The sequence below is a fragment of the Aethalodelphis obliquidens genome, unplaced genomic scaffold (assembly GCF_003676395.1).
Source record: "Aethalodelphis obliquidens isolate GAN/ISIS:26980383/991018 unplaced genomic scaffold, ASM367639v1 scaffold7, whole genome shotgun sequence".
Taxonomy (NCBI): Eukaryota; Metazoa; Chordata; class Mammalia; order Artiodactyla; family Delphinidae; genus Aethalodelphis; species Aethalodelphis obliquidens.
The window spans coordinates 12,086,624-12,158,712 of NW_020837951.1; the positions used below are offsets into that span (position 1 = coordinate 12,086,624).

General features: G+C 38.2%; 2 protein-coding genes, 1 non-coding gene and 1 pseudogene across 5 annotated transcripts in view; 3 read left to right on the forward strand and 1 right to left on the reverse strand.

The window, feature by feature from the left end:
- Positions 1 to 976: 976 nt before the first annotated feature.
- LOC113619402 (liprin-alpha-1 pseudogene) lies at positions 977 to 4,987 on the reverse strand (annotated as a pseudogene).
- An 859-nt stretch (positions 4,988 to 5,846) lies between these two features.
- Positions 5,847 to 57,627, forward strand: RC3H2 (ring finger and CCCH-type domains 2). Of its 3 annotated transcripts, none has more exons than XM_027104939.1 (21): positions 5,847 to 6,088; positions 13,654 to 13,951; positions 16,483 to 16,600; positions 19,206 to 19,439; positions 25,770 to 25,945; positions 32,307 to 32,507; positions 32,974 to 33,106; positions 33,219 to 33,337; positions 34,613 to 34,725; positions 41,531 to 41,839; positions 45,751 to 45,965; positions 46,649 to 47,082; positions 47,673 to 47,843; positions 49,228 to 49,374; positions 49,702 to 49,915; positions 50,156 to 50,240; positions 50,816 to 50,897; positions 50,994 to 51,128; positions 51,382 to 51,489; positions 51,587 to 51,735; positions 52,357 to 57,627. In XM_027104939.1, exons 2-21 carry the CDS (start codon positions 13,721 to 13,723, stop codon positions 52,550 to 52,552), a joined length of 3,570 nt encoding a protein of 1,189 aa, XP_026960740.1. In that variant the 5' UTR covers positions 5,847 to 6,088; positions 13,654 to 13,720; the 3' UTR covers positions 52,553 to 57,627. The 3 variants fall into 3 exon arrangements, with proteins under 3 accessions (XP_026960740.1, XP_026960741.1, XP_026960742.1); XM_027104940.1 differs by having other exon boundaries at positions 49,228 to 49,239; XM_027104941.1 differs by lacking the exon at positions 49,228 to 49,374.
- LOC113620260 (small nucleolar RNA SNORD90) lies at positions 32,774 to 32,884 on the forward strand. The gene has a single exon (XR_003432708.1). It is a non-coding gene; the product is annotated as a small nucleolar RNA SNORD90 (small nucleolar RNA).
- A 10,836-nt stretch (positions 57,628 to 68,463) lies between the features above and the next one.
- PDCL (phosducin like) overlaps positions 68,464 to 72,089 on the forward strand; it is a 15,061-nt gene continuing 11,435 nt past the window's right edge. Inside the window, exons 1-2 of the mRNA XM_027104942.1 lie at positions 68,464 to 68,619; positions 70,209 to 70,385. Of these exons, the coding sequence (XP_026960743.1) occupies positions 70,214 to 70,385 (172 nt within the window). The 5' untranslated portion in view covers positions 68,464 to 68,619; positions 70,209 to 70,213. The remainder of the gene's footprint in view (positions 68,620 to 70,208; positions 70,386 to 72,089) is intronic.

Sequence of the window (72,089 nt, forward strand, 5' to 3'; positions counted from 1 at the left end):
AGGCCCCTTGCATTGGGAGCACGGAGTCTTACCCACTGGACTACCAGGGAAATCTGTAGCATGTTCCCTTTTGGTATGCTTTTTTCACTCAGCGTAATGCCTTTGAGACTCATCCATGTTCCTGTGTGTGTCAGTAGTTCATTCCTTTTTCTGTGTTGAATTGGCAATATATATTAGTTTTCTTACTGTCACTAGATGAGCAGTTTAAATATGGGTAGCTATTAGTATCCTCTTAATAACTTTTTTCATTTACATTAATGCAATTTTTATAACCCTCCCTAGAGTTTTCTTTTTTCATTTTTCCTGAAGTGTTCTATTTGCCTTTTCCCCCTCAGTTTTATGAGATGTACTTGACATACATCACTTTATGAGCTTAAGGTGTATAGCATAATGTTCTGACTTACATATATTGAAATACTTAGTGCAATAAATTTAGTAAGGATCCATCATCTCATAGAGATACAATAAAAAGAGAAAGCAAAAAAACATTTTATTTTTCTTTTTATGAGGATATTGACTGAAAAAAATGCACAATGCTAGAGTTGCTGTAAGGACACTAAAGATTAAGTGGTCATGGAGGTAGAAGGGGCAGAGGATCCATCACACCCCACTGCACCCTCTGGACTTCCTGTTAGGTGAGAATTATATACCTCCTACTTCTTTTAGTCACTGTTTTCCAGTCACTCATAAATAAAAATTGTCTGCACAGGGAGCACCAGGGCCAGGGCAGGGGAGGGTGCTTCCCTGTACCATTAAAATGCTCATTTTAAGTTCCTGTCTTGAACAGGTTTAAGATAAAAGTGTACAGTTCTGTGGGCCACTTATGTTTCCTCCTAACAAGTTGAAAACGATTTTAATAAAAAGTTGTTTTTGCCAGCAGGTTTCTCACATGTCGTGCTCATGAGGCTCAAGCAACTCAGTGGTTGGGAACTTGGGTCTCCAAGTGGTCGCTGTCGGGCAGTGGTTGGATATGGGATCATTTGTTTTTTGGAAGTTTACGATTTTTTTCAGCCTGTCCTCCCAATTTGCTGAGTTCCAAGGCATCTTGAGATGAGTTTTCTGTCTCTGCATTACCACCTTGTCATCACGATTCCTTGCCAAGATGTCCAGGTTGGCCCTTTTCTTTCTTGTCAGACAAGGAGCTCATAGAGGACTTGATGACCTTCTTCCTGGGGGCTTTGGGCAGCGAGTCCTGGCTGCTGTTACTACTGCTGGGGTTGCTCACGGGGCCATCCTGCAAACCTTTTGAGTTGTGCACATCCCTGGTGTTCTCGGGGCTGGCTGTGTGCAGCACCCCCTTGTGCATCTGGTCCAGCCGAAGGGACAGCGGGGAGGAGGGGGCCGAGGTTCCACATTTTATGGTCATCTTGTACCGCTTCTCGGGAAGCTGGTGGCCTGGAAGTCTCCTCACTCAGCCCTGGCAGCCAGCCTTTCTGGGGGTGCAGCCACACCACGCTGCTGCTGAAGGAGTCTGCAGGCCCATCTGCCACGGGGAACCTGACATCTGGGACACTGCCCAAGTGGGGTCGGCCTTGGTGATGGAGCTCCTCTCAGCCTTGTCTGGTCCAGTTAAGCTCTCAGGGCTTCCAGGTTTAGTCTTAGCTGATCCTTACCATGTTGCATTTCTTCTAACTGCGTTTTTGCATTCTCAACTTCTAGTAGGAGAGACTTCTTTGCTAGAGTAGCTGTTCTCTCTTTAAGATGAAGCTGAAGCCTCTTGTTAGATTCTGAAAGAAGCTTGTCAACAGTGTCCGATAAACATTATGTTCTTCATTCATTTTCTCTCTGCCTTGCCTTGGAGAGTGCAGCCACACTCTGGGCCAGCTCTGCCTCCACCTTGGGGAGCACCTCTGCTATCTGCAGGGTCTGCTGCAGCTCCTGCTGTGCCAGCTGCAGGCGTTCTTGCAACTGGCAGTTTTTAGCCTCAGTTTCACCGACATCTCCTTTCAATTTCGTGTTCATTTCCTCAGATTTAATGAGGTCTTCTCTGGCCGTGTACAGATTTCCTCCAGCTCTGTAACGTGAGTAGAGAGGGCCGCCAGGCGCTCCTTCATCTGGCTCCGCTCTCTTGACTGCTTGTCCCTGATTTCCCCAGAGCTCGATCAATTTAGCAAGGTCTTCCTGGTGAAGATCTTCCTCAGAGAAGACCTATAGGTCTCCACCATCACGTCCCTGTACAAGGCCCTCTGAGCAGGGTCCAGGTATTCCCACTCCTCCTGAGTGAATTTTATAGCCACCTGCTCAAAGGTCAACCGTTCCTGAGAAAGAGCGATCCCAGACTCCAGTTCTTTCCTCTTCCAGGCATCTTCCTTAGGCTGTTGAAGCCAATCTTGAAAGTTTCAAAGGTACTGTTTAATGCTTGGAATCAGCATACCCTCTTCCTGTGCCACAACCATGCACACATGGGTGACCTCACTATGTGGAATAGACTACTGCCGACAGTCACAGGAGGGATTCTGCACAGTCATCTCCCACACAGAGACCGACAGGTGAGGTTTCCCACACTTTGCTTCAGATCACGCTCGCCCAGGAGTTCCCTGGTGGCCTAGTGGTTAGGATTCTGGGCTCTCGCTGCTGTGGCCTAGGTTCAGTCCCTGGTCAGGGAACCGAGATCCTGCAGGCAAATAAACTTTCCAATATATGAGAAGAGAAGAAGAATGCACTCAGGCCTGGAATAAATCTGACCAGTAATGGCCACATCCGCATTTACTTGGGGCGGAGGGCCAGGTGCTGGGATTTTAGGTCCCTAGAGAGTCCCACACCAACAGGAAGGGTAGCAGGGTACGGCACAGCACAAATTTACCCTAGAAAGAAGCCCTCCCTAGAGTTTTATTCTGTATTTCCAGAAATGTGCCAAAAGCAAAACCATGACTGTGTAGTTATTTCACTGAGAGCAATATTTCAAATTGTGTTATGAGCCATTGCTCTCTAATATCCCTGTCCACATATAACACAAAACTTTTTGTTGTTATAGCAAGATAAAAATATAGTGCAGGGAAAATCATATTTTCTAAAACACAGGAACTATTTGTAAAGAAGCCTGACTGGATACATCTTATTTCAAGATGTTCTGTTCCTCCTCTACTCACCTCAGCTTTATTTAGAATTTCTGCTACGTTTAGTTTCTGTGGAAGCCCTTCCACATTTTAAAATGTAATATACTTTGTACCATTTAATGAATTTTGTGATGAATCACATGTTGATTGTTATAAATGTTAAATATCTTTTTTGTGATACTTCTGTGAAAAATATGCTCTGTATAGATTTTTAACTCTGGGAGAGATTTTAAGTAACCCAGCTCTAGTGTTAGATAAGAAAAACAACTTCATAATTCCCAGGTCACTAGTTAGTGACATTGGGTAGGTCACCTCTCCTTGAGCTTTTCTTAAATTTATATGTAAATAACAACTTTGATCTTGATAATTTGTAAGATCATTTCCAGGTCTAAAATTCTATGATTTTATATTTAAATCTTCCTGAGTTTCTAAGAACAGAGGGAAAAGCAAGTGAGGAGAGTTTTGTGTCTTTATGAATGTTGCTATTTAGTACTCCATTGGAGACAGAACTTTTCTAAATTAAAGAGTGTTTTTCTTCCACTGGAGAATTTGATAGCACAGCGCTCAATTTTCTTTCCCATTTGACCTATGATTGGCCATTTGTAGGCATGAGAACACTTCCCTTTCAGAAATAGTTTGTGATTGAAGTACTTTTTTTATTTTTGCTTCCTAGGATGAAATTTTGTGGGGGAGGGATGGAAATAGGAGGGGAGAGTAAAAGAATAGTAATAAACTATTTCTTTTAGAAATTGGTATCTATCTTTGATGTTTGAAAAAATTATGGTTGTACTATGTTTATGCTTCATGTGTGCCTTGTAAGATTCTCGTGAAATTTTTTGTAAGCACTTTGAGATTTTTGCTTAGGGGGAAGGGGTGTTTTGTGAAAGTGATGGTTGTTATTTATTATTATTTATTCCTGTTCGGTAGCACAGAGGGATCTCAAATCATTCCTAGGAGAGTGTCTGTTTGCATGATGTTTCTAAACAATTTCAGGAAAATGAAATCTTTTTTTAAAATGCAGGTATGGCAAAGTAAAGTGTTGAATTTATTCACTGAAAACATTCACTTTTAGTTCTTTGTGTTTCTGATATGATGGGGAAAATATGCAGCATGTTTTGGTTCAGCCTCTTCATTTACTGGATTTATGTATAAAGGATCTTGGAAAGACAGTTGTTACTTTGGTGTAAGAGAAAATCCTTGCCATTTTTCCCTGGATGTAACTATCCTATATGTTTACATAAGAAATAATAAAGTGGAGATGGGAATGGAGAATTTTGTCTTTTGTCTAATCTGTGAATTTTAAAGGAAACTATTTTTCCTGGCTATTCATTTAATCATTCATTCAACAAATATTTACAGAGTCTTTACAATATATACCTGTATTAGAAGTTAGGTAGACAGACAAAAATCCCTACTCTCAAGAAACTTGTGTTGTACTGGAGCGAGACAGACAGTAAGCAAGTAAAACCAATGTACTGTCAGATTTTGAAAACGGAGTTGGAGAAAATAAAGCAGGGAGGGAAGGAGAATTGGAATTGAAATTTTAAGTGTGATCAGGTCACCTTTGAAAAATCTTATCACATTATCACATACCACTGTCCAGTGGAATGGAAAAAAGATATGTATATATCCATCGCTATCTAGTTGAATGGAAAACAGTGAACCAAATGAATCATTGTTGGGAACCTTTCTATTGGGTTGGCATATATTTCATAAAGAGAAGTGACTGAAAGGGATAAAAATGCATGTAAGAAAATCTTTGATGTGGCCTATGAATATTTTTTTTTAAAAACACTGATGTTTTCCTGCCATCTGGGTAGTAATAACCATATGTATATATATATTTAAACTCATTATAGTTTATAAACTACTTTTCCATATGTCTTCTAATTTGTGGTGGGTTTACTTCCATAAACGCTCTTGTTGGACATCTGGTTTCACATTGGAAAGTGACTTGTTTAATTAAAATTCATGGCCATTTTCTTAACCTGTGTTTTTCAGTATCTCATCAGTAACAGAGTACATAGTATCTGCCTTTTAGGATTATTTTGATGAGCATGTGAAACAAAATAGTAAAATTAAAAAATTTATTATGTAACTCAGGACCTGGCACGTAATATAGTCCACTAATGTATTTCCCTGATCCCTCTTCCCAGCCTGCTTCTTCATCTATAAAAACAATAAATTCTACCTTGCAGTTTACTATGAAAAGAAATCCTTCAACAAATATTTATTGAGATATTGACGCCAGAATTTGTGACTGAATTTTTATCCCTGCCATCTTCTGAAGAGCCCAGAATTCTCTCTTTAACAAAGGGATAAGGCGTTAGTGCCAGGCAAACAAATTTTTTTTTAAATAAAATAGGGAGATTGCTTGGCCCCTATGTGGAGAGACTGAGGGAACCTGTCAGCATTTAATTATGGGAGAGTGAGTACAATATAATACAGATGCCTCAGATTATGCTCAATCCATACCACGCCTTCCACAGTGGGAGTCAGACACTGGCTCAAACCAGTGTCTAGGAGGCTGGCTCGAGGCGCATATGAATGTACAGGGAGTTTCCCATCAAGCTCTTCGGCTTGCCCAGGCCTCCTAACAGCACCTCCCACAGTGCTCCAGAGCTCCCTAGTCACGTGAAGGGGTGGTTCTGTAGACCCGAGGAAAACTGATGCGCAGTCCAGGGGGCGGGGGCTACTACGCTTCCCTTCCACCTCCCCAGCTCCCGGTCAGGCGTGATCTCGCGTGAGGTGGGGAGTATCTTCTCGCGAGAAGTAGGTCGGAATCCCTCCAGGTCCGCCTCCTTGGTGAGGAGGAGGAGAAGGAGAAGGAGGCGGAGGCGGAGGGAGGAGGAAGCCCCGTCGCGGCCTCCGCCGCCGCCAACGGGGCTGTCCCTGTACCTCCCGATGGAGTTTGAGGCCGTGAAGCCGCCGCCGAGCTCTGCCCCGGCGAGACGAGGCGCCTCCGTCGCCGAGCCGCGCGGTCGCGGGGCTCCCGGGAGCGGCCCTTAGCGACCCCGCCCGGTCCCCCTCAGGTAGGGCGGGGGCGGGCACGATGCGGCTCGGGCCCAGCCTGGGTCCCAGGTCCCCGGCGGTCGGGCGGGTGACCGGTCTCAGCCCGGGGTCTGTGCGCTGTCGTCGCCGGTGCCCCGAGGGTAGGAAACCGAGGGCCGCACCTGACACCCGGACCGGGCCCGGAGTCTCGGGCCGGAGGAGGCCCCTCGCCCCGGTAGGGCTTTTTCAGTACCAAGCGCCCGGCGCTAATGGCCACCTCCGGTCGACACCGGCCGAGGGGACGCTTCTGCCCCTAAGGAACCCATGCAAGCAAAGACCAGGCTTCCCTCTCCCTTTTCTACACCAGTTAGTAAGAGTGGGGTTGGAGGAGGTCCTCGAAACCAAGTCCTCTCCTGCCTTTTCGGCTTTCTGCCCTGGGGCTTCCCGAGATCCTAAAGCAGGAATGGTGGAGGCGATCTGAGTGGTAAATAGGGACCCTGGCTAAACAATGCCCTGGGAGGGCTTAACCTCCTGGGAGGGAGAGGGCCGGACCAGAGTGGTTGCACAGTGGTTGTGACGGAGCAATGGCGTTGAAACAGCCAGGGAATTCTGCTATGGTTTTCTTTCCCTCCTTCATTTTTCCTTCTTGGGGAAGCCTCTTAAGGAGACTCTTCCACCATCTTAGAAGAATGGTAGAAAGCATCTTTGTTTCTCAGAAGCAGCTCTACTTTTCTCTGTTCTTAGCTTTCAGGAAGGAAGAAGATGGGGGTAGCTGTCATTTCCATCCTTGGAATCACAGAACAGTTTAAGATACCGGCAGATAGAACCTTGGCATCAAAATAGCCTCAAGTAATCACTGACATAAAGTAGATCTAATTTCATGATTCCCACCCTCTTTTTTTGTTTTTAAAATAACTACCTAGTTCCCTTTTAATTCCTACTCTCCCCTTAGCTAGGCCCCTTCTTTTTAATTCCTACTTTCCTCCCACCACCTGTGTTAGAATGACTTTGTATCCCAAATAAAGTGCTTGAGTAATCTTTTTTCTATTTTTGTATTAGTCAAACTTTTAAGTTCCAATAGGAACTTTTGATTAACTTAAGAAAGTTAATGTTGCTACACTAAATTGATATAATTATACCCAAAAGCAAAGAAAGAAGTATTTTAGTTAGCTTTGTGCAGCCTGTTTATAGTTAAACATAAAAATTTAGTTGTGGCTTCTCGAAACATTAAGAAGACTTCATGGATTCTTTTATCTGTCTAAAAAGCTGCACCACTGTTCTAACATAACATCCCTTTCTTATGTTGTTTACTTCCACATTCAGTTCTTGAAGAAATCGAGGCCATTACATCCTGTCAAAGACCATCTTTCAATATTGCTGTTTTTGTTGATTTGGAGATTGATATTTTCCAAATTTTTAGAGTTTGGAAAATAGCTAGAAGGACAAAATGTTAAACATACATTCCAGACATGTTTAGAAAAAGCAGATGTTATAATTCAGATTGGCGCCTATTTGAGGATTTAATTGCAGTCGTGTTCATTAGTGGATTCTTTGAGTTACTCCTGATCTGTTATTACTGTGGGGTCAACCTGACATTTAAGAAGACTTATGTTCTTTGTTCATATGTTTTCATTAATTCATTTTCTGCTTTTGTAGTTTGCTGTGTCTTCCAGTATAAAAAATGTCAAAAAAATTCTTTTGGGAGGGAAAGCATTTTTCTTTACACAGAATTTTATATTCAGAAATAGAACTTCCACATTGTATGCAATATCAAATAATGATAAATAAACTTACAATAAGATCTTATTATAATAAGTACTTGTTTATTGTTTTGGTTGGACTGGGTTGAAGTTTCATTTTCTATTGATGCAAAAAGGAAGCATGTAGTAAAATAAAGCCAGCTGAAAATTTAAAATAATGTTTTGCACCTAGTCTCATAAATGTTAAGTTACATCTTTATGATCTTCAGGCTTTTTAGTTTTATGAAAACCTTCCTAAGTGTAGATGTAACTTTAACCTCAAATTCTTAATAAAAATTAGTTTTGAGTATTACTTTATAATTTTAAGTACTCTAGAGTTGCACAGTCCAACACTAGCCGCTAGCCACATGTGGCAATTGAGCACTTGAAATGTGGCTGGTGTGAATTGAGATGTGCTATAAGCGTAAAATACACACCAGATTTCAAGACTTAGTCCAAAAAAAAAAGAATTAAAAATATAATTTTTTATATTGATTACATGTTGAAATGATATTTTGGATAAATTGGGTTAAATAAATTATTATTAAAATTAATTTCACCTGTTCTTCCTTTTTTTAATGTGACTCCTAGATATTTTATTTTTTCTTTATTTTTTTTAATAGAGCTTTATTGGAGTATGATTGCTTCACAATACTGGTTAGTTTCTGTTGTACACCACAGTGAATCAGCCATATGCATGCATATGTCCCCATATCCCCTCCCTCTTGAGCCTCCCTCCCAACTACTAGATATTTTAAATTACTTGTAGGTCACATTATATTTCTGCTGGACAGTGCAGTTCTAGAGTACTGCTCTGCCAAGAAGTAAATTATCTGAATAGAAGTAGATGCATGAAAACCAAAAATTTCCTGCCAGAATGTCTTCTTATAATCAGAATAACCAAAAGGCTAAAGACTTTGATAATATGAAGGGTAAATTTATCCAGTGGCCATTATTTGATAGGCAGAAGTGAGTAATTAAGTTCTATCTCAAAAAAAGTATTTTTCAGGTAGTCATCACTAAAGTAGCAAAACTTTATTGGTTATATTAGTTAAAATAGAAAATTATCCCATTACTGTTCTAATAGAAGACATTGAAAGTTAAATCTCATTAAAAAACTGAGTTCAACCCCATAGTGGATTTTAGAAGTAAAACTTGGGTCATATATCTTTCATAACATATACTGAAGCATGTATAATAGTCTTTTTTTTTTGCGGTACGCGGGCCTCTCTCACTGTCGTGGCCTGTCCCGTTGCGGAGCACAGGCTCCGAACGGGCAGGCTCAGCAGCCGTGGCTCACGGGCCCAGCCACTCTGCGGCATGTGGGATCTTCCCAGACCGGGGCACGAACCCGTGTCCCCTGCATCAGCAGGCGGACTCCCAACCACTGCGCCACCAGGGAAGCCCAATAGTCTTTAACATTGTAATTTAGTTCCTTTTTTCCAGTCCTTTTCATAAGTTTGAATACTGAGTTTTAGAACTTACAGATTATTTTCATTGGTTTTGTTTGTTAGTTTTATAGGTTAAGGTCTAAATTGTACCTATGATGCTTTAAATATAATTTTTTAAGTCCAAAACTAATTATTTTTAAGGTTTCTGAATTGAGAAGTACTGTTACAGTCCATTTCAGTAGCTTAAGTTTCTCACATGGGTGAACTAAAATGAAAACAATGTTTTAATTAACAGACCTGAGCCCTAATGTTTACATCTGTATAAAGAGAATTGTGAAATACTGTATTTTTTTATTATACAGTAGTGAATGGGGCATAAACCTTACTCTGACATTTTAAAATCATGTTTCATAGTCCTGAACTGAGTGCATAATATCATGGTGGACTAAGAAAATGAAAGTACTTAGGTGATAAGCAGTTTGCCTTTAATAAAGCAATTTCTAATTTGCATCATGTAAGAGGTGTCTATTACTCTTCCTGTTTTATGAGTTAGTACGCATTACAAGGAACTTACAGCCTGAAAAATTACTTGAGTAAAAATCTGTTTAAGGTCTCCTCTCTAATATAGCATTTCTCACTCCTATGCTTTATCTTGTTGTTCTTCAGTTTTAGTAACTAGTAAATAAAATGACTTAATACAAATAATTTAATTTGAATGTTTTTCTTAAGTAGTCCCTTTATATATCTAGAGGTATGGGCTTTTTAAGCCATTTTATCTCAGTTTGAGATGTTTTGGGAGTATCTTTAGGATGGATACTTACTTTACTGTTAAATATAAATGTTATTAGCAATTTAAAACTTTCATAGTTTCAAGTAAGTTACTATGGCATGTATTAGTATAAACCTGCGAGTTCTACACATCAATATATATTATTAGCTTGCTATGGGTCATTTAGATGCTTTTAAAAAAATAAATTATAGAGACAGTAGGCTATCATTTTTGATAATTATAAAAATATTTTCTAGGTAAACATTTACAGAGTGCCTTTGAAAGGAATGAAAGGTCAGTTTTGTCATCACTAATTAAACCTTTCGGTGTTTCAGACAAAATTTTATTTTGTCTTTATCATAATTGAGGAATCTAGAATTTATCAACAGTGGTACTGAGGAAAAATATTTTAAAAAGTCAAACCGTTTCTGGTATCTTACCAGGAAAGTTCAGTTTGTAATTTTCCTTTCAGAAAGTTAGAATCTGACACATAGCAGAAGGAGAATTTGGCAAATATTTTTTTCTTTCAAAGGTATTTATTTGATTTCTGCTAGAAGTTAAATGTCTCAGCATTAATTATATTAAAACATCTGCTGTTCTTAGACCTAGAAACACATATGAGATATTAAAACTATCAAGTGTATTCCTGAATAATTTGAAACACTTCAAAACTAGTAGGCGAAAATATGAAAGGCAGCATTTTTATGTTTGGTTCAAACTGAAATGGCTTTTCTCCCCCCACTGATTAACTTTAACGTAAAGCATTTCAGGATGATCTTGGAAAACTAAGTAAGGAAAGAGTATTTGCTACTAGTTTCCTATTACCCAGTGGCCCATGGTATCCTAACCCACAGAATTAGCATTTCCAAACAGGTGGCCATTAAGAAAAAAATAGATGCAGTGTCTTGTTTTGATAAATATTTTATCAGTTCAAGTTATTAACTAAATTAGGGCTCTCAGCACTAGATTTAACATGAAATTCATCCTTCCTTAAAGGTCTTTTCCTTGTATAATTCGGCAGCCTAGAAGACTAAACATTAAAAATGTTGAATAGTTTCAAGGAGTGATGTGTTCACCTGCTCAGTGCTCATCTCTGAAGTTCGAAGCAGATTTTTTAAGATTGATGGCATTGACAGATGCGGAAATGTGAAAGTGTAAAATAAAGTAAACATAGTTTGCAAGATTTGGGTAGTTTATAAATAAAGATATTAGATACTCTGCATCAGAGCTGTTTGAGGAAAAGTTTGTGTAGGTGCTTTTTACACAACAAGTTCTGTAATTCATTTTTACCAAGGTATTTTTTAAAACCTTAGTTTTTTTGAACATAAAAAGCACAATAAAGGCTAATAGAATTCCTCATTTGAGAGTGGGGTTATTTGAGAATCAGTTATACACTTTTCTGTCCTGAATCTGATTACATTTTTAAACATCTAATTTCTGTGGCACTAATATATTTGGATTGGTAAACGTTCTTATGAAATAAAGTATTGGCTGATAATTGCCCTAAATACCTAGATTTCTTGTTCACCAGAGAGCATCTGTCAGACTTATATAAGTTTTGAATTGGACGATGCAGAAAATTTGTGAAATGTAGAGTGTTCAAGTTCGGGATCTAAAGATTTTATTTTAATTTTTATATATATTTTTAAAATTATTTATTTATGTATTTATTTTTGGCTGCGTTGGGTCTTCGTTGCTGTGCGCGGGCTTTTCTCTGGTTGCGGCGAGCGGGGGCTACTCTTCGTTGCGGTGCGTGGGCTTCTCATTGCGGTGGCTTCTCATTGCGGAACACAGGCTATAAGGCACGCGGGCTTCAGTAGTTGTGGCAAGCGGGCTCTATCTAGAGCGCAGGCTCAGTAGTTGTGGCACACGGGCTTAGTTGCTCCGCAGCATGTGGGATCTTCCTGGACCAGGGCTCGAACCTGTGTCCCCTGTACTGGCAGGTGGATTCTTAACCACTGTGCCACCAAGGAAGTCCCAGGATCTAAAGATTTTAAATTAGAGGTTTTGATACTAAATATTTTATTAAAAATTATGGAATGTTTTAATCTTAGGAATAAGAAAAGAAAAATCAGTCATGTTTTTCCGTGTGCCTTTTAATCATATGCATATGTAAAGATAGAAATTTAAACAGTTGACCCTTGAATAATGCTGGGGTTAATCCACATATAATTTATACTTGTCCATCTGCATCCATGGTTCCTCTGCATCTGTGGATTCAATCAGCCATACTCCGTAGTACTGTAGTATTTACTACTGAGAAATATCTGTGTATCTACCAAATGTAAAATGGATGGCTAGTGGGAAGCAGCCGCATAGCACAGGGAGATTAGCACAGGGAGATCAGCTCTGTGCTTTGTGACCACCTATAGGGGTTGGATAGGGAGGGTGATGCAGGAGGGAAGAGATACGGGGATATATGTGTATGTTATGTATATGTATATGTATAGCTGATTCACTTTGTTATAAAGCGGAAACTAACACACCATTGTAAAGCAATTATACTCCAATAAAGATGTTTTAAAAAAAAGCATTATTAAAAAAAAAAGAAAATTATATGTGTATAAGTGGACCTGGGCAGTTCAAGCCTGCATTATTGAAGGGTCAACTGTATTTTGCTGTTTTTCTGTTTAGAGTTATTAGATAAGAATATTATTTTATTCTTCAACATCTTGCTCATTGGACCTGACAGTTTTTGGGTCATATATATATATATATATCACTAACTGATATGTTTTGTCAAAAGTATTGTAGGGAATTACATTCAAGATTTGTATTTTCTTTTTTTTTCTTTTACTTTGGCACTGTATTTTAAGGTTAGCATCATTCTTTCATTTATGGACAAATGGCTCTATCATTAACAGTCTTCTCTCATACTTTTTCAGTACCTTAGTTAGCCTCATAGTCAAGTCCTGACCAGAGATTTCCTCTTTTGTGAAACTGCCAAGGTGAACTATCCTTGACTGACTTGGTCATTCAGGTGGCAAAGCTGTTCCTTCACTCCTGACTCACCGTGATTTTGTTTGGATCAGTATTTCCAGAGTTCACTAACTCTTAGGTCATATCTTACTATGCTTGGGGGTAGTAGATATCCAAGGGAAACACTTTTTTTTTAATTAGCAATCCAAAGTAATTTGTTTTTCTGAAAATGAAATTGTGGAAAGTTAATCTGTTTATTTGATGTGGTCATTAAGAAAAATACATGAAAGCTTTGATGCGCAACTGATATAAATATGTTTAGTCAGAAGGAGCACTATTAGGATATTGTTTCTGCACAAAAACTTTTCAGAAATTTAATTCAGCAAATAGATTTAAAGAAAAAGATGTTCAAAGCATATAGAATTATTCAGAATTGTTTTAGGTTTTGGGCCTCCCTGGTGGCACAGTGGTTGGGAATCCTCCTGCCAGTGCAGGGGACACAGATTCGATCCCTGGTCCAGGAAGATCCCACATGCCGTGGAGGAACTAAGCCCGTGCGCCACAACTACTGAGCCCACGCCTAGAGCCCGGGCACCGCAGCAAGAGAAGCCACCGCAATGAGAAGCCCGCACGTAGCAATGAAGACCCAACACAGCCATAAATAAATAAATTTATTTTTTAAAAAAAAGTGTTTTAGGTTTTGAAGCTGTGATGGTTGACTTAAGCAGTTAACTCTTGAAAGGTGAATGATGAATATGTGGTTAATTCTTACTTTTGTCCATTTCCAGCTCACAAAACACTACCCAGCAAAATAATGATCTGCTAGACTGCTAACCCGAGCATCCAGCTTCCACAATGCCTGTGCAGGCAGCTCAATGGACAGAATTTCTGTCCTGTCCAATCTGCTATAATGAATTTGATGAGAATGTGCACAAACCCATCAGTTTAGGTTGTTCACACACTGTTTGCAAGACCTGCTTGAATAAACTTCACCGAAAAGCTTGTCCTTTTGATCAGACTGCCATCAACACAGACATTGATGTGCTTCCTGTCAACTTCGCACTTCTCCAGTTAGTTGGAGCCCAGGTAACCTTTCAGGATTTTACGTGTTTGATATAAGTAATAATTATAGAACTTTGTTCATTAAGGGGTACAAAGTATGTTTAGGGATATTTGAGACATAAAAAATACTCAGTATACCTGATTTTCATTATTGTATTCCACAAATGATTTTCTTTAGATAATGTCATAAATCCTTATGCAAAACTGTAAATTGCATATAATTATATACTTTTTTGTATTCAGTGTTGTGGTCAAAAGTTATGTTTTTTTTGTTTTGTTTTGTTTTTGTTTTTTTTGTTTGTTTTTTTGCGGTACGCGGGCCTCTCACTGCCGTGGCCTCTCCTGCCGTGGAGCACAGGCTCCGGACACGCAGGCCCAGCGCGCACGGCCCACGGGCCCAGCCGCTCCGCGGCACGCGGGATCCTCCCAGACTGGGGCACGAACCCGCATGCCCCGCATCGGCAGGCGGACTCCCAACCACCGCGCCACCAGGGAAGCCCCAAAAGTTATGTTTTTAAGTGATTTTGGTGGATAAGAAACATTTTTGTATAAGCATATGTAAATATTTAGTCATTAGGGTGCGTGAAAAGAAATGTAATCAAAGCTTTGGCCAGAAATCAACCATCTATAACCCTTAAGTGGAGGTTTTTTGGTTTTCTTTAAAACTTCACTTGACTTTTAGGATGATATTATAAATGAGAAAATAGGTCTGTATAGGTATATATACATATATAAGATGTATATATAGAAAACCAATTTCTAGAGTGTCAGTAACAAATTCTGCAGTTTCTGCTTATGCTCATATGCTATAGAAATAGCATATCTTATTTATCATTTTACTGAATCAGCAAGACCCTAGATTTATCATAATTTTCATATAATGAGGGCCTATTTTGTGTTACGTATGATAGTAAGCAGTCCACATCTATTATCACTAATTCTTGTCATAGTTCTTCTGGTAGTTATTATCCCCATTTTACAGGTGAGGAAGAAGATGAAATTCTGTACTTCATGTACTACATATTAAAGCAAGAAAGTAAGGATTTTTCTGATTAATCACTTCTTAGAAAATTCAGTGAATTAAAATACTCCATTCCTTTAGTGTCTTGATGTTTGAGGTTTTCCTTTTAAAGCACATTTCTTTTCAGTGTTCATAATCCAGTTAGACACTCTGAAATCAAGATGCATCTATTTATCAATAGTGTGTCATAAATTAATTGGCAGTTTTTTCCTTAATGGTGCATAAAACAATGGTGCCTCTTGCAAACAGTGGCATCTTAGATTCAATAAAATACTGTAGATTATTTGTAATAATACTAGCTATCATTTAGCATCTGCTATAGGTCAGGTATTGTGTTTTTTCACTTATAAATGTTCTCTCAGTTGGTCCTTAAATTATCTTGCAGGTCTTTACAATATGACTTCTATTACCTTTTCTATTACCTTTTCAGCCTTATCTCCTGCTCTGTCCTCACTCTTTCTGCTTAAGCCACACTGGCTTCCTAACCAATTGTCAGATGTACCAAACTTGTTCCCACCTGAGGGCTTTTTCAGTGACTGTTACTTTGCCTAAGATACTCATTTTCTCTCCTCTTTCAAGTCTATATTCAAATGTCATGATTCCCAAGGAAGCCTATCCTGACCACCCCTGTTAAAATTGCAATCCCCCTCCAACACTCTCAAATCCCCCTTATCCTTGCTGTATAATTTTTACTGACCACCTTCTATCATACTATATATTTATTTTTTTTAAAAATTTATTGACTGCTTCCTCTTTACTAGAATGTAAGCTACACAAGGGCAAGATATTTTGTCTGTTTTGCTCATTGATAGATGCCTACTGCCTATAACTGCTTGGCACGTGGTAAGCACTCCATGAATATAAATATTTGTGAATTAAATTGAATTTTCATAATGGCACTGTGAAATAGGGATTTTCATCTTCATTTTGCAGATAGAGAAACCATCTTGAGCAGTACAAACTAGACTTGGAGCAGTTAAATAATTTACTCAAGATCATTTGTAGCAGTTGCAGAGCTGCCCGAGGTTTTACCCAAGTTTTGACCTTTCATTGAGAACAAGGGGGGACAGACCATAAACAATAAATATAATAAGTAAGTTATATAGGAAGCAGGTGCCAAGTGCTTAGGGGAAAAAAGTTCTTGCCTTTTTTTGCTACTTTTTATTTTGAAATACTTTTTTTAATTGCGAAAAACAGTACACAGAGAACCTGTTAACTTTCTGCAGCTTCCCCTAATGTTAACATTTTTCAAAGTTATAGCATAGTTATCATCCCTGAGGAATAACATTGATACATTGTACAATTAACTACCTCCTTTTTTCCTCTCATTAATTCACCCAGCCCATGCTATTAAATATGATATCCTTCATTCTTGGAAAGCAGATTGGCTAGGTGTTTGGCTTTAATTTCACTTAAACTACTTTGATTGTCTGTGTATTAGAAGTTTATACTCACCAAGATTATTATCAAATATAAAATTAACAATTGCATGAACTGGATGAGTGTATTTCTTCAATTTTTCTTTGTTTTTTAGGTACCAGATCATCAATCAGTAAAGTTAAGTAATTTAGGTGAGAACAAACACTATGAGGTTGCAAAGAAATGTGTTGAGGATTTGGCACTCTACTTAAAACCACTAAGTGGAGGTAAAGGTAAGTTCATAAAAAAGTACTTTTATGGGTGAGTAGGACTTGGTAATACATTAATTTTGGAAGACTTGATGTTGATACCCTATTAAATAATTTTGAGTTTTGATAAATGAGTTTGCTTAAAGGGATCATGGAAATCTTTTTGATTGAGAACATTATACTATTTTCTAGAGATAATCAATATTGTTATTAATTTAAGAATTCATCAGACATACTACATATTGAGATTTATACAATGTTTATATTCACTGATTAAACTAATGGTGCTATAGCAGAATATTAGTTTTAATGAATCCTACTAAGACAATTTCATGTATTCATTCAGTCATTTATTAAATTTTATGGAGCACTTACAGTTAACTTACATAACTTACATGTTAGGGTCTTCATGGAGCCCACAGTCTATTGGGGAGATAGGCATATAAGCTCAGTAAGTTAAGTGCTGAGACAGAAATGGAATTCTCTTCTGTAGGTAGGTAGCAGGTCATAGATGTAATAAAAAGTTGTTGAGTGAGTGAATTAATCAAGTATTTATTTTGTATCTGCTCTGTGCTTTCCACTGTTGGATATTTTGGACACTGGCTTCCTTGAGAAACTTATCCTATCTACCTCATTCATTCATTGAACAGATACTTAAAGAGCATGTCCTAAGTACCAGGCACTATGTTATAAATGATAATTGCTGTGGAAAGAAAACAGTATAGTTAAATGGATCAGAAATGTCAGAGTGAGGGGAAAAGGGTGGGTTGCAATTTTAAACAAGGTGATTAGTGTAGACCTTGTTAAGATGGTAGCTTTCAAACTTGAGATGAAACAAGTGAGGTAGTTAACCATGTAGGTTACTGGGAAAAGACTGTTCAAGGCAGAAGAAATAACAAAGTCCCCAAGGCATGCCTAGTGTCTTCAAAGAACAAAAACAGGATAATGTACGGAGAATGTACCTGGAGTAGGGTGAGTGAGGGGGAGAGCAGTATGAGGTAATGAAAAGGAATGGTGAGGCCAGATGTTGTACAGACTTACAGGCCATTTTAAAGACTTGAGCTTTTACTCTTAGTGAAATTGGGGAGTTACTCTAGGATTTTGAGCCAGAGGAATGACATGATATGACTAATGGTAAAAGGGTCACACTAGCTGCTCTGTTGAGAATTCAGTGTAGAAGGACAAAGGGAGAACCAGGGTATTGGCTGATGGGACAAGGTTAGTGGAAGTGCAGCTAGTGAGAAATGGACAGTCTGGATGTTTTTTGAAGGTAGAATCAAGAGAATTTCCTAAATTATTGGATGTGGGTATGAAAGAAAGAGCAGGGTCAAGTATGACTCCTGAGTTTTGGGGTCTGAGCACCTGGAAAGAGAAGTTACCATCAATTTACACAAGGAATACTGCAGGGACATTAGGTTTAGATAGGAAGATCAGGAGTTCAGTTTTGGTCATGTTGAATTTGAGATGTCAAATCTTCACTTGGATGCTGTTAGGTAACCAGTGGATATATGTTAAGGAATGAGGCATGAGTTGTAATTTTGGGAGTCATTGACATACAGGTAGTATTTAAAGCAATAAGACTGGATGAGATCACCTAAGTAGTGAGTATAGATAGAGAAGAAAACAAAAACTGGGTCCTAGGCTGTTTAACATTAGGAAGTCAAGAAGAAAAGATGAAATCAGCAAAGAAGACTGGAAAGGAAGAAGGAAGGAAGAAAATAAAGAGACAGAGGTGTTCTGGAAGCCAAGTAAAGAATGTTTTTAAAGGAGTTAAGAGTGATCTGTGTTGAGTGCTCTTGAAAGGTCAGATAAGATAAGGATTGAGAATTGACCATTGATTTAGCAAAGAGGAGGTAATTGTTGTTATGAGAAGAGCAGTTTTGGTCAAGAGATAGTGGCAAAAACTTGATTGGAGTAGGTTTTAAAGATTGTGAAGCAAGGATTTGGAGATAGTGAATATAGACAACACTAGAGGATTTGCTGCAAAACGGAGGAAAGAAATGGGGCAGAGCAGGTAGGGGAAAAGGGATGAATAAAAAGATTTATTAATTTTTTTAAGATGTATGAAATAACAGCATGCTTGTTCTTACTGTATGTTGATGCAAATGATCAAGTAGGAAGGGAACAATTGATGATGTGGGAGAGAGGGAAGAATTGCTGGAGCAATATCTTTGAATCTGAAAAGGGAATAGGATCTAAGATTTTGTCATTAAACCGTGTTCTAAATGTTTTATATACAAAACAACAACAAAAAAAGCCCCCAAAACTAGAGCTGTTGTTAATCATTACATTTAGATTTTTTCATTTATTTAGGTCTAAATTTATCTTCAATAGTTTTAGTGAAGATGAAGAATAGACTAAATAAACCCAAATTACTCTCTTTTGTGGGACACACGTAGCCTAGAGAATAGGATACCCAAATAAAATTCGAAGTAACTAAAAATTAGGCTGCAGTTACCACAGAGAACAGGGACAAAATAGTCATTGTTAAAAAATGAAAGTACCTTATGGGGACTGATTAGGAATTGTGGCTTAATAGTTAAATACTAGATATTTTCATTAAATAGATAATGAAATTTGACTTGTCTTTTTTGATTGAAAAAAACTGTAGTTTCCTTTTTTCCTAAAGGTGTAGCTAGTTTGAACCAGAGTGCACTGAGCCGTCCAATGCAAAGGAAACTGGTGACACTTGTAAACTGTCAACTGGTGGAGGAAGAAGGTCGTGTAAGAGCCATACGAGCAGCCCGTTCACTTGGAGAAAGAACTGTAACAGAACTAATATTACAGCACCAGAACCCTCAGCAATTGTCTGCCAACTTATGGGCTGCTGTCAGGGCTCGAGGATGCCAGTTTCTAGGGCCAGGTAAGATAGATCACTGTCTTGCCTTTCTTATTGGCTATCAGAGCTAGAGGATGCCAATTTCTAGGAGTAGGTGAGAATACTCAGATTTATACTTACAAATATTGACATAATCAAAGATAAATTAGTTTTTATTAATCATAATTTATATGATAAACAGTGTGATAGTGTTTTAGAATGAATTTCTCATTTCTTTAAGAAAAGTGACACAGATCCAATTTTACAAATTAGAAAAGTGAGTTAGAGAGAGGCCTAATAATACACAGGTAGTAAGTAAAGAAAAGTAAACCTTTTTATGAAAGAAATTAAAAGTTCATGATTGTCTTTAAAATTGGGAAACAAATTATTAGAAAAAATAAGAATCATCAGGGGATGATTCCTTTATAGTTACCATCATCTACATTCTGTTTAAAAAATCTTTACCTGTACCCAGGTTATGAAATAGTTTCCTTTGTTATCTTCTTAAAGCTTTATTGTTTTACCTTTCTTATTTAGAACTATAGGCTAGGAAGAATTTGTTTTTGCAAAGGAAACTTTTTTACTAAGTGGCATTGGGACCACTGGATAGACATGTGGAAAAAGATAAAATTGGATGTAATTTTTTTTCTTCTTCTATTTCTTTTTTTCATGGATGTATTTCTTTTTTAAAAAATATTTTTCTATTTATTTATTTATTTATTCTTAGCTGCATTGCATCTTTGTTGCTACACGTGGGTTGCGGCGAGTGGGGGCTGCTCTTCGTTGTGGTGCGCGGGCTTCTCATTGCAGTGGCTTCTCGTTGCGGAGCATGGGCTCTAGGCACATGGGCCTCAGCAGTTGTGGTGCACGGGCTTAGTAGTTGTGGCACGCAGGCTCAGTAGTTGTGGTGCACGGGCTTAGTTGCACCGTGGCATGTGGGATCTTCCCGGACCAGGGCTTGAACCCATGTCCCCTGCATTGGCAGGCGGGTTCTTAACCACTGTGCCACCAGGGAAGTCCCCATGGATGTATTTCTTAATACTCCTTAGCTACATAAATCCAAGTAGGTTAGAAATACTTATGATTAAAAAATAAATTGTATAAGTAATAAAAACAAATACATGAGTGAATTCCTTTATAACCTAGGAGTAGGAAACACTGTTTTCTTTGGCTCCACATCCAGAAGTGATAACAGAAAAGATTGGTATTTGACTATATAATTGTTTTAATTGCATCATAATAAAACATAAGAAAAATTAAAAAAAAGAGAAACTTGGGGAAATATTTATATCACATACAGAGGGCTAATATAACTAATGTATAAGGTACTTGTAAAAACTCAGAAGAAAAATACCAACTACCCAATTAAAAAATTGACTAAAGGTGGAAACAGACAACTCAAGGGAAAAAGTAATGTAAATGGTCCTCAAACAGATAAAAATGTGCTCAGTCTTTCTCATATTAAGAGAAATATACATTAAAATTATAGTGAAATACCATTTCTCACCTATCAGATTGGCAGAATTCAGAAGTCTGACAACTTTTGTCTCTTGTCAAGGCTGTGGGAAAACAGGTGCTTTCATCCAGTAATAGTGGGAATGCAAAGTGGTGCAAACTTTAAAGAGAGGGATTTATCAATATCTAGCAAAATCACCTCTGCAGCTACCCTTTGGCCCAAAAGTGCTATTTCTAGGAATCTGTCCCATAAATATAGCAAAAAATGCAGAATGCATAAAGTTATAAAGCACTGTTTATAACAGTAAACAGCTGGAAGCAACCTGAATAGGAGACTGGCTTAGTAAACTGGTATATATCCTTCCAGTGGACTACCATGCATCTGTTGAAAGTAATGAGGAAAATGTATATATTCTTCTGGGTGTGATTTCTAGATACATTAAGTTAAAAAATAAAAGCAAGGTGCAGAATAGTGTACCTGTTACAGTAAAGCACACTTTTAAATAGGAAAGGGAGAGAGAGACAACCATTTTCTAATTATTTGTTTGTATTTTCCAAAGGAAGCAATGGTAGGAAAAATTTAAAAATAATAAGCATGTAGAGTAGGGAAGAACCAAGAGAAAGTAGATAGAGACAGAGGCTAGATCTCGCTCAGTGTACGTTGATTTGTAGTTTGTACCCATGTAAATGTTTTATGTAATCATAAAACAATTCTTAGTAAATATAAGTTTTAAAAATTTAAATAAAATGAATAAAACAAAAAAACACCTAAGAATGAAAAGCTAAAACATTCATAAGTTGGTAGCGTATTCATCAGGAATGAACTATTTCAGGTGACTTTAGAACACAGTGTTTTTGATTTTTATATTCCTAGTGTGATATATAATAAATTCTAAATTGCATTCACTAATCATATTGTTTATAATTCTATTGGTATTGTTATTTTGAAACTATTATACAGACACACAGTAGGATAAAGCAAGTAGGTAATTATGTCAATGCCATCAGGAACCAAGGTTTTTGGCATTTAAAAAAAGAGAGATACTTTCTTAAAAAAAGAAAATATGAAATCAAAGAATTTATGTAAAAACCCTGCATTCTTAAATTTGAATTGGCAATATAAGTACAGACTCATTTATTTTTCTTTTTCTAGAAAATGACTGTTTCCTAGCTCTGTCTACTTAAAAGGCTTGGAAGCAATGAATAGCCATAGCACCCAAAGTGTGGCCTTTAATAAATGCCATTTCCTACTAAAAAGAAGCAGGGCTCTTTTAATAAATTTCTTATCCCAGTTTTAGGGTAGAAAAGTACAAGATGAACCTGGGAAGTCTTGTGCTAGAAAGCAAAAAAGCTATTAAAGACCATCAGAATCTTGTCAAAAGGACAGAATCTGAAAAGGCTCCCACTGGACAAAAGTGGGACAATCTGAACCTCCAAATGAATAATGACTATAATGGATTGAACACATAAAATGTGTGAAAATCGATGATCTTGTAATGATAGTACAGAAAAAATAAATTGGTTATCTTTGGCAGTTGCTAGAGCACCAACACATTATGCTAAAAATTGGAAAAGGAGTAGAAAAACATCAAGCATGCTTTTTCTGACTTTCCTTTTCAAATTGCTTTCAAGGACAGTTTCTCAGGGTTTTGAGGGTAGGTTTCTCTTTTAGCAAAATTCCAGCTAATAAATTTAGAAAAACAATGTTAAGGTTAGAAAAATCACATAAAATGAATTAATGGGTCTAGGCAAGAATTATTATTGGCTGTTAAAACCAGTAGATGAAAGGTTAATAAATGAAAAAGGCCCAAACCCACTGATCAATTTTAACATTACTAAAAGTGAGACATCTCGGTCTTAAGTATCTCCTGATGTGATACATAGAATAAGGTGTATGCTTGCCTCCCCCCCAAAAAAAAACCCAAAAGCTAAAAACTCATTCTGAATCTAATCAAGTCTCTAGTTTACATGAAATAAGGAGGATAAAGGAACATCACAAATACAAAATTAGCCAAATCGAGAATGTGGGGGTATTGTTTAGAAAAATGATTGTTTCTGCAACAAATTATTTTCTTTTAAACAGGTGGGTGGGAGAGTGGGGGAGAGCTAGTATAGGTTTTTTTTTTTAAAGCTTGAAGACATACAAACCAAAAGCAATATATGGACTTTATTTGGATACTTACTCAAAGAAACCAACTATAAGAAGAAATTTTGAGACAGTGGGAGAAAATTCAACCTGAACTGGGTATTAGATGATATTAAGGAAATATATTACTCTTTTTAGATATGATAATGGCGTTATGTTAATTTAAAGTTTTTACGTGTTAGAAATACATAATGAATTATTTAAGGATGAAGTACTATGTTATCTTGGATTTGCTTCAAACCACTCCAGCCAAAACAAACTAGAAAAGTGGGTAATGAGTAGATGAAACCTTAGTGTCAGCCGCTGTATTAAGGGTACATGTTATCCCTACTTTTGTATATGTTTAAAATTTTCCATAATACAAAGTTAAATTGAAAAATAATTTTTTAAATCCATATTTATATATAATTTAAGAATGCTCACCTGTGGATATTTCCTCATGTTTATTTACCTTACCTAAGAAGCACTAGACTAGGTATCAAATATTCTTTGTTCTATAACTCGACAACAAAAAGATAAACAACACAATTTAAATTTGGGGGCTTCCCTGGTGGCGCAGTGGTTGAGAGTCCGCCTGCTGATGCAGGGGACACGGGTTCGTGCCCTGGTCCGGGAAGATCCCACATGCTGCGGAGCGGCTGGGCCCGTGAGCCATGGCCGCTGAGCCTGCGCGTCTGGAGCGTGTGCTCCGCGACAGGAGAGGCCACAACAGTGAGAGGCCCGCGTACCACAAAAAAAAAAAAAAAAAAAAAAAAAAAATGGGCCAAGAACCTAAACAAACATTTCTCCATAGAAGATACATAGATGGCCAAGAAGTACATGAAAAGATGCTCAGTGTCATTGGTCATTAAGGAAATGCAAATCGGAATCACAATGAGATACCATACCCACTAGGTTGACCATAATTTAAAAAGTGGAAAATAAAAAGTGTTGGCAAGGATGTTAGAGAACTTGGGAATGTAAAATGATGCAGGCTCCATGGAAAAACAATTTGGCGGTTCCTCAAAAAGTTAAATGTAGAATTACCGTATGACCCAGCAGTTCCACTCCTAGGTGTATACCCAAAGGAACTGAAAACAGGTATTCAAACTAATACTTGTACTCGAATGCTTATAGCAGCATTATGCACAATAGTCAAAAGGTAGAAGCAATCTGGATGTCCATCAATCCTGATGAATGGATGAACAAAATGTGGTATGTTTATAAATAGAATATTATTCAGCCATTTAAAGGATTGAGAAACCGATACATGCTACAATGTGGATGAATTTTGAAAATGTTATTTTAAGTGAAAGAAGACAGACAGAAGGTCACAATATTCTGATTCCATTTATATGAAGCATCAACAAAGGTCAATCCATAGAACCAGACATCAAGCTAGTGGTCCCCAGAGAGGGGGGGGGGGGGGGGGGTGCGGTCAGGGGTATGGGGTGTGACTGATTAACGGCTATAGAGTTCCTTTCAGGTGATGAAAATGTCTTAGAGCTAGATAGAGTTGATGGTTGTACAACATTTTGAATTGTATACTTTAAAATGGTTAATTTTAGTGATGTAAATTTTACCTCAACTTTTAAAAAAGTCCTTGGTTCTAATTATAATTTTGTTGCTAACTAGTTGTGAAACTTGGCCTAGTCACTTAACTTTTCTGGGCCTCGATGTCTTACTTGGGAAGAGAGGGGTTTGATTTTTAATCTAGATTCTAGATCTTTCAGTTCCATTGTTTTCATTGAGAGTCAATGTATTTTTAACTTTTTAATTATAAATAATTTCAAATTTACCAAAAAGTTGCAAGAATAATGCAGAGAATTCCTATATACTCTTTATCCATATTCACTAGTTTTTAATATTTTGCTACATTTGTTATATAATTCACTCTCTTCTGAGCCATTGAGAGTAGGTTGCATATTTCATGCGCCTTTACCCCTTGCACTTAAGTATGTGTCCTGCGTAAAAACAGTACATTCATCAAATTCAGAAAACTTAACATTTGTACAATGCTGCAGTCTATAGTTCATACTCCAATTTTGTTGGTTATTCCAAAAATGCCTTTTATGGCATTTATTTTCTTTCATTTTATGATTGAGTCTAAGATCACGTATTGTATTTATTTGTCATGTCTCTTTTTAGTCTTCTTTAACATAGTACCATTCCTCAGCCTTTCTTTGTCTAATGTTGGTATTCGTGAAGAATACAGGCAGTTATTTTTACAGAATATTCCTTAATTTGGGTTTTTCTCATGCTCCTTCATGATTAGATTCAGATTATACTCTACCTCCCTGGCTGGAAAACAACATAAATGGATGCCTTCTTTAGGTATTGCATCCAGGGGCTAATATCACTTTTAAATTATATACAAAATAATTCTGACAGGCAAAGCAACAGTCTCATGCATTAAAAAATTACCATTTATCTTAAGACTACTATGTGTTCTCTACATGTTATTTAATTGTCATAGTAGCTCTGTGAGTTTTAAAAATGAGGGCTTTTTTTCACTTTATCATTATCTAGTTGACTACTAAATACCTACAGAAGATATATTTTGTTTAAGTTCTGTTGACTTGTGTTCTATTTGGTTGTTTAGTAGGACGCATGTTTTCTTTTGCTTGATTTCTTTTTAAGTAAACTGTATTTGCACACGTGTGATGGCCTGTTTTTCTGCTGAGTATTTACAGGCTTCAGATAATGAACCACCATAAACTAATACCCAAAGTAGTCTGACAGGCATGATCTGCAGTTCTCCTCATTTATCATGAACTCATGTTCTTTACTTCTAGCTATGCAAGAAGAGGCCTTGAAGCTGGTGTTGCTGGCATTAGAAGATGGTTCTGCTCTCTCAAGGAAAGTTCTGGTACTTTTTGTTGTGCAAAGACTAGAACCAAGATTTCCTCAGGCATCAAAAACAAGTATTGGTCATGTTGTGCAACTACTGTATCGAGCTTCTTGTTTTAAGGTAAGTAGCAAGCAACCATCTAAACATTACATGCCTGGGTGTGAGATACCTGGAATGGGTGTTACCTGGTCTAGAGGCCCCAGAAATACAGAATGCTTACAAGAGTTAAAAGGAAGCTTTGCTTTCTGCATTTATTGCATCTGTGATACTGCATATGTGTGATACTACTATGTGTGGGTGTAAGAACACATACGTGAAGGTGTCAGTAACACTGTGAGGAAAATACTTTGGTAAACTTGGCTCTTGGAATAGTAAAAGTGAACTAAAGAAGCCTACTTCATTAATGTTTACCATCTTAAAAGGGAGTCAGGAAGCATACTGAAAACTTCATAACAGTAGGTAATGTTTTAACTTACCTATTAATTATTTTTATCTCTTTCTCTGTGGTGATTAGATTAAAGCCTTTAATCTGAAGATGGCCCGTATGTTGTCTTATGGATGACAAGAGAGTGAAAAGTTGAGGATACTGACCCACTCTGCATTTAGATGGTGGGGTTTTTGGCAGAGAGGATAGGGATGAACCCTAAGTTATTTAGAAATGTAGTTTCATTGTTATATAGTCTTATGGGTGATGACAGTTACTGAGAGATGTGGAAAGTAGGCTGAATCCTTGACGTTTCTGCATGTTACAAGAATATAGGTTACTGGTGGGGACTTGAGAAGGGCCCAAGGACTTGGAAATAGAAAGACCCATTGGCTTCTATAAAGCAAAACATCTATAAAGTACTTCTATAAAGTAAAACATCTGAATTTGAAGCCAAAGCTTATTTAAGCTATTTTGCTGGTTTTATAGTCCAAGAGTGAAAACAGTACAGGCAGAAAGGAGGTTTTCTTGGCACTCTGCTTAGTTTGAGATAACAGGTTAATTGATGATGGAAATATGTTCAAATGAGTTCACTTATCTCCACAAATGAGGGTTGGACACTATCTGCCTGATAGTTACAGTGCTTGATTGTGTTCTTAGGGCAACAATTGAAATGAATCTCTGGTTCCTCGAACATAATGTTTTTGGCTAAGCAGGCAAATTACAGAAATCATTTATCATCCTGAAGTGACTGGCTTGGTTCTCACACTGTGTATTGTTGACTTAATGTTGTTTCTTTTCCTCAATGGTATCATACAGATTTGTGGTTTATGATTGTCATACATCTACAGCTGCTCCTAATATCTGACATTTGAATAACACTAAGTTTAGAAAGATTTCAGTTTCATGCTCCCATTTCATCTTGTACTGCTGCCCTGTAGTTTAAAATGTTAAAAGCAGTGTTTACATGAATCGAAGGATATCATGCTGACAGTTGCCAAAAGGCCTCTCTCCAGGGGCATTTACTCTAATAAACTCACCATTGTTGAAGGTCTTTTCCTTGATTATAGGCTTAGAGACCTGAATTTTGGGGGTTCCTCAGGAACAGAATCACCACAACCAAGGTCACATACTACATATTATCAATTTTATAAGTTTTTTTTTTTTTTTTTTTTTTTGCGGTACACAGGCCTCTCACTGCTGTGGCCTCTCCTGTTGCGGAGCACAGGCTCCAGACGCGCAGGCTCAGCAGCTATGGCTCACGGGCCCAGCCGCTCCGCGGCATGTGGGATCTTCCCAGACTGGGGCACGAACCCGTGTCCCCTGCATCGGCAGGTGGACTCTCAACCACTGCACCACCAGGGAAGCCCAAGAGAAGTGCAACTTTTAACTGACTTTAATTCTCATGTCATAGCTATTTTCCTGTAGAAGAGTATCAAACCTTTGCTTGCTTAGCATGGAATCAGAACAAGGGGAGTTAATGATTCTCTTGTTTAATGCAGTGATTCTAAACTGAAGATACATCAGAATCACCTCTGGAGTTTTGAAGAGTATACATTTGTGGGTCCCATCCCTCGATATTTTGATTTGGTATATCTGATACCAAACTATACCAGTGAGACTTGAGCATTCATATATACTTATTAATTATGCGGTCCTTGAAACCAGGGATTCTGATTACCTGAAATTGTAGTTTTCAAAGCTTCATAGGTGATTTTGATGCACGTTTATAGAACTTTAATAGGACCAGGCTCTGTTAGCCACCTGTATACATCTTACAACTCAGGTGGATAGATGTTCATGCTGCCCAAGAGGCACCCTGTACCTTGGTGGTTAGATGAATGTTACCATCCTCTGGTTTTTTGGGTTTCTTTTTTCTGTTTTGGATTAATAATTCCTCCTTTTGGGCTTCCCTGGTGGCACAGTGGTTGAGAGTCCGCCTGCTGATGCAGTGGACACAGGTTCGTGCCCCGGTCCGGGAAGATCCCACATGCCATGGAGCGGCTAGGCCCATGAGCCATGGCCGCTGAGCCTGCGCGTCCGGAGCCTGTGCTCTGCAGCAGGAGAGGCCGCAACAGTGAGAGGCCCGCATACAGCAAAAAAAAAAAAAATTCCTCCTTTTGTTTCCTCAGTGTTTCTTTTTTTTTTTCTTTAATATTTATTTATTTATTTGGTTGCACCAGGTCTTAGTTGCATCAGGCGGGCTCCTTAGTTGCAGCATGTGGGCTCCTTAGTTGCGGCATGAGAACTCTTAGTTGTGGTATGCATGTGGGATCTAGTTCCCTGACCAGGGATCGAACCCAGGTCCCCTGCATTGGGAGTGTGGAGTCTTACCCACTGTGCCACCAAGGAAGTCCCTCCTCGGTGTTTCTTTAAGTAGGTTATTTTGTGATTTCTAAGTTATGCTCTGCTCTTTCTTAAATTCTATGTAAGGCTGTGTTGATTAGAATTTTGGGTGTCCCATACTTTTTTATAATGTATTTATATATTCTCAAAGAGAATTGTGAACTGATACTATTAAGTTAACTCTCAGATGATAACTTGATTTCCCCACCTTCATGTTCTTGGGGGTCATACTACTGCTGTCTCATGTGCCAACAACAGCAATCAAGACTACCAGTGAGGTGGTCTAGGGAGATTTTCATTTCCTGATGAGAAAATCATCAATTTGAATAGTTTGAACTATTTGTTCAATCTAAGGTTCAGAGCCTGTACTCTGCCTAGGTATTCTGAATTCTAACCAGGTATCAAATTTCATTGTGGCCATTAGCAAGTTTTAATGGTTCAGAAATAAGTGTGTATCATTTATTGCGGAAATTATCTAGCCACATACCTGCATGTTTAGATAATTAGACAGTTACTAGGACATGTGAAACTCTACCTTTTGAATTTATGTTTTTTATCACTTAAGTATAGATTAAAGCTATAAAAATACCCTAATAAATTTTGTGGTGGCAGAAAATTTCTTAATTTCTTAATCATCACTCATAGCACTAATGTTTGCCTAACGATCATGTCCCTCTTCTATTTAAAAGTCCTCAGTGGTTTCCCATTCCGTACAGGATAGTATAGTCATACCTCAGATATTGCAGGTTCTGTTCCATACCACTGCAATAAGGCGAATATAGCAATAAAGCGAATACAGCAATAAAGCGAGTCATAAATTTTTTGGCTTCCCAGTATATATAAAAGTTATGTTTACACTACACTGTAGTCTATTGTGTGCAATATCGTGATGCCAAAAAAGTATGTACTTTAATTAAAAAATACTTTATTGCTAAAAAATGCTAACCATCATCTGAGTCTTCAGCAAGTCATAGTCTTTTTGTTGGTGGAGAGTCTTGCCTCAGTGTTGATGGCTGCTGACTGATCAGGGTGGTGGTTGTTGAAGGTTGGGGTGTTAATGGCAATTTCTTAAAATAAGACAACAATGAAGTTTGCCCCACTGATTGACTCTTCCTTTCACAAATGATTTCTCTGTAGCATGCAATGCTGTTTGATAGCATTTTACCCACAGCAAAACTTCTTTCAAAATTGGAGTCAATCCTCTCAAACCTCGCTGCTGCTTTATCAACTAAATTTATGTAATATTCTGAATCTTTTGTTATCATTTCAACAGGCTTCACAGCTTCTTCACCAGGAGTAGATTCCATCTCAAGAAACCATTTTCTTTGCTCATGCATAAGAAGCAACTCCTCATCCATTAAAGGTTTATCATGAGATTGCAGCAATTCAGTCACATATTTAGGCTCCACTTCAGTTCTCGTTCTCTTGCTGTTTCCACCACATCTGCAGTCACTTCCTCCACTGAAGTCTTGAACCATTCAAAGTCATCCATGAGGGTTGGAATCAACTTCCTCCAAACTCCTGTTAATGTTGATATTTTAACCTCTTTCTGTGAATCACGAATGTTCTTAGTGGCATCTAGAATGGGTGAATCCTTTCCAACCGGTTTTCAGTTTTCTTTGCCCAGATCCATCAAAGGAATTACTATCTATGGCAGCTCTAGCCTTACAAAATGTATCTCTTAACTAATAAGACTTGTCAGAATTACTCCTTGATCCATGGGCTGCAGAATGGATGTTGTGTTAGCAGGCATGAAAACAACATTAATCTCATTGTATATCTCTATTGGAGCGCTTGAGTGACCAGGTGCGTTGTCAACAAGCAGTAATATTTTGAAAGGAATCTTTTTTTCTAAGCAGTAGGTCTGATCAGTGGGCTTAAAATATCTAGTAAACCATATTGTAAACAGATGTGCTGTCATTTGGGCTTTGTTGTTCCATTTCTAGAGTACAGGCAGAGTAGATTTAGCGTAGTTCTTAAGGGCCCTAGCTAGGATTTTTGGAAAGGTAAATGAAGATTGGCTTCAATTTAATGTCACCAGCTGCATTAGCTCCCAACAGGAGAAGCTTTGAAGCTCTGAAGACTTCTCCTGTCTTCAGGAGAAGAAGACTTCTCCTGACTTCTCCTGTCTAGCTATGAAAGTCCTAGATAGCGTCTTCTTCCAATACAGGACTGTTTCATTTACATTGAAAAATCTGTGCTTTAGTGTAGCCTCTTTCATTAATTATCTTAGCTAGATCTTCTGTATAACCTCCTGCAGTTTCTACGTTAGCACTTCCGGCTTGCTTCATCTTGTAATTTTATGTTATAGAGTCGGCTTCTTTCCTTAAACCTCATGAACCAAACACTGCTAGGTTCAGACTTTTCTTCTGCAGTTTCCTCACGTCTCTCAGCCTTCAGAGAATTAAGGGGAGTTAGGGCCTTGCTGTGGATTAGGCTTTGGCTTAAGGGAATGTTGTGGCTGGTTTGATCTTCTATCCAAACCAATAAAACTTTCTCCATATCAGCAATAAGGCTCTTTTGCTTTCTTATCATTTGTGTGTTCACTGGAGTAGTGCTTTTAATTTCCTTTAACAACTTCTCCTTTGCATTCACCACTTGGCAAGCTCTTGGCACAAGAGGCCTAGGTTTCAGCCTGTCTTGGCTTTCAACATGCCTTCCTCACTAAGCTTAATCATTTCTAGCTTTTGATTTAAAGTGAGAGATGTGACTCTTCCTTTCACTTGAAGCCCTTTGTGGGGCTGTTAACTGGCCTACTTTCAATATTGTTGTGTCTCAGGGAATAGGGAGACCTGAGCAGAGGGAAAGAGGCAGGGGAACACCAGTTGATAGAGCAGTCAGAACACACATTTATCAATTAAGTTCACCATCTTTTATGGATGTGGTTCATGGCGCCCCAAAACAACAATAGTGACATAAAATATCATTGATCACAGATCACCATAACAAATGTAATAATAGTGAAGTTTGAAATATTGCAAAAATTAACCAAAATGTAACACAGAAACATGAAGTGAGTAAATGCTGTTGGAAAAATGGCGCCAATAGATTTGCTTGACACAGAGTTGCCACAGACCTTCAGTTTGTAAAAGACACAGTACCTATCGGTGAAGCACAATAAATTAAATGCAATAAAACAAATTGTGCCTGTCCCCAAATTTCTCACCATAGTATACAATGCCCTCTGTGATTCTTCTCCAGCCTACATCTTAGCCTTTAATTCCATGTGCTCTGCTCTTTCATGTTTCTGTTTACCACTTGCTACTCTTTTGAGAATTCTATTCCTCACCCTTCTTTGCCTGGGGAACTCCTGTTCATTCTTCGGGACTCAGTTCATGTAGCCTTCTGTTGGGGGAAGCCTTCCCTGATACTCACCCTTCCCTCCCCCACCTGTCAGATTTAATTGCCTTTCCTTTATGTTGCCATAGAGTCTTACAATAGCACTTATACTATAACTTTCTATTTACAAGTTTCTTCCCTACCACCTGCTGAGCTCATTGAAGGAAGGCAGAACTATGTATTAGGTTTTGTAAGTTCTGCTTTGTTCCAAAAAGAATTTGTGGTGAGGACATTATTTTCTTTGTACCTTCTCCATGTAGTATCTGATAGGCTATAGGTATCTCCCCCATCTAAAAAAAAGAAAAAGTTGTTTGGGGAAGGAGAAAGAGCAGAGTAATTCTGATGGGTTTTTCTCTCCTTTCTATTTTTTAGGTTACCAAAAGGGATGAAGACTCTTCCTTGATGCAGCTAAAGGAGGAATTTCGGAGTTATGAGGCTTTACGCAGAGAACATGACGCCCAAATTGTTCATATTGCTATGGAAGCAGGACTCCGTATTTCACCTGAGCAGTGGTCTTCACTTCTGTATGGTGACTTGGCGCATAAATCACACATGCAGTCTATCATTGATAAGGTTTGTGAAATTAGAGACGCTGATTTTATATCATTCTGCTACATTGGAGAGTATTTGAATCTTTTGAAGGGAGTAAAGAGACAACCAATTGGAGAGTCCTGTTTTTACATATAAGACTGTTATAAATATCTTTCTTTTTTATTATTTTCTAACTTTTAAAATAAACTAAGGGGGGCAACAGGGAAGCAAATACAGGATGTTAGCATAAAAGTAGCCTGGCTAACCAAGTCTGTCATTTATCTATATTCTGACACCAGTTAGCTAATAAATAAGTTTTCTAAGTGTCTAATGATGAATTTCGTAGGGCAGATTCTGAGGTGAAAATTTAATTCATCATTGATACTCCTACTATGGAATCTGAAGACACTTGAAAACCTATTCAGTATGTTGACTAAATGAAAGCATTTGAATATAGACAGGTCATAAAAACCAGAGTAAAAACCATTCTGTTTTCTTTTTATGTTAGCTGCAGTCTCCAGAATCATTTGCAAAGAGTGTTCAGGAATTGACAATTGTTTTGCAACGAACAGGTGACCCAGCTAACTTAAATAGACTGAGGCCTCATTTAGAGCTTCTTGCAAACATAGACCCTAATCCAGGTATGTGACAAAATAATTGCTTATACTTTTTCTACCTTTGAGGTAAATAACACAAGAGACTTACTGCTAACAAATTCTTTTCGTCATCCCATCCCCTTGGTGGACTATACAGATGCTGTTTCACCAACTTGGGAGCAGCTAGAAAATGCAATGGTAGCTGTTAAAACAGTGGTTCATGGCCTTGTGGACTTCATACAAAATTATAGTAGAAAAGGCCATGAGACACCTCAGGTAAGCACATTTATTGCACTTCTGACTGCTCTTAAATTTTTAACAGGGCATCCTGAACATCTTAACAAGCTGTTTGGTTAATGGACTCCTTATGTGACTCCACTCTCACATAAGTTTTTATTGTCTCTCTTCTTTTGAGAGAAACCCAAGTTTTAGTGCACCTGATAAATAATTCATAGTACAGCAGCAGTTGGAGGCATATCTTGAATATGAGTTTACTGCAGGTTTTTTTGACCAACTCTATAGATCTGATTCCTTCCAAATATTTTGTCTAATTTTCTTCTAATGTGGGGAAATTGTCACTTTTTTCTCCTTTGCTGCCGTACCAATGAATTCATGTTTGTATATGTGTGGAAGTAAATAAATAAGTATTTTCAGTGTCCTTTGAAGGAGTTATTTAAGGTAAAATCCTTCATTCTAGTAATAACGTCCATTTATTAAATCACTATGAGCCAGTCCCTATGTTCAGTATTTTACATATATTATTTCTAATCATCACAGCCACCTGCAAGATAATTGCTGTTCCCAAGCTGAAGTTTAAAGAGGTTAAATAACATATGTAAGGTCATGGTGGCAGTAAGTGACAGAACTGGTATCAAATCTACTCCAAAGTGATCTTTCCACTCTTCTGTCCTTATTCTATTAGAAGACATTATAATGTTCAAATCTTAACTGAAAGATGAATGTTTTATATTTATTAAGGTCATAGAAATAACAATGACATCTTAGATTTTGATGCAAATTATAGCAGTTATGGTGATGTTTTTATATTTTGCCTCATTATTTGTATGAACTTAGCTCCAAGCCTTAGAAGAAAGGTGTACTCTCAAATTGACAAATAAATTAGTATTTCTTAGTTTTTAACTTCTGGGGTAAGTTGTATTCTCCCTTTTCCTGAGAACATTTAAGTGGACAAAGCTTCTGGCTTTTTTAATGCTTTTTGAAATTGGTTGCTTGATTTGGGTATCATAATTTTGAGACAGCAATGAATTGATGAGAAAATCTTTTATTTTCGTGGGCATTTTGTTGCCTGACAAATAAGTAACATAACATTTGAACCAGTTCCAGATAATCCTCAGAATGAATATCTAAAATGCCAGCTCAGGGTTATGCCACATAACTCATAACAGGAAACAATGCAGTGGTAGTTGTGTCAGCACAAGAATTACTTATCTAACATGAAAAAGAATTAAAGGTATAATAAAATTCTGGAGTCCCAAGAGTGAGTGACAACTGGAATCTTCACTTTTCCAAACATTGATTTTCTTTTCGTAGCCTCAGCCAAACAGCAAATATAAGACTAGCATGTGCCGAGATTTGCGACAGCAAGGAGGGTGTCCACGAGGAACAAATTGTACTTTTGCCCATTCTCAGGAAGAGCTTGAAAAGTAAGTTAGGAGAACTCTTTTATTTGGGATTAATTTTTGGTCATTATGAAAGTGTTATATAGAGTCTTAAAGTTTGTGATGAGTTTCAAAGATGCAATCAAGTTTGCATTGTGGAAGTCTTTACATTGAAAAATAACCTTTTCTTTTGAAACCACACCTTGTTGCTTCTGGCAGCATGGTTAACATAATAAGTGATTTAGAACCTTATTCAGCTGTCATATTTTAGACCATTGTATATCTGGAATCCATGTTTCTGCTAAACACCTGTGCAGAATGAAAGTATTCTTACGTTCACTTTTACTTGCTCAGGTTCCATTGAAGGTAACAACTGAGTCCCAGGTAAAATGGTAAAGCAGATACATTTTCTTTTTATGGTTTTTGGTCTTTTTAACATTCTTTTTTCTGTCTTCTTTTCCCTTTCTCTTGTCCTATGGGTAATCCCTTTTTCTATGTCCATTTACCCCAGACATAAAAGTAAATGGATATAAGCTGTAATATGTGTTGTCCAAGTTTTTGTTATTTTGTTTTTTAACCAAAACATTCATCATTGAGATCGCACCAAAAATTGATTCCAGCCTTTCTACTGAATAACTGGTCTTTATATCAACTCTTAATGGACATCTCTCTTGTTTTTAGACATTTTAAACCCGATTTGAGCTAATTTTCTCCTATTATACATCTTCTCTTGTGTACATCTTCTATCTGCTATCCCTAAGTGTACCCTGTCCAGCCAGTTATACGTGCCATGTTATAGGAATCATCTTTGCCAGCTTTCACCTGCTTGTCTTAGTCACCAAGTTCTGTCAGTTCACCTTCCTATATATTTCTTGACTCTTCCTTGTTCTTTCTGTCCTTATAGTCTAAGCTGTCATCCCCTTTTCTTGATCCATAGTTGCCTCCTAACTAGTCATCTTATAGCTATCGTTGCCCACCCCCAATCCCATTATTCCCCCCAAAATAGGGAGAACTTTACACATAAGGCTCATTGCAGGTAATGAGACTTGGGCATCCCTGTGGATAAACATATAAAATCTGCTCTGGCCCGCAAGACTCTGCGTCATCTAGTTTGTGCCTGCCTTTTTTATCTCATCTCACAACGCTCCCTAATTTTATTGTATACTCAAGCCACGCTGACTGTTTGTCAGTGCCATGCTCCTTCCCACCTGAAGTCTTTTATATAATGTGGTTCCTTCTAGCCTTGTCTTTGGAGCTTTCCCTGTGCCTAGCTCATCCTTTCTTTTTCAGGGGCATCCCCCCAGTATTTCATACTAAACCAGGTTCCTCTTTTTCCTGCTTATCAAAATTATAATTAACTTATGGAGTCTGTCTTGGGGGTTGACAAACTTTTCTGTAGAGATGCAGTTAGTGAATGTTTTCAGCTTGGTGAACCATTCATTGATCTCAGTCAACCCACTCTACTCTGCCACTGTAGCAAAAAAGCCACCATAGACAATGCATAAAATGGGCATGGCTTTAAACTTTATTTACAAAAACAAGCAACTTTGACCCATAGGTGATAGTTTGCTGACCCCTGATCTATTTATTGAATGTTTGCCTTACTGAAGTGTAAGGTCCATGGACTATATATCCATCTTGTTTATTATTGTCTCCTCTTCTCAGTGGCTAGCACTGGGCCCTGCACATAATGAGCTCTACAGCAACAGCAGTGTGATAGAAGATAAATGTGTGTGCATTAAAAAGAAGAGCAGAAACATGCTTCCCTTCTTACTATCCCCCTGCTTCTCCCAGACTGGAAGATCCCAGAGAGGCTGCAGGAGTCTTAAGAAAAAAAGGGTGCTGTTTGCATCTAGTCTAGGCAGTTCTATATGATGTATACAGAGTTTTACATCAAGGTGATTTTTTAGACTCGAGATATTTTGAGCTTGTCCATACCTGAAGTAGAGCTTTTTAGTTAAAATAGAGCTTTTTAGGGGACCTTGCTTGGGAGCACTTAAAAAAGAGAAGAAACTGTGTGATTTCATACTCCACTCACAACTGGTGCCCACCTGAAAATCCATTTTACCTCTTCTTACACCTTCAAATTGGCTTCCTGCTCTCCATCTCCAGTTCCTACTTCAGAACTTTATTATTTCTTGCCTGAGCTTATATTGGTAGCAGTAAAAATAACAATAGCCAAATTAATCAGTCAAATTTTGTGCCAGGTGCAATGTTTAATGTTTCACGTGTTTACCCAATTTGTCTATTCTGCTATGTGGCTTTTTTTTACTTAATTAATTGATTAATTTATATATTTATTTTTGGCTGTGTCGGGTCTTCACTGCTGCACGCGGACTTTCTCTAGTTGTGGCGAGCGGGAGCTACTCTTTGTTGCAGTGCATGTGCTTCTCATTGTGGTGGCTTCTCGTTGCAGAGCATGGGTTCTAGGTGCACGGGCTTCAGTAGTTGTGGCTCATGGGCTTCGTTGCTCCGCAGCATGTGGGGTCTTCCTGGACCGGGGCTTGAACCCATGTCCCTGCGTTGGCAGGTGGATTCTTAACCACTGCGCCACCAGGGAAGTCCTGCTATGTAGCTTTTTATATGCATCTCCCTATGTCTCAACCAAGATTTTCTTTCACAAATACGGGTTTAATCATGTCCATCTTCTGCTTTAAATTCTTAATTGGTTCCTCAGTATATCACTGGTTCTGGGCCCAGTCTTGCTTTCCAGCCTTATTCCACCTTTTGCATTCTTTATTTTTTTAAGGTACATCCAGTTTACTACTATATGAATTCTTTCACTCTTCTTTCCCTTATACATGTTGTTCACTATATCATATGCTTTCCTCTTCTCTGTTTGGAGAGCTCCTGTTCCTGATTATACTCAGATATCATCTTCTGTCTGAAAACTTCCCTGACTTCCCAGGCAGTGTTAGTTGCTTTCTTCACTGTGCTGCTATAGTACTCTATACCTGGTAACTTTATAACTACCAGTTCTCTCACTGTATTGCAATTATTTATTTACTGGTGTGTATTTTCACTGGACTTCGTTTATTTTATGGGTTATTCATCTTTATATTTTCTGCACTTAACAGGTATTTGACATGTAAACTCAGGATATTTATGTTGAAAGAGCAAATAATCTATAGTTCATATTTCCAACCAGCTTCACACTCTCTGTTGCTGTTAAATAAAAGAAGAAGAAGAAGAAGGAAAAACAGGGTAATACAAAGTATTAAGGAAGTGGAAGATGTCATTATCTCGTTGGTTAAAAAAGTGCATGTTGCTACCCAGCTCTGGACTTTTTGAGGGCGGAGCCTTTATCTTAGCTCCCATAATGTACCAGGAGGAATTCAGCAAATGTTTGTTTAACTTAAATAAATTTTATCCCAGCCTGCTTTCTCTACTATACATATCTCTAACCAAACAAATGCCCAGAATCTCTCTTAAGAATACTTGTGTGAATATATTTTAGAATTTAGGGTATTGGAATCCTATTCCCAAAAATTGCTGCATTCTGGAGAGTATCAAAAGCCTGAGGTCAACCAGCTCAAGAAATATTTTTAAAAATGGTTGTTAAGTGCTAGGTACTATTTGAGGTACTTCTAGTGGGGAAAGAAGAACAGTAAACATGTAAACGGACAATTTCAGTTACTAATAAAATGCTGTAAAGAAAGTCTGAGGTGGAAACAAGCTTGGCATGTTCAGGAACTAGAAAGAAGACGAGTGTGCCTGGAGAATGAGAAGAATGGCAAAAGATAATGTTGTAGAGATTAGGTGAGGGCCAGACCATATTGGCTTGGTGGACATTGGCAAGGAGTTTGCATTTTATTTTGGAAGCCATTATAGGGTTTTATTCAAATGGAACAATGAGATTTTAATTTTGTCTTAGAAATGTCACTCTAGTGTCTGCATGATGTAGACCAGTTAAACTGCTGCAGTGGTCCAGGCATGAGATTAGTAGCTTGGTCCTAGGACTATAGTAATTGAGATGATGAAAAGTAGCCAGATTTGTGATATATTTTGGAAGTAGAGCTGATAGGACTGATAGATCGAATGTGGGGTATAAAGAAAAGAGAAGATCAAGGATGACTCCAAGGTTTGGGGCCTGCATAACTAAGTAATATCTTTTACGGAGATAGGAAATGCTTGGGGGTAGAAAATCAGTACTCTTGGCCATGTGAAGTTTAAGGATTACTCCACATTCATGAGGCAGATATTTATGGAACACCTAACATGTACCAAGCATTGTGCTGAAGATGAATAAGGAACGCAGAATTCTTGCTCTCATGGGGCTTACATTGTAATAGAGAAGATCAACATAAACCAAATAAATAGAAAACATAATATCTGGTGCTGATTGGCACTACGAAGAAAAATAACAAGGTAAGGAGAAGGAGATTGGGAAAGGGGAGATATTTTAGATTAGATTGTCTGGGAAGGGATCCCAGAGGATATGACATTTAAGCAGACACCTGAATGAAGTGATGATGCACTAGAGAAGAAAAGATAATTATAGGAGTGAAATCTTTGAGAAGGCAAATGGGCTTGGGACCTGGGGTGCAAGTGGAAAGATTGGCCTTAGTTAGGAATAGGAACTCTTCACCTCCTATTTTAGGTGGAGTGTGTAGTTACAGAAGCAGGAAGGTTGGCGGGATTGGTGATGGAAAGATAATTAATTCTCCTCTGGTGTCATCTGTTTTCTCTGTGAAGTGGGAGGCAGTATCATCAGCTGTGGCGGGGCTCTGGGGAATGGAAGGGAGGAGGATGTTAGAGATGGGAAAGTGAATTTAGTAGAGAAGTGTATTAATGTAGTGCTTGGCCATTTTAAATACTTGATCATGATTTTGAAGAGAGTTTAGTCAGCATGATTGCATGATTTTTCTCTAGCAACATTCACCTACTTGAGCAGACACAGAATAAGAGAATAAGTAACAGATTGGATTGGGGTTTTACCAGGTGAGTTCAACAGGGTAATTGGACCAAGGGAATTAAAGGTATTTATAAGGGAGGAATTAATGGTAGATAATGGATTCTAAGCTGGGTAAGTCAGGGAGCCAATACTTGAGGGAGCTCATGGATGACTTTAAAAGAATAGGAGGGGCTTCCCTGGTGGCGCAGTGGTTGAGAGTCCGCCTGCTGATGCAGGGGACGCGGGTTCGTGCCCCGGTCCGGGAGGATCCCGCGTGCCGCGGAGCGGCTGGGCCCGTGAGCCATGGCTGCTGAGCCTGCGCGTCCGGAGCCTGTGCTCCGCAATGGGGGAGGCCGCAGCGGTGAGAGGCCCGCGTACCGCAAAAAAAAAAAAAAGAATAGGAGGTAATTGGCTTTTTTCAACTGTGAGGTCCAGATTCCAAGCCTAAGTCTTTAGCTGCCTAGATGCCAGGAGTCCAGTATGTATCCCTGTTTGTCCCTTACTTTACCTTACTCCTCTCTTTTAAGAGACTCACAATTAAAACTTTATTTTTTGCCTGCCCAAGCAATCTTAAGGAAATTTGAAATTTATCCTTTGAGAATGGAAAGCAAGGAGCAGCTGGGCATTTTGTGCAAGAACCTTTGAAGTGAAGAATGAAGATGAAGAGCAGGTTTCAGAGTAGCTTGTTGAGGAAAGCACTGGCCCCTCCATGCCACCAAACTGCCTTTCTAAAATATAGGTCTGCTCATAACCCTCATTCTTCAAGAAGTAATCATTGGTTCCTCAGATCTATAAGATGACATATATAAGCTGGCCATAACCTATGGTTTTTTTGAACTTCATGTTCTATCACTCCACCTTTAGCCAGGCTGATCTGGGAATACTTGTCTTTACTGAGCTTTGCTGCTTCTGTCAGTGTGTGTGTATGAATGAGATGGAGAGAATTGAATAATGAAGCTGTTTATAGATACTGGAGGACTAAAAGGGAAACTGTTGTGAAGGCATTGCTCATCACTAACACTGTTTATATCTAATTACCATATGTTTGGTTATATATAACATTAATATTAGATTAATTTAGGTATATGTAATTATGAACCCATATGTGTGTAGTCTTTCTATTCATATAACATAGTTGTTCACCACTTTAAAATATTGGAGGGAACACTAACTAGGACTACATTGTAATGAAATTTTTGTTGTATGACTGGAAATAAATTTTCTTAAATGGAATCAGAGATCAGGTTGCTTCATATATTAGAGTATTATATCTGACCACCATAAATAAAACCCTGAATTTAATATCAGAAAATATCTTTAATCCAAATACTTTTTACTTTGGTCATAAACTAATCTGAAAAGTAGAATACTAAATTTCTATATTTTGGTGTAATGTTTAAGAATGAGTTTTGTTTTTTTTTTAATCTCTTTAAAATTATATGATGTCTTAACAATTTGGTAACAACAGAATTCTTTCAACTCTTGCATACCTTTTCATTCTACATTCCCAAATAAATTTGGTATGGTTACTTTCATTTTTATATAGTGTACTTTCTATTCCAATTATACAAAATTTTCAAGAAGATCTCTTCCCACTCTCAAAATAGTTTTTTGAATACATTTGTACTTTTCTTGCTACATTAATTATGTGTCTCCATACATAAGTATTGTGTGTACATACATATATTGTATATGGCAGATACATTTTCATGTGATGGCTATCATAGCAGAGTTTGATGTAGACTGTATGTGATATTTAGCTGAAGAAACTTTTTTTTTAACATCTTTATTGGAGTATAATTGCTTTACAATGGTGTGTTAGTTTCTGAAGAAACCTGTTTTTCAAAGTTGTTCTTCCTTTTAACATTTTTTCCTATTGCTCCCTCCCTTTTTTTTTTTTACTTAGGGTAAGATTTAGTGAAATATTTACTGATATGTTTATTGTTTTTGAAACAGGTATCGATTAAGGAACAAAAAGATCAATGCAACTGTAAGAACGTTTCCTCTTCTAAATAAAGTTGGTGTAAACAACACTGTCACAACCACAGCCGGAAATGTCATTTCTGTCATAGGAAGTACTGAAACAACGGGGAAAATTGTTCCAAGTACAAACGGAATTTCAAATGCAGAAAACAGTGTTTCCCAGCTAATTCCTCGTAGTACTGACAGTACATTAAGAGCGCTGGAGACTGTGAAGAAAGTGGGGAAGGTTGGCACTAATGGTCAGAATGCTGCTGGGCCTTCTGCAGAGTCTGTAACTGAAAAGTAAGTATTAGGTAAAAATGTTTAACGTGAGTAATTTAGCCTTTTTATAAGTACCTGAGTATTTTTATTTATCCTGAGGAAAAGCAGTTAATCAGAATTTTTATGCAGAATGTTTCATGTAGTAGAAAAAGCACTAAATACCAAAAAAGTTGAGTTCTAGTCCTGGATCTGCAATTGAATAGCTGTGACCTTGGAAATTCACTTCAACTCTGGGTTTTGTTTTCTTCAACTGTAAACTGAAGAGGTTGGACCAGAATTCAGTTTTTCTCACCTTATTTCCTTGAACTTTAGGATTGAGTCCATAGAGGTGCCAAAAAGGAACTAAGTAGAAACCTAAGCAGGTGAGATGCTTGAGCCTCCAGCCCGTTTCAATTAGAACAGTTCCACTTTATGCTCTGTAATGATGTGTAGTTGTTAAGAGGGAAATCTTTAAAGCCAAACTCTGGGTTCAAATTCTGGCTCAGTGTTTCCCAGCTGTTTGATCTTAGGCCGGTTACTTAATCTGTTTTCCTCAGTTTACTTATCCATAAAATTGGTATAATAATACTACCTGCTTCATATGTTGGTTGTGAGGATTAAATGAGTTAATACTGCAATGTGCTTTGAATAGTGCCTGCCACATAGCACTCACTAAGTATCTGCGGCTGTTATTATAACTACCATTATTATTATTACCATTATTGTTGTTTTGGGGTTTCAGCATAAGATTTAATTTGGCGGAAAGGTTTTGGTACTTTAAGAAAAAAGTTTTGGGCTTCCCTGGTGGCGCAGTGGTTGAGAGTCCGCCTGCCAATGCAGCGGACACGGGTTCGTGCCCCGGTCTGGGAAGATCCCACATGGTGTGGAGCGGCTGGGCCCGTGAGCCATGGCCACTGAGCCTGTGCGTCCAGAGCCTGTGCTCTGCAACGGGAGAGGCCCCCCCCAAAAAAGAGTTTGGCTTTATTCATCAATAGGTTTAAAAAAAAAAAAGAAAAATGTTTTAAAACTTCCCGATTATCTGAAAAGTTACTTCCACCTCTGATATCTCAGGCTTTTGTATTCTTTTAAGCCTCTTAAAATCTGAGCTAAAGCATGTTTAGATTGTTGCCCATAAATAGTCTGTCAGTGTCTATTATATACCTTTTGGGGAAAAAGCGTTATGCTAGGCACACAGTAAATTGCTAGGGATTTCAAATAATAAATGGCTAGGTAGACATTTATATTCTTTATTTCTGCAATTAGCATGTGATAGGGAAATTTGTTTATCAGAGGATCCTTATAATCTTCCCTCAGAGAGATCTTCGAAGAGATAAATCAGAGAACATTGTCTAATTTAGCAAATGTTATTTACACACTAATACTGAGCTCTGATTTTGGCACTCTTGAAAATACATGAGAGTGCTGCAACTGAGACCTAACACAGCCCAAAAAAATAAAGAAAATTTTAAAAATAAATAAAGAAAAAGAAAAAAGAAAATACATGAGATGTAAAAGATATCTGTGCATTTAAGAAACTTATGAAGACATAGTTGGGGAGACAGCATTTACATAAATGAAGCAATATTGGGGTTGGATTAAAGGATAGGAAAATTTTATATTGCTGGGTGAAATATGGTAAGATTTAGATAGGTAGGTTGACACCAGATTATGGAGGTTTTGTGTTAAATATATTTAGAAAATGAGCTTTTGAAGGGTTTTGGCAAGGTAAAGTTGTAAAACCATTTTATATTCATATGGTGAAATGTTACTCAGCCATTAAAGAATAAGGTACTAGTACATACTACAATATGGATGAACCTTGAAAACATTATATTAAGTGAAAGAAGCTAGATACAAAAGCCAAATATTGTAGAATTCCATTTATGTGAATGTCCAGAATAGGCAAATCCATAGAAGACAGAAAGTAGATGAATAGTTGCTAGGGGCTGGGGCTGGGGGACAAGGAGATGGGGAGTGAATGCTAGTGAGTACAGGTTTCCTTTAGGGGTGGTAAAAATGTTTCAGAATAAGATAGCAGTGATGGTTGCACAGCCTTGGGAATATACCAGAAATCACTGAATTGTACACCTTACAAGGGTAAATATAAGTTTTTTAAAAAATGATGGACTAGAGAAAACAACTTTCAAAAATAAGTAAATCTCGGTAAATAAATCATTTATTCATTCAGAAATTATGATATGTGCCAAATACCAGGACAATTGGCATAGTTAATGAAAATGAAGTAGATATACTCCCTGCTTCTAAGAGTCTTCCAGTGCAGTTTGGGAGACAGACATAAACAGATATCATATAATATATTCTGAAAGGTACTGTAATGGAGTTGTGTTTCAAGTGTTATTAAAACACAAAAAATAACAATAATTCTACCTGGAGTTACTGTGGAAAATTTTTTAGAGGTAAGGTGATGACACCTGAGCCATTCCAAAAGTATGGCTAATTAGGAAGGAAGGGTCTTGTCAGTAGAGAAGGCAGCACAGGCAAAAGCATGTAGGTAAGAGGGCCTGCTGCAAAGGACAGCCTAGAATCCTAAATTCATCTAGAATCTAGCTGTCTGGCTAGAATGGGACTGAAAGTTAGCTTTTTCCTTAAGTCTGGATTTTTGGGATAGCTTGCATGATTTCATAAGGCTATGAACCTTGTCATGGATTTTGGTACCTTTTTCCTGCAAAGTCTAAGAATTTGTCATTTCAAAGTACTTATCTGAATTTTGTGGTATATAACATTCTGCTATGGAGGACCAGATAATCTATGTAAAGCACTTAGAATAGTTTCTGGAATGTGCTCATTAATTGATTAGTGTTACTTATTATTGTTAAGAGGAAATCCTAATCATTTTCCTTGTTGCCTTTATTGAACTTCAAAATATAAGCACAGCACTAAAATATCTTTAAACTCTAAGCCATTTGTACTTACTACTATTATCCACAGTTTCTTATTTTCTGCGTTTTAATACACAATTACACATAGAAGTAAACATCTGCTAGACTAATCTCTGCTAGACTTAAAGGCAGCCCATACTCCTTGTTATTTATACTCTTGCTTTAAAAGAGCTTCTCTAGTTTGAGAAAAACCCTCTAATCTAGTTGAGATGCAATGTATTGAATTCCTGCATCATTAACAAGATCTTTTTCTTGCGTCACCACATATCTCAGCTCTGCCAAAGTTTGACTTCTTCAGAGGGCCTAAGAAGCCATGGTGAGATCCTCTGGAGCTGATCGCCTGGTGAATCAACAAAGAAAATCCTTTGTGTTTTAAAAAAAAAAAAAAAAAGCTTGTGTGTTTTGCATCAATTTAATGAGTAACCATTTCGTTGGCATTCTGTTCATCTAGCAGATATTTACTGACTACCTACTACGTGGCAGGAACTTTTCCATTTGTCCAACAAATATTTACTGAGTGCCTCCTGTGTGCCAGAAACTGTTTTAGATCCTGGGCATGTAGCAGTTAACAAAATGGACAAAAATGGCCTTTCTTCAATAAGTTTACATTTCAGCTAATCTAATGCTTAATATTTAGAGCAGTCCTTCCCTTTACATATCTGTCTTATTTGTGTCAAAAAATTCTACTGGTAAACTATATTGTTTCTGTTGAGAAGTTATTGAACAGGATTTTTTTTAAACTTCCAGTAGGAAAAATCTTTGTTTAAAGTATGAGTAAAAAGGGACTAGTGGGTCACATTGTGCCTGGGATTTGTTTGCAGTTTTTTGTTTTGTTTTTCACCCTCACCAAAATATGAGATCTGTTACTATAATCTTGTGAATTAACAGTGTAAGGTGGTAAGGAAATTCATGGCCTTATTTGTCACTGTGGAAATACCTGAAGCATTTGCTGTTAGTGGTCACTATAATTTTATGAACCATTTCTACTGAGAAAGACTTTTAACAGTCATAGATAGTGATTTATCATTTGCCCTTGTTAAATTTTCTCTCCAGTAAAATTGGTTCTCCACCCAAGACTCCTGTAAGTAATATAGCGGCTACCTCAGCTGGGCCCACTAATGTTGGAACAGAGCTGAATTCTGTGCCTCCAAAATCCAGCCCATTTATAACTAGAGTACCAGTATATCCTCAGCATTCTGAAAACATTCAGTATTTTCAAGATCCAAGGACTCAGATACCCTTTGAAGTCCCACAGTACCCACAGACAGGTAAGTAATTTTAGACAATTCTAAGAAAAAAAGAAACTACAATATAACATTTGTTGTAATAAGTTAGTGAATCATTTATATCTATCTAGAAAATGTACATTAAAAAATTAATCCTTTGGACTATATGACCCCTAAGTTTTCTTCCTGTCCTAAGAATCTATGATTTTACATACCAGTAGTTTTAAGATTCTCATTCCTATGAATCAAATGTAGGGTCCATGGATGAGCTTTAGTAAGTTCTGTATGTCCTCTGAAATAAGTATACTAAATGTTTGGTTTATATATACTTTAAGTATAATTTTGGAAAGACAATGCACAGCTTATATAGATTATGAAAGAGGTCTTTAACCTCTGCTCCCCAAAAGGTTAAGAATCAATGATGTAACTAATTACTTAATCTAAAACCTGTGGCAATACATGGCCTAGAAGGAAATTTACCAGCCATCTGTTAATAGCTCATCAAGTGTTTTTAAGGAGCAGTTTAACAAATTATTGAACATTAATGATTTTCATATAGTGGTGTCTTGAAAGTGTGTAGTGTCTTTCTAAACCAGGGGTAACTAAAGTAAAGTTCAAAGGTTATTTTATTTTCCAACATTAAAGGCTGCTTTAGACTTTAAACCATTACAAAATGTTAAATTTTACTAAGATTACATTAAATATTCCTCTTTCCAATTTTCAAGGATACTACCCACCACCTCCAACAGTACCAGCTGGTGTGGCTCCCTGTGTTCCTCGCTTTGTGAGGTCCAATAATGTTCCAGAGTCCTCCCTCCCACCTGCTTCCATGCCATATGCTGATCATTACAGTACATTTTCGCCTCGAGATCGAATGAATTCTTCTCCTTACCAACCTCCTCCTCCGCAGCCGTATGGACCAGTTCCTCCAGTACCTTCTGGAATGTATGCTCCTGTGTACGACAGCAGGCGCATCTGGCGCCCACCTATGTACCAACGAGATGACATTATTAGAAGCAATTCTTTACCTCCAATGGATGTGATGCACTCGTCTGTGTATCAGACGTCTTTGCGGGAAAGATATAACTCATTAGATGGGTATTATTCAGTGGCTTGTCAGCCACCAAGTGAGCCAAGGACAACTGTGCCTTTACCAAGGGTAAGTGATAATGGAAATAGGAATGCTGATATAGTGTAGTTGTTAAGACTCTAGAGTCTGGTGTTGGACCTTTCAGGTATATATCCTGGCTCCTCCACTTACTTATTGTGTGACTTATGGAATTTTACTTGACTTCTCTATATCAGTTTTTTCGTATTTGATGGAAATCATAGTAGTACCTACCTCATAAAGCTGTTGTGAGGATTAAATCAGAAAAAGCAAAGCTCTTAGAACTGGACCTGATGCATATTCATGCTCAATAAATGTTATGTTTGGATACGAAACTGATGAGAAGGTAAAAAGAAATCTTCAAAATACAAAGATAGGGCCTATTTTTAGTATCCCCACGTATATACATATGATTTTCCTAAACCAGAGAAGTGAGCGCTCAGATTTTACTTTTGACATTTGACTAAATATTAACCCTTTCGTTTAAGTGTATGGAGAATAGGCTAGGGTGACTTCCCTACTGTATTTTTTTTTTTTTGTCCCAACAATATAATAAATGTTCACATTATTTCCACAGAGCATAGTTAAATTTATTTACCACTCCCTAGATGATTAAGATTGTTTCTTTTATCCCCCCTTAGGAACCTTGTGGTCATTTGAAGACCAGTTGCGAGGAGCAGATAAGAAGAAAGCCAGAGCAGTGGGCACAGTACCACACTCAGAAAGCACCTCTTGTCTCTTCAACTCTTCCTGTGGCAACACAGTCACCAACACCACCTTCTCCTCTATTCAGTGTAGACTTCCGCACTGATGTAAGAAAGGTTTTAATTACTTGATGTTGCAGGGATAGGTCAGACAACTGACTTCAGAGCACTCGTTCAAGCCAGAGTTAGCTATGTTGGATATTTTGCATTGGTTTGGTGGCAGTTGAGTTTAATTCAATAAGCACTGAGTATGTAAGCACTATGGCTAGGCATTGTGATACTCTGAAGGCCACTAAATCACAGTCCTTTTTCCACCAAGAATTCAGAAATCTTTCCAGCAGTATACTTCTCATTATTTTTATGGCTTTTATTAATAATAAGATTTATATCCACCATTTATTGAGCACCTACTTGTGCCAGGCACTGTATTAAGCAGTTATTTTATTTAATTCTTACAGAATCCTTAGGGGGCAGGTATTACCCATATTTTGCATGTTAGGAATCCTACTCAGAGAAGTTAAGTAATTTGCCCAAGTAGTAAATTCACCCACCCTGTAAGTAGCTTGGATTTGAATTCTGATCTATCTGAGGCATTTCTTCCCTACTTCACAAGAGGTGCAGAAATGCCTACTATATTATTTATGGTGTTTTAAATCACTGTTAATTATTGTTATCATTTCAAAACAAGTTTTTGTACCAGGATTATTTTAATGTACCCTGTTTTCAGTACTGTTATATTTAGAGCAAACCATTAATTTTTTTTTGATTCATCTGGTTTATTTCCTGTCCCTAGAGATACTAAAATAAAATTTTTTCTAGTCTTTTCATTAGGAAAAATTTCAAACATATGCGAAAGTAGAGAGAATAGTAATAAACTCCATGTACCCATTACCCACAATTATCAACTCAGCCCATCTTCTTTCATTTGTACCCCCTCTTCCTACTGGATTATTTTGAAGTAATCCTAGACATCGTATTTTTCCATCCATAAATACTGAATTTTTAAAGTAGATCCAAATTTATCTCATCAAACTTGTACTTCTTCAAAGCAGCTAACCATCTTGACAGGAGTGATAGAATTGCCACTTGCTTAATATAAAAATGTATTTGTATTTATCTGTGTATGTGTATGTGTGTGTTTTCTTTTGCTTTTTTTCATTTTTTAGAGCACTTTGTACCATGTTAGGGGCATGCTATAAATTGTTGATTGGTCTGTATAGTATCAGTCAGGGGTTCCTTATGAGTTCTTAAAGGACAAAGTAAAAAAGAGAAGGCATTCTCTTTTCTATTAATATGTAATATAAATACAAATAATATAAATACTATTTGTTACTTATTACAGTTTTTTATATTAGTTATTGAATGTTTAATTGTTCCTATAAAGTGCTGTGAATTCTATAATAGTTACTTTATATTAGTTACAAGTTTGTAAATTTAAATTTCTTACCAATTGCCTGTGCCTTTTTTTTTTTTTTTTTCTTTTTTTAATCAGTTCTCTGAAAGTGTGAGTGGCACAAAATTTGAAGAAGATCATCTTTCCCATTATTCCCCCTGGTCTTGTGGCACCATAGGTTCCTGTATAAATGCTATCGATTCAGAGCCCAGAGATGTAATTGCTAATTCAAATGCTGTGTTAATGGTATGATTTGGGGGGCAAGGGTTGTCGTGCATGTTGACTCAAGTTTTAGAATGATTGAATGCTTTCATCTTCATATCGTTGGTATGTTACTCATCTGTAAGCAGCAGAGTTACATTTAGGTAAGCCTGAAATAAATTGCACTTAATGTTTAAATTATTTGGGCATAGTTGAGTGTTTTAAAGTAGATGTTGGGTTATCATTGAGATATACAGCTAATGTTAAATTTACCAGAAAACTTAATTTAATGTCTTTTGAAAGCATGTACTTGTATTATTAGCTGAAGTAATTGCCAACAATCTTTTTATTGATTTTCTTTTATTTATGCAGGACCTGGACAGTGGAGATGTTAAGAGAAGAGTGCATTTATTTGAAACTCAGAGAAGGACGAAAGAAGAAGATCCAATAATTCCTTTTAGTGATGGACCTATCATCTCAAAATGGGGTGCAATTTCTAGATCTTCCCGTACAGGTTACCATACCACGGATCCTGTCCAGGCCACTGCTTCCCAAGGAAGTGCGACTAAACCTATCAGCGTATCAGGTGATCCATTTAACTAATACTTCACCTGATATGTTCTAGCACTGTGCTTTTTAATCCTCACTCTGTTAGATACAGAACATTTCTCTCCGTTTAACAGCCACAGTAAACTCAGAATTAAATGGCTTAGCCAGGAGAACATGGCTAGTTGGATAAAATATGGATTTTTTGGAAAAGTATACATTCACACCTATATTTGATTTTTCACTTTTCTGATCATTGTTTTTTCCTACGTTTCTATAGATTATGTCCCTTATGTCAATGCTGTTGATTCAAGATGGAGTTCATATGGTAATGAAGCTACGTCGTCAGCACATTATATTGAACGGTAACGTTATGCTTAATTCTTTAGGATTCTCTATTCTCAGAGTACAGATCCTACTCCCAGTTATTCATGAGCTGTGCTTTGCTAGTTTTAGCTATATAACAAATTTCTGGAAAAAATTTTACATTTGGAATAATGACTGAATCTTTCAGGGTTGATCTGTTATGTAAAACATATATATAGGACTTCCCTGGTGGCACAGTGGTTAAGAATCTTCCTGCCAGTGCAGGGGACACGGGTTTGAGCCCTGGTCTGGGAAGATCCCACATGCCGCGGAGCAACTAAGCCTGCGTGCCACAACTACTGAAGCCCGCCTGCCTAGAGCCCATGCTCCGCAACAAGAGAAGCCACCACAATGAGAAGCCCGCGCACTGCAACAAAGAGTAGCCCCCACTCGCCACAACTAGAGAAAGCCTGCGCGCAGCAATGAAGGCCCAACGCAACCAAAAATAAATAAATTAAAAAAAAAATATATATATATATATATATATATAGTATATAGTCGTTATATAGTCATTACTGCTTTAGTTGCTTCATTTATTTCACTTTTATAACAGTGAACATATTTTTCTTTAAAGGGACAGATTCATTGTTACTGATTTATCTGGTCATAGAAAGCATTCCAGTACTGGAGACCTTTTGAGCATTGAACTTCAGCAGGTAGGCTCTGTGTCACTCAGCTTTGAATTTTTTAAAAAATAGAATGACATTTAAAAGTTATGGATGGAAGCTGACTTTACTTTTTTTTTCCTCTAGGCCAAGAGTAACTCGTTGCTTCTTCAGAGGGAGGCCAATGCTCTGGCCATGCAACAGAAGTGGAATTCCCTGGACGAAGGCCGTCACCTTACCTTAAATCTTCTAAGCAAGGAAATTGAACTGAGAAATGGAGAGGTAAGGAAACTGAACCTCTCAGCTTCATGCCCAATATATTTGCTGTTTGCTGCTGTTGCATGTTATTTTATGCCATTACTTAGTGCAAAATTTGGCTTTTTCTGGTGGATGATTGCTTTTAAAACTTAAGAGTAGAAATAAAATTGTAGTCCCAGATTTCTTTTTTTAGATCAATCATTGGGACTCCCATTTTAATTTAAAAGGGAAGCCCCAGTTTCCACAGATATGAAATCACCATTTTTCTTAATTACAGAGTGATTATACAGAAGATGCAGCTGATACTAAACCTGATAGGGATATAGAGTTAGAGCTTTCAGCACTTGATACTGATGAACCTGATGGACAAGGTGAACAGATTGAAGTAAGTACTGCAGTCACACATCTAGGAGGCTTTACTCCATTGGGAATTAAAGTACAGAATACTTTCATACTGAAGGATTAACATTTTATTTTCATAGGAGATCCTGGACATACAGCTTGGTATCAGTTCTCAAAATGATCAGTTACTGAATGGAACAGCAGTAGAAAATGGGCATCCAGTCCAACAACACCAAAAGGAGCCCCTGGAGCAGAAGAGACAGAGTTTAGATGAAGACCATGTGATTCTGTGAGTGTTAGACATAAAATTCATAACCAGTGGGCATAGGGCATGAAGAAAAAGAAATAGATGCATTGTTAAATTCATTTTTGGTTTTATCCTATGAGGGGAAGACCTTACGTAATAAGGCAATGATTTGGTCAGTCTGGATTTTTAGGAGAGGAGAACTAAGTTTTAACTAACCAAGTGGTCCATTTTAGTAGCCTAAAACTTGCTTTTTGTTGGGATAAAAGTTTATGTTTATGCTGTAGCATCAGGTTATACTTCCTCTAACTGATAGCCAAACATCAAGACTACAAAATGAAGAACTAAAACCTAAATGAAGGGTTTCCCTTTTTAAAAATCTTGCTAAGATATTTTTGGCCTTTAGTATATAATTACTGCCAAAAATATGGGCTAATCTTGAACTTGATAGTTTGTTGGCCTTAAATTAACCAGTGTTCTAATTTTTTATTATAATTTTTGGAAAATGGGACTTTTTTAGTGACCTCCGATACTTTTTCGTGAAAAACACATGCCTTTGCTAGGGGCTCTTCAAGTGTGTTACAACTTTTATTCAGCATGTATGGTTACTCTTAAAAGTTTTCACTTAAAGCTAATTTGTTTTCAATGTCATTTATTCTCTCCCAGGGAGGAGCAAAAAACAATTCTGCCGGTAACTTCTTGCTTTAGTCAGCCACTCCCAGTGGCCATTAGCAATGCGAGTTGCCTCCCTCTTGCCACATCTGTCAGTGTTGGCAACCTCATTCTGAAAACTCATGTTATGTCTGAAGATAAAAACGACTTTTTGAAACCTGTTGCAAATGGGAAGATGGTTAACAGCTGAAAAGAGGTTCATCTTTCAAATCTGTGACCATACCATGGAAGCATTTACACTAGCTTTTTATATATATAATATATATTATATAATGTATATTTTTTTTAAAAAAAAGATATTACTGGGGGCATCCATTTCCTGTGGACTCTTTGATACTTCAAGCCCTCTTGCATTAGCATTATGAAAAAAAAGAAAATTTACTTTACTAGGGTAACACGTTCACTTTCCAGAAGTGATTGGAATTTGGACATTTAACTTAAGCTTCAAGCAGCTTTTTATGAGTTTGTAGCAATCCGGTGCAGCAACTGAGCCATTTCCTATTTTAAATGGCTTCTATAGAAAATTAACAACTCAGTTATTAAACTAGCAGGATCCTACAATGATACATCTAGTGAAAGTAGACTTAATTAACTTATTTATTTCTATTTTATGTTTCACTGAGAGAAATTTCCATCTCATTCCAGCTGCTTTATTTATCTTTTTCATGGGACTTTGCATGGATTTTTTTTTTCTTTTTTTTTTTTTTTTTTTTAAATTTTGAAGAGTGGAGTTAGATGTTCTTACCATAGAATTTTACAGGGTTATATACTAGCTTTCTTTACTGCATTATATGTAGGAGTGTGGTGCAGTGCTTTTATCTGTAGCATTTAAATTTTTTTTCAATTTTCCATTTTTCAAAAATAGTTTCTGCTTTGTTAATATTTATACACAGGCTACTTGTTGAAGTAAGTAATTAAATATATAACCAAGTGCCTAAGTCTTTCAGCTGATGTACTAGATATTAAATTCTCCTAAGTTATGCAGAATCGTTTTTACAATTTTGATAAATTATGCACTAATGTAATGGCAGTTTTTTAAAATGCAGATTTAAGCCTGTACATTATGAATCTGATGACTTGGCAAAAGAATCAGGTGCTTTCAGCTTTCTTGAGAAAACCCTGTATGTAGTGTTTGCACTGACTAACAAGATGGTATTGCTGGGTTTTTAATTTAAACTAATTAATTTGGATGTTCATTGCATTATCTTGGTTAAATATTGTTTATTGTTACTTCATGTTGGGGTTTAATTTTCCTTGTTTTTCTGACTGTTAGGTTGATAAGACTATGAACCATGTAATAATAGAACATTGGCTAACCTTTATTCATACTTAAAAACATGAATAATTTCTGCCCTGCTAAAATGTGACTGAAAAGTGTTTTGACTTGGCATCTGAAAGTATGCAGTATGTTCAACCAGCCAGGCTCCAGATTTGTGGGAGGTATTTTATTGAAACCTAAATTTCAGTCAACATTTGAAAACAAAAGCTGGGCATTCCTTCTGGGTGATCTTACCTGTAGTTTGTGTCTTTGTTTTTCCCCCCATTTCTTTAAGATTAGTTTGACTTTTACTATTATTTTTAATTAACTTCTGTGAAGTTGTTTACTCTGAAAATTGTACTGGAATATTTTAAGCCAAGCTGATCTTTCACCAGGTGTACTGTATGTAAGGGCTTTTCCTGCTAGCAAGATGCTTAAACAGGATCATGTTATTGGTCGTCTGAGCTATTTAGTTGTTTTACAAAACCACAGCATTGTATCAGATAAGATTTTGATAAAAAGTTTTGTGCACATTTCCAGGGGCGGGAGGGTTGACATTTCCCTGAAATTTCTTGATCAGAATGAGTAAATAACTGGTGTTTGATACCTGTCTTAATGAACATGCTCATAAGGTGACTGATAAGTTGTAAATATACCTGAGAAACAAAGGGGTAGTTTTGATATTCTGGTGTCAGTATGGAAGATCTTACACATTTATTTAATACTCAAATGTATGAAGATGTTTGTTTGTAGCATAACAGCACAGTAGCCTTGACTTAGTTTCCTTGGTTAGTACTGTACCTTTTTGCCATGGCCAGTGCCCCCATCCCTACAAGGACATTTTATTTATTTCACTCTGTAACCTGAAATGAATAGGAACAAGAGTTTTAAACCATGTTACATTAACTTATTTCCGACATTATAAATTAGCCTAGGATATTACAGGAACGTGATTGTTATATAATTTATATCAGAACCTTTCTATAAATATGCGCTTATTACATTTGAAATGCTTCCAATGTACTTTATTTGCTGTTTGTATTTCCAAAAGGATATGCAAACCAGTATGTCTATTTCATGGATATTTAAATAGTGAGATCTTCCATGTTGAAGGTAATGTATTTTTTTTTAAGATTTTAAAATTGCTATTTTGTTACAAAATAGAGACCTATTAACAGTTTGAGAGCTCCTTATGTGCCCTCAGGGAAAGAACCCTCTGTGCAACAGAACTACGCAAAACATCTTCAGCACGTTCTGAGGGTGAATATATACTACATAAATTGATCTTGTGTATTTAACCTTATCTTTTTAATTTTAAAATTGAAGTTTTGAAACTTGGTTGTGCTCTGCTGGAGGGGGTTGGGATAAACTGCTTAGGTGTTTGCCTACTTGTCCAGTGAAATTACATTTGCATCAGTGTATGTATATACCTGCCAACTTATTGGTATGTCTCAGAACATTTATATTAAAATAATGCTTGTCTTGCAGCAGGTGATCCCATAAAACAGTAACTCCCTGTTCTTAAAAACTTACTCTCTTCCTCACTAACAACATAGGAATTGTTTCTATGTTGGGATTTTTCGGTATTGCATCCTTTATGTAGTAATCATCTTCTCTTTCTTATGGTGTGTTGGATGTGAAACAAAGACATTGGTTCTCTGCCATTTGAGAAGGAAGAGCAGTTTTTCTGATCCTTCTTATGAAAGGTACCTAATGATATCATAGAGGAAAAAATTACAAATCGGACCTAGAATGTGACTTTTTAAAATAGGGGGCATTCCCTGTCATTTGACCGTTTACCAACATGTTGTGATGCACATATTTTTGAAATCAAAGGATATAAAGCAATAGGAGAGGAAGTTTGTAATGTTGTCAACTAAACTGCATATGTGGTGTATGGTCTCATAAGGAAAAAGTAATCCGAGGTCTGGAAAGTGGGAAAATGGTGAGGTTTTGGTTTTGTTCTGACTTCTTGTGTTTTTAAAAATTTCTAGTCCCATTCTGAAGACCATGTGCCTCATTCAGATACTGTGATGTAGCATCAGTAGTTCTTTCTTTGTGGTCTCATTTCATCTTAGGAATCCTGGGAAAGTTACTTAAGTATGTCATCTAGTTGGTAATTGAACAAAGCAGATTCCTTTGCCTTTCCTGCCATGACTTACTTTCAATACCATCTAGTAAACCAGCGTCATGCATGAAAGTTGTGCATCGTAATTTTCAAGAGAAGGTACTTCAATGGGTCAGTGGCACTGATGTTTTTCCTAGTAACTGTTGACTCTCACAAGAGGATAGTAACAGAAACCTATACTAGAACTGAAATTTTCCATTTGTATGGATCTGGTCACTTTCACTCAAGTTTCAAGTTGATTCTAAGTTTATAAAGCACATCCCAGTTTTATATGCTGCCTTGAGAAAATTACCAGATGCACAGTGATTCGTAGGAATTAAAAATGGGATCATTTAAACATTTGAAAACATTGTTTTAAAAACCATCTAGCTTGCTTTTGCATTTTAGATGTTAAAACCCATGTTATCTTGTTAACAGGGGTGGCGTTTGTAATGATCAGATTCAGCATGTGATTTCAACTTCGAATATTTCTTCCCTAGCTTCTAGAGTCATTTTCTGAGCAGACTGTCACCAGTATTGGTGACTAATCATTCAAGGGGAAAGTTGCATTGCAACTATGTATTAGTTTCCTGGAAGAACTTTCCCTGTGTTTTAGTGAATGAAGAGTGTTAATGGGATCACTTACTGTAACTCCTTCTACATAAGAACCCCTTCTGCAAGCAGAACACAAATGAACATGCTCAAGGAGTATCTCATTTTCTGGGTAAATTGAATAAATTTGCTAGTTACTCCTTTATAGTAGTGGTTTCTTTGTATCCCTTTGCTGGCAAGGGAATACAAGGAGTCAAGGCCACCAATCAGAACACCCCACATTTGAGTGGAGTCCTGTTTTTACTCCAAGAGCAGTTATTCCCCCAAGTCTGAAATTGGCAGTTTTTTTTTTTCTTTTTTTAAATAAAAAAATTTAAATATCCTTAAACCAGTGGAACACAGACACTGGCTGCACTTAGTACTGCCACAAGCCAAGGTCATTTGCATATATTCCATCAATCTGTCAAGAATTAGGCCTCACTTTATAACCCAAGGCATGGAAGTGCATGCATTCTCTTAGCTGGGCAAACAATTATACTGTAGTTGTGATACAACACATGTGGCTTTTATTTGTACTGCACATATCCACTGTACAGCCACTTGGGAGTATCGTGGTTAGCTTGCAGCAACTGCTGTCTGCATTTATACTGTTTATTGCATATTCTTTTCCCTGGAAGTGAAAGAGAAATGTTTTTCTTGTTGCATTGATTACATTTTATAAATTTGCTTAGCTGGAAAGTTTGGGAAAAGAGGCCTGTTTGTCAATTGTACAACCGATTGTGAAGCTCTAGTGTGAATATTTTTACGTCTGTATTAGACATTTTCTTTGCAAATCTATTGTTCGATTGAAATGTAAATGAAATTAAAGATGGTGTACACCCATCATGTAAAAAGCAGGCACCATCTCTAAGATGGATTTAATGCTCATTTTTAAGGCATATACTCAGCTTCTATTTAAAACTATAATTTAAAATAATTCTGTACAATGAAATGGGGAATATATATGGGAATAAATTCTATTCCATTTATTTCAATTTGAATTTCCAAATTGTAATGTTTCCCTTTGTGCTATAGGAATAGGATTAAATGGGGGAAGGCTAGGCTTCATAAGGCCTGTATATGGGGGGAGGGCAGAGATGGAACAATGAGGGTTGTGATGATAGTGAATAGCAAAGAGTGAATTCTGTGTGTTTTTGCTGTAGCACTGAAGTGAAGAGATATTAGCTTTGGCTGTTCACAGAATAGAGCATCATGATTTTCAGTGTTTGAGAGAAAATTGATGGAAAAAGTTTGCAGTACTTGACATGTATTTGCATGCATAAAATAAAATTATTTGTCCACCTTAAAAGTTGTTTGTTTAGTGTCAATATTAAGTTCATAGTGCATTTTAGTTATCTTGACTTCCTTGGTAAATTTTTTGGTTTAACTAAGCTACCAGGTTACTCCTTAAGATTTAAACAATCACCTTGCCTCATGCATTCATCACTGGGAAGGATCTGAAAGAAATGAATAGGCCAGGGAGGTTGAAATAGTCCTCAATTCAATCAATCACTTTGTTCATTCAATATAGAGTACTTTCTGTATGGGAGATGAGGGTGTAGATAATACTAGCAGTTCACAGTCTAATGGAGAAAATAGGACAAATAGATAAATAACGAATATGAAGCAATATATTACAGAAGTATGAAGACTGTTCTGTGGAACCTCAGAATGTAACAGAAAATGGCCTGAGTGATTCTAGACACCATTTTCACTGGGCCTTGAGTAGTTTTACTCATTCACTCAACTGATGAATTTTAAGCCCCTGTCTGTGCTGGTCATTAGGGTTGAAGGTCAGTGAAACAACAAGCCCTCTCTCTAGAAGCTCTCAGGGTGAGAAATGGGAAAGACAAATCTGAATAACCAGCTCAGTGAGCTATGTTCTTGTATAAGGTATATGGAAACTCCAAAAGGGAAATTATGGAGTGGATGGTAGTGATAGTGAGCCAGAGGAACTGCTTCTTTGAGAAATGACCTCAAAGAAGGGCATTTCTTTGTAGGCTGAATAATATTTCACCAAGCAGAGCTAAGGGGAGAAAACACCTGAGAACCTACTGTAACTTCACAACACCCCACTCTGTATCCTAACAGCCCTTCATTATAAATATTATGATCCCTGTTTTGTATTTGAGATGTTAAGTGACTTGCCCAAGACCTTGTAACTAGAAAGTAAATAGAGTCAGATTTCTGATTCAAGTCTTATTCTACCTTCCAAAGATGGTGATGGTGATGGTTGGAACCTATTTTAGCCATAAGTGTTACAGTGGAAGGAGTGTTTGAAGAATAGCTTAACTAACTCTTAACAGCACTTAATATGTTCCAGACACAGTTGTAAGTGCTGTAGGTATATTATCATCTAGAACCATTATTGTCACCATTTTACAGATGAGAAGACTGAGGCAGAGACCTTAGAGAATTTGTCCAAATTTGTCCAATTTGTCCTATTTACCTCATCTAGCTATGTGATCTGATCATTGAGATCAGATCACATAGCTAGATGAGGTAAATAGGGACCTTTATGAAGGACACTAAATACTAAAGAGACTGTTAGGGAGTCTTGGAAGTTAGATGATCTGATTGATTTGGGTTTTTAGAAGATCACTTTGGTAATAGTCTGAGGTGAAGCTGGAGATTGACCAGCAGGGAGACCAGGCCAACAATCTAGGTAAGAAGTGTTTAGGGCATGGCCAAAGAGAGGATGGAGGAAGAGATGGATTTGAAAAGTAGGAGAGCGCAATTGACAGGATTTGTTGTAGAGGAAGCCTACCAGACATCTCCACATTATCATGGATTAAATTTGGCTTAGAATCCCAGACCTCGTTGCTGAAAACAGACCGATATTTGTGAAACGGGTGATCTTATATAAGCCCTGGCGTGATCACTGAGATCAGGAAGAAGAAGAGGAGGAACCATGGATAGTTGATCCAGGCAAAGGAGAGGAAACTTAACTGAAGGAAATGAAATCCCAGGAAGATTTTTATTTTCTTTATAATTGACACCTATTGGAGTAATGATCGTGCACTTTAACAAAGATTTTTTATAATTGAAAACTCAGTAATGCAGTGGTTCCAAACTTACCTGCACATGGCAATCACCTAGGGAGCTTTTAAAAAAATCCCAAAGCCCAGATCACACCCCAGACCAATTAAAACACACTCTCAGGAGGTGGGATCAAGGCATCAGTGCATTTGAAGCTCCCCAGGTGCTGCCAATGTGCAGAAAAGTTTGGGAACCACTGCCATAAAGAATGAAAATGGGTTTGGGGCCTGTCTTAGCCCAGGTGCATTCAATAACATCCATCATCAAATGTTCAGGCCTAGGTAGTTTAGAGAGACTCACTCAACAAATATACTTTTGAGAATCTACTTTGTACTGGGCATTAGAGATACAGTAGTGAATTAGTCCCTAACTTCATGAAACTTACACTGTAGTTCTAAGTACTGTGGGCAGTTTTAGATAGGGCAGTCTGCCGAACATCTTCATTTGGATCTCAAACATTTCAGACGTAACATGTCCAAATCTGAATCCGCAAAGTGTACCTCCAGTCTTCCCCGTTTCAGTTATTTCCCCCTTGACTACTCTTCCTAGTCCAGCAGCAAGTCCTGTCAGCTCTGCCTTCAAAATAAATATTAAGGGCTTCCCTGGTGGCGCAGTGGTTGAGAGTCTGCCTGCCGATGCAGGGGACACGGGTTCATGCCCCGGTCCAGGAGGATCCCATATGCCGCGGAGCGGCTAGGCGCGTGAGCCACGGCCGCTGAGCCTACGCGTCTGGAGCCTGTGCTCCGCAACGGGAGAGGCCACAGCAGTGAGAGGCCCGCGTACCGCAAAAAAAAAAAATCAGAATTTTACCACTTCACCACTGAGGTCCAAGCCACAATTATCTTTCACCTGAATTGTGATGGCTTCCTGTTCTCCCTGCTGCTGCCCTTGCCTCCCTTCAGTTTATTCTCACCACAGCAGCTACAGAGATCCTCTTATAATGTCAGTTTGATCACTTCATTCTTGTGCTCAAAACCCTCCAAATGCTTCTCATCTCACTCAGGGTGAAAGCCAAAGTCTTTTCTTTGATACTTTGTTCACTATGCTCCAGCTGCACTGGCCACTGAGATCTTCACCAGGCCAGCCAGGCATGTTCCCATCATAGGGCCTTTACCCTTGCTGTTCTGTAAGGGTAGGAAGCTTCCCAACCCCTGTAAGAATCTTCATCACTAGATCTCTCACATTCTTCAGGTCTTCACTCAAAAGTCAACTCAGTGAAAATTAGATGCAGAGTAATGGGGGTGGAGGGTCTGGGGAGTGCTATTTAAAATAGATGTTTTAACCCAAGAGACTGGATGAGATCAACTGAAGTTGTTTTTGTTCTGTTTTGTTTTACTTTATATTCTGAAATAATTATAGATTCACAGGCATTTGCAAAAATAATACAGAGAGGACCCATGTACCCTCATACAGTTCCGCCAATGGTAGTATCTTACATTACTATAATATCAAAACCAGGAAATTGACATTAGTAACAATCTACAGAACTTACTCAGATTTCACTTGCTTTCATATGCATTCATTTGTGTGTGTGTGTGTAGTTCTATTCAGTTTTTATCACATGTAGATTTGTGGAACCACTACAACTCTCAAGATAACAGAACTGAAAAAAAAAGATAACAATTGTTCCATCACCTCAATGATCCCTTGTGCTACCCCTTTATATTCATGTCCATTCCCCTCCCTTACCCCCATTTTCCTATCCCTGGCCCCTAGCAACCACTGATTTCTTCTCCATCTCTGTAATTTTGTCATTATGTGAATGTTATATAAATGAAATTATGCAGACTGTAACTTTTTGAGATCGGCTTTTTTTTACTCAGCATAATTCCCTTGAGATCCATCCAAATTGTTGCATGTATTAGTAGTTCATTCCTTTTTATTGCTGAGTAGTATACCATGGTATGGACATAGCACATTTTGTTTAAACATTCCCCCATTGAAGAACATTTGGGTTGTTTAGATTTTTTGACTATTAACAAATAAAGCTGCTATGAACATTTGTGTACATGTCTTTGTGTGGACATTGTTTTTTGTTTCTGAAGTATTTTTTGAGCAGATAAATTAGTGTACTTGGTCAACCTCTGAAGGAAATGGATAAATTCAACTATATGGTCTTAACTTAAAAATGGACAAATTCCTTCAAAATACAATTTACCAAAACAGATACAGGATGAAAAGGAAAATTGGAATAACTCTTGTATTAGTTACCTATTATCACATAACAAAGTACCCTCAATTTAGTAGCTTAAAGCAATAACATTGTTTCACACTTTCTGTAGGTCAGGAATCTGCATGTGACTTAGAGGAGTCCTCTCCTCTGGGTCTCTCACAACCTAGGCGTTAGCTGGCTCTGTAGTCATCTCCTGGCTCTCCTGGTGAAGGGTGTGCTTCCAAGCTCACTCCCCTTATTATTGGCAGGATTCAGTTCCTCCTGAACTGTTGGAATGACGGCCTCAGGTTTTCATTGGCTGAAGGTTGCCCTAAGTTTTCTGCCACTTGACCCTCTCTGTAGGGCAGCTTACAGTCAATATGCTAGCTTGGCTCATCCAAGCAGCAAGTAGGAAGAACCTGGGACCAAGCAGGGGGTGGGGTCCAGGTTGCATTCACGCCTGCACAAGAGAGAGGCAGCACGCAATAAAGTCACAATCTTTTATAGCCTAACCTTGGAAACAATATCCCATCGGTTTTGTCACTTAGAAGCAAGTCACTAGGTCCAGACCCCACTCGGACCGATAGAGCTCCCAAAGACCCCTGCCTGGTATTCATGTCCTGGCATAAGCCTCTCACCTGAGTGTGGACTGGACCTAGTGACTTCTTTATCCCCCATCAGGAGATAAAAACCATAGAGGGAATGTTTGACACAAAAGAATTATTAAAATTTAGTAGATGAGCGACTGTAAGATTAAAGGAAATCCCATATGGTATCCTATGGCTTAGGGAGAGTAACTAAGGAAGGACAGACTTGGAAAGGGGCCTCTTATCAAGACTGGGGTGCAGACCTCATTGGAGAAGGTGAAGTTCAGCCCACTGGGCAGCAGAGAAGTTTGCTGGTTTACCCAGGCTGGGACTGGTTGCTGGCAAGCAGAAAGTAAGTCTAGAACACAGGCGAGCTGCAGAGGAGCCTGTGGAGGGAACTGGTGCCAGTGCAGACAGGAGGCCTTCAGGATACTGATTTCCATGTTGAGAGGGTCACAGGAAAATTATTGCTAGTCCAGACAGAGGTTGCAAGATCATCAAGGAACCACATGTGCTGGGCCTGTGGCTTGGGGAAGAACCCACTGCATGTCCTTACAGCCACACCACTGACCACAGTCTCTCCTCCTCCAGTGCCCTCTAGTGAGGAAGCTTATTGTGCTCACAGCAAAGGAGAGATGCTTAAAGGAATTCAGTCCATTATTGCAAAGCAAGAAGGGTGAATTGAGAGCTGAGAGACAGATTATTTACTGGCACAGGGACCATTTTAGAAGCTGCCTGCCATAGCTTTGTATCTACTAAACAAGTGAAATTCATTATGAAAAGCTTCCCACAAAGAAAACTCCAGGCCTCACGATGGTTTCACAGGTGAATTCTATTAAACATTTAAGGACAAAATAACCTCAGTTTCACAGAAGCGCCTTCAGAAAATGGAGGAGGAGGGAACTTCCTAACTAGTTTTATTAGATGAATAAAACCCTGGCATCAAAACCTGACAATAACTTTACAAAAAAATTACAGCTCAGTATCCCTTGTGAACATAGATGCAAAAATCCTTAAAGTGTTAGCAAATCCAGATAGTTATATACAGATAAATTATAATACATCATGTCCAGATAGGGTTTATCTCAGTAATGTAAGGTTGGTTTAACACTTGAAGATCAACCAGTGTAATCCACCATATTAATCAGAATACAGGTTATATTTGTTATTATAAGGTCTCAAAATTTAATGAAGCTCCATTCTGATTGGCTTACAGAGATTAAAAATGTATATGTAAATAAGAGAAACCGAAATATTTCTAAAAAAAAAATTTGCCTCTTACATTGTTAAGTGTGTGGGCTATTTAAAGAAAAATATTGTTACTAAGAATATTGTTACTAAAGCTATGAAAGCAAAGAGGTTTTCTGATTTTCTCAGATGCTTTCAATCAAAACCTTTAAAAGAAATGTAATTGCTTCTTTTTTTTTTTTTAAACATCTTTATTGGAGTATAATTGCTTTACAATGGTATGTTAGTTTCAGCTTCACAACAAAATGAATCAGTTATATATATACATATATTCCCATATCTCTTCCCGCTTGCGTCTCCCTCCCTCCCACCCTCCCTATCCCACCCCTCCAGGCGGTCACAAAGCACCGAGCTGATCTCCCTGTGCTATGCGGCTGCTTCCCACTAGCTATCTACCTTACGTTTGGTAGTGTATATATGTCCATGCCTCTTTATCGCTTTGTCACCGTTTACACTTCCCCCTCCCCATAGCCTCAAGTCCATTCTCTAGTAAGTCTGTGTCTATTCCTGTTTCACCCCTAGGTTTTTCATGACATTTTTTTTTTTAAATTCCATATATATGTGTTAGCATACGGTATTTGTCTCTCTCTTTCTGACTTACTTCACTCTGTATGACAGACTCTAGGTCTATCCACCTCATTACAAATAGCTCAATTTCGTTTCTTTTTATGGCTGAGTAATATTCCATTGTATATATGTGCCACATCTTCTTAAAGACAATCCACCATCTAAAGTAAATTTCAATTTACAAAATTAAAGCCTACACTAAAGATACCAATTAAAAAAATTTTTTAAAGCATTATATGAGGAAGTAGCCCTTACTGGTTTTATATTCATTAATACAAGAAGAAGTTTAATCTAATTGCTGTCTAAAAGTTGTTTAATTTCTAAATAAGAAAGATGTGTTCAATTGCCACAAACTGGCCCCACGCTGACAGGGAGGGAGGGAAAGAGAAAGACCGGTTATTTCAAACAATCCTCATACTGGTTGATGTCATCCAAAACCATCTTTAGACCTTTAATACTTTCATAACAAAAATAATCCAAGTGGCAGGGACAAATCTGTTCTAAATTTACAAAAATATTGGTGGAAAAAATTTTATCTGGGCAACTCAGTGGAGGACCAAATCTTGTTTTATCTCTAATTATTATGATCTGGAAAAACTATAAGGGTAGAGCAAGCCTTGGAACCCAGCTTCGAGGCATTTAAGCATTTCTATATAAATTTCATTCAGTTACTTCAAAACTTTAAATATGTTTAATAATAGTTTGTAAATCTTCTGGTTGGATCAAGATTTTCCCTTGATAAAAGGCAAATGCTTTAACAGCTTATTTTGGTTTTCCCACTAGGGCATACCTTCAATACTCTCTATGGATAAACAAAAACCTTACATTACAGGTAAAATACCTGACGAACTATAAATTACACATGGTACTCTCATTAAAAGGAAACTTCACTATCCACATCATCCCCAGATATTGGTAAGATAAATGGAGTGGTCCTGATGAATACTGTTAACTATCTCATGTACACAGTCATTTTCCTGACAGATGCAAACTACACTCCCAGCAAGGATACCACTGGATAATCCCTCTATAATACACAACTAGGAGAATGAATATATTAAAAGAGACCAATGAAAATGAATCTTAAAACTGTAAATTTACATTTAGACTTGCATTTTATTAGTTTTCTCCTCTTTCTCTTACTTTTCACCTTTTGTTTATTCCTGTTTTCTGTCCCCTCAACTCTTTAAGCTGTGTAATTTACAGTGATAGCTATCTTTTCCTTTCTGGCTTTTAATTATGTTACCTAACTTCAAAATCCTCAGGACTTCCCTGGTGGCTCAGTGGTTAAGAATCCGCCTGCCAATGCAGGGGACATGGGTTTGATCCCTGGTCCGGGAAGATCCCACATGCTGTGGAGCAACTAAGCCTGCGAGCCACAACTACTGAGCCTGCGCACCACAACTACTGAAGCCCGTGTGCCTAGAGCCCGTGCTCCGCAACAAGAGAAGCCACCGCAATGAGAAGCCCGCACACCACAACTAGAGAAAAGCCCACACGCAGCAACGAAGACCCAACGCAGCCTAAAAAAAAAAAAAAAAATCCTCAAATATTATCAACCTAAATATGTCTCCATACTTAACTGGCCTTCAGTCCCCCTAAAGACAGCTTCTGTGGTAGGTAGTTCATAGGATGGGCCCCTGAGCCTCTTGGTATGGTATTCATGTTCTTGTGTAATTCCTTCCCCTTGAGTGTGGGCTGGACTCACTGGCTCATTTCTAATGAAAATAATACAACTGAAGTGATTGGGCATAACTTCTAAGGTTAGGTTATAAAAGACTGGTTTCCATCTTGGTCTTAGTTTCCGTCTCTCTCTCTCTCTCTCTCTCTCTCTCTCTCTCTCTCTCTCTCTTTTTTACAGTATACAGAGACAACCTGTTCTGTGTACTTCTACTTAAGTTTTAGGGAGAATCTATAAATAGCTAACATTGTTTTCATTGATGCCTTGAGCCAGCCAGCTCCAGGGCAGACTGCCTAGACTGACTGCTTTGCAAAATTCTAGCTTGTCAGTTTCCTTCTAGAAAAGCAGACAAGACTCATGGTTTCCTGACATCCCACATTTCCCCCGTCTTTTATGAATCCATTTTTTAAACCCTCCTTGACAGTCACCTATTGATTCTCTCCTTCCTATGAGTAAATTTGTTTGCATATAATTAACTGCCTCCATGGTATTCTTTGACAGGAGTATATATAGAACGAGTATACACAAAGAAGGTGTCAAAAGTTTGAACCTGGGGCATTCCGTTGTTTAGAGGTCAGAAGCAGAGCAGTTAATGAGGGTATCAACAAAGCTGGAGAAACTAGGAGAAGGTATCCTTCTGAAAACCAAGAGAAGAAAGAGTTTCCAGAAGGAGGAGTGATTAACTGTCAAATGCTGCTGAGTGGTTCAATTAAAGCAGAACCGAGACTTTACTGAGGATTTGGCAACTAGGAAGTCACTGCCTTCATAGGTGTGGTTTCAGTGGACTGGTGGGAACAAAAACCTAACTGAAGTAGGATGAGGAGGGAATAGAGCAGATTAGATCTGTCTGTAAAGGAGATCAGAGAAATGAGATGGGGCTGGAGAGGCATGGTGAGGGAGGAACGTGAGGGTTGACTCTAAAAAAATTGTTAACTTTTGGAACATAATAGATAATACTTTCACATGATTAAAAATTACACATAAAACATTATGTATAAAATGTCTCCCTTTCACTCCTGATTCCCATCTGAATTTATTATTTCTTGTGTATTCTTCAATTCTTTTCTTCATGCACACATAAGAAAATATTATTCCTATTTTTTATTGCAAAAGGCAGGAAACTAATACATAATGTTCTCCATGTTCCTTTATTTTTAAACAATACATTCATGCAAGTATATCTATAGGATAAACTTCCAGGAGTGGAATTGCTGGGTTAAAGGCATGTTTTTGCAATACTGATAGATATTTCTCAATTGCCATCCATAAGAGTTGTATCAACTTATACTTTCACCGGCCATGTATTCCCCACAGACTTTTTTTTTTTTAAAACAATCTGAACAGTGGAAAATGGTATCTGAGAGGATTTTCTTTTAGAAATGAAAACTAGGAAAATTTTAGAAAGAAAATAGAAAGTATTAGAAAGAAAGCCTGAATATGCAGGGGAGAGAGAGAGAAGGTAACTGCAGGAGCAGACTTCCTTACTAGGCTGGAGGAGCCGGATCCGCTGCACTGGTGATTCATTTAACAGGTACAGATGCAGGGGGCTGTTGTACATTTTGAAGGTGCAAGTGTCTTTTGATTGCTTTTCATGTGAAATAAGAATTGCGGTCATAAGGTAGGTGAGGAGAGGGGAAAAGGTGTTGAACATTTGAGAGAAGAGATGTGAACTGCTTCACTTAGAGAGTCGGGGAGTAGCCTGCCCAGGGCAACTACGATTGTTGAGCAGCTCTGAGGACCCCCATGAGGATTGCAGCCTTAAATTTAAAGTGAATTTTGAAGGAGAAGGAGCACCATGCATGAAGAAGACCCCTGCTTCAGGGAGATGTGAGTAGAAACAAAAAAAGCAAAGCATTCATCTAGTATTCATTTAACAAATATTTAGGGGGACTCTCCTACACAGAGGCACTGTTGCTGGGTCCTGGCTTGTCACTTAACAGCAGATCACAAGCATATTCAAGTTGGCTGTTTACACAAATCTGATTATTCATTATGCAAACAAAAAACATAAAAAGTTACCGTAGGATCTATTTATATGAATTGTTCTTAACTTTGAGGATGGGGGTTCTGACTCTTGGTAGCCTGAACAAACAGCTTCTCAGAAAAATAAGCACATATACAAATTTGCAGACAATTGCAGGTGGTGTAGAACCACAAATTAAGAATCTCTCAAACTTTAGGGAAATAAAACTTACCTATTTTAAAGGGTGTATTGTTTTAGTATATTTCGAATGATTCAATTTACACAAAGCTTTCCATGAGCTACTTCGTGTTGTGTACCGGACATCTCAATAAGGGCTCAGAATGTGAAATTAGGTTTACAGAAAGTTGCAAAAATAGTATAGAGTACCCCTATGTTCTTCATCCAGAATCACTTAAAGTTAACATCTTACATAACCGTAGTACAATTATCAAAACTATTGATACAATAATATTATTACTTGATACACCTTGTTCAAATTTCGTCAGTTGTCCCATTCACGTCCTTTTTCTGTTCCAGGGTCCAATCCAGGATTTCACTTTGCGTTTAGTTGTCCTGGACTTGGCTTTTTTTTTTTTCTTCTTCTTTTTTTAATCCAAAAGGGCTATGTGTTCTTGGGCAAATTAATGTCCGAGTCTGTCTTCTGTCTTAATAGACGTGATGTGATTAAGAATCAAAAAAAAAAAAATACATGTGGAATGTTTTCGGAAACTTCAAAGGTAACGAAATTGTTCTTACTGCTCAAAGCTGGGCATATCTAGTGTGGCCTTTCGTTCAAATTAAAACAAAAATAAAAATAGAAGCGTATTATTATTGTCAAGATGTTTGTCCCCAAGTAGGACCCGTAGCTTCTCCCTTGGCCGCCAGGATACGCTTCCTCTAATTGGGCAGCGTGTATCCGCGCTGACGCAGGAAGGCCGCCTCATTGGTCCGCGCAGTCGAGACTCAGGCGGCTTTTCTCTTAGCGCTCAAGGCGCCGATCCATTTCTCTTCAGCCGAGCGCTCCCTTCCTTCCGAAGTGCCAGCCTGAAGGGATCCAGACTGAGGTAGGCCGGGTAGCTGCACTGAGGTCAGCCGGGAAGAAGCGGCGGGTATGGAATACCGGTGGGAGGTGGTGGAATACGGGTGGTCGGCGAGCCTGGATGAGACGGTCTTGTCGGTGCGCCCCCTCGACCCCCACGCTCTCCGCGACTTCCCTGCCCAGTCTCCGCTGGCCCCACCTTCCTCGGGCTCCCCTAGAGCTTCCGCGCCCCTCCGCCGCGCTTCCGCTGGCCCCGCCCTCGACCCCCAAAGGTCCCGCCTCCTTCGCGAACCCTCCCGCTGGCCCCGCCCTCGACTCCTCCCCCGAAAGGCCCCGCCTCCTCCGCGGGCCCTCCCTCTGGCCTCCCCTCCGCCAGCTCTCCCGCTGGCCCCGCCCTCGACTCCTTCCCCAAAGGCCCCGCCTCCCACCAGCCCCTCCGCTGGCCCTGCGCTTGCCGCCTCCTCAGCGGCCCCGCCCTCACCGAGCACACATTCCTCCTCGTCTCTTTCTTCCCACCTTTACCGCCTTGGTCCCTCTGCCTCTTTAAGTTAGGTTTAGTCCCCCTATTTCTCTCCACCTCCCTGCGCCCGGCCGTGTACCTGCGCCTTTTTCTCAACCCTGCCACTTAGGTACCCCTCTCCTCATCTGACTGCCCGGGTCACCGGATTCCCCCACTGATTCAGGCTGCCTCAATGTGAGCTTGACAGATTGTGTAGAGGCTTCGTGCTGGGCATTGGAGGTCTCTGTTTGCAAGACCTCCCCGCCCGGTGGGAGAGTCACTTTGTAATGGAGTCTAACAGGCTCGGGGATGCCTTTAATCAAAGATGCATAGTATTGGGATGCTTAAAGGAAGGGGTGCTGGAGTTACAACCCCTCCTTGTGTGATCTGCAAGCAGGCGTGGCAGGGACTAAGCTGTACCTTTCTCCCAGAATGTACCAGGCTTCTTCTGATGCAGAAGCTTGGCTCTAACCATTGTCCTTTAAACACTGGGGAGTGATTAAAATCTTGTCAGGGGCCCGTCTTTTACCCAAAGTTATTAGGGCTTCAGAGCCCATCCATCCTAACCATCGCTGTGCTGATTGGGAGGTGGAAGGCAAGAGACAGATGAATGATTGGCCTAGGCAAACAGTGAGTCAGCATCCCATTCTTGATGCTCTTTTTGGAGTTTCTCATGAGGATTCTTACCAATTTTTCAATTACCAGCCGTCTTACTTGGTAGATAAACCAAAGAGTATGTGTAGATAAGACGTTCAGTCAGTAGTTTTCTCCAAGCCACCACCCTACTTCAGTGTATACTATTCAGAAGACAGTGGCTCACACCTTCATTCTCTTGGAGTCAGGAATCCTTGGGGTCTGAGCCCAGCTCCGCCATTTGCTGTAAAGTTTGGCACAGAAATTTTATCTCAGCCTCAATTTTACCTTTTACAGAAAGAGCATGATAAACCCTATCATGCATGGTCATGGTATGGATTTGCTGAGATCCTGCTTATGAAAACAGTCACTCTTACGGTCCTGTGCATAATAGGATCTGAGCACAGGTGATCCCTAACTCTTCAGATTCATGTCTGTCTGATTCAAGCCAGCATAGAACCTGCTATGTCGCCCTCTCCCAGGCATCATGACGACCCTGGATGATAAGTTACTGGGGGAGAAGCTGCAGTACTACTACAGCAGCAGCGAGGATGAGGACAGCGACCACGAGGACAAGGACAGAGGCAGGGGTGCCCTGGCCGGCAGTTCCATGCCTGCAGATGCTGAGTTGGCAGGCGAAGGCATCTCAGTTAACACAGGTACTGGAAATCCTGTGCTCTGGGAACAGGTTTAAAAAATGTCCATTAAATATGTATCAGAAGTCTTGTGATCACTTCTTTTCTTTCAAACTAAAATTTTTAAATTTTTTTTTTTTTATTTTTTTTTTTTTTTTTTTTTTTTTTTTGGCGGTACGCGGGCCTCTCACTGCTGTGGCCTCTCCCGTTGCGGAGCATAGGCTCCAGACGCGCAGGCTCAGCGGCCGTGGCTCACGGGCCCAGCTGCTCCACGGCATGTGGGATCCTCCTGGACCGGGGCACGAACCCGTGTCCCCTGCATTGGCAGGCGAACTCCCAACCACTGCGCCACCAGGGAAGCCCTATTTACTTTTTAATACAGTAGGTTCTTATTAGTCATCAATTTTATACACATCAGTGTATACATGTCAATCCCAATCGCCCAATTCATCACACCACCATCCCCACCCCCCGGGGCTTTCCCCCCTGGTGTCCATATGTTTGTTCTCTACATCTGTGTCTCAACTTCTGCCCTGCAAACCAGTTCATCTGTACCATTTTTCTAGGTTCCACTTACATGCGTTAATATGCGATATTTGTTTTTCTCTTTCTGACTAACTTCACTCTGTATGACAATCTCTAGATCCATCCACGTCTCTACAAATGACCCAATTTCGTTCCTTTTTATGGCTGAGTAATATTCCATTGTATATATGTACCACATCTTCTTTATCCATTCGTCTGTCGATGGGCATTAAGGTTGCTTCCATGACCTGGCTATTGTAAATAGTGCTGCAATGAACATTGGGGTGCATGTGTCTTTTTGAATTATGGTTTTCTCTGGGTATATGCCCAGTAGTGGGATTGCTGGATCATATGGTAATTCTATTTTTAGTTTTTTAAGGAACCTCCATACTGTTCTCCATAGTGGCTGTATCAATTTACATTCCCACCAACAGTGCAAGAGGGTTCCCTTTTTTCCACACCCACTCCAGCATTTGTTGTTTGTAGATTTTCTGATGATGCCCATTCTAACTGGTGTAAGGTGGTACCTCATTGTAGTTTTGACTTGCATTTCTCTAAAAATTAATGATGTTGAGCAGCTTTTCATGTGCTTCCTGGCCATCCATATGTCTTCTTTGGAGAAATGTCTATTTAGGTCTTCTGCCCATTTTTGGATTGGGTTGTTTGTTTCTTTAATATTGAGCTGCATGAGCTGTTTATATATTTTGGAGATTAATCCTTTGTCTGTTGCTTCATTTGCAAATAGTTTCTCCCATTCTGAGGGTTGTCTTTTCGTCTTGTTTATCATTTCCTTTGCTGTGCAAAACCTTTGAAGTTTCATTAGGTCCCATTTGTTTATTTTTGTTTTTATTTCCATTACTCTAGGAGGTGGATCAAAAAAGATCTTGCTGTGATTTATGTCATAGAGTGTTCTTCCTATGTTTTGCTCTAAGAGTTTTATAGTGTCCGGTCTTAAATTTAGGTCTCTAATCCATTTTGAGTTTATTTTTGTGTATGGTGTTAAGGAGTGTTCTAATTTCATTCTTTTACATGTAGCTGTCCAGTTTTCCCAGCACCACGTATTGAAGAGGCTGTCTTTTCTCCATTGTATATCTTTGCCTCCTTTGTCATAGATTAGTTGACCATAGGTGCTTTGGTTCATCTCTGGGCTTTCTATCTTGTTCCATTGATCTATGTTTCTGTTTTTGTGCCAGTACTATATTG

What these genes read in the sequence shown, in the direction of transcription:
- RC3H2 (XM_027104939.1), top strand. Translation starts at nt 13,721, where the DNA reads ATGCCTGTGCAGGCAGCTCAATGGACAGAATTTCTGTCCTGTCCAATC. An exon ending in TCTCAGGAAGAGCTTGAAAA is followed by an intron (nt 34,726 to 41,530) that starts GTAAGTTAGGAG and finishes TTTTTGAAACAG; the next exon opens with GTATCGATTAAGGAACAAAA. An exon ending in GCAGAGTCTGTAACTGAAAA is followed by an intron (nt 41,840 to 45,750) that starts GTAAGTATTAGG and finishes TTTTCTCTCCAG; the next exon opens with TAAAATTGGTTCTCCACCCA.